The following is a 72,089-nucleotide window of genomic DNA, read 5'->3' as shown; positions in this document are numbered from 1 at the left end:
CAGTAAACCTTCTCTAGACATTTATCCAAGAAAAATGAAAGTATACATTCATACAAAGACTTGTATACAAATGTTCTTAGCAGCTTCATTGGTAAGAGTCCCAAAGTGGAGAAAACCCAAATAGCCATCAGTTGGTGAGTGGATAAACAAATTGGGGAACATACAAACCATGGCATACTAACTCAGGAAAAAAAAAAAAGAATAAACTACTGATAATCTGATATATTATTTGCCCAAATAATAATGTGTTGGTAATTACCAACTTTGCTGTTTTGTGTGTAGCAGCAGCAGGGAGTTGGAAAATTCTTCTAAGGAATGCAGAAACATAGAGGCAAGTCAGTGGAGAAAACAGTTGTAGTTTGAAAACTATTCTTAAAATTATCTAAGCAAGCCATGAGAGTGTCTGCTATGAGGGTGTCTTCTCTATCCGTGAAAGGTGTCACCTTTGGAAATTAGATGACATATAAACGTGGCATTTTGTTTTTTTCTGGATACCACTCCCTCAAGAATTGGAAATTGAGCAACATCTGTAATTTTTTTCACTAAGCCTCTTTTCCTTCATAAAAGTAACACCTAGCTTCTTTCCCTTTGAAAATAGCTGATGTTAAGTTATCAAGTAATAAAAGCTGGCATTTCAAACTTTAGTACAGGAATGGGATTTCCTTTGTGAACCCTAGCTTACTGTGCCAGAAACCAAGACAAAACTAAAGGGAAAGAGGCTTTATTTATGGATCTGTAATGGAACCCCTAAACTTGTACAAACCCTTTTTGAAACTGTAGGCGTCTGGTGGAAGAAGTAATACACACAAGGCCAAGAATATAATGGTATTAAAATGCTGAAGTTCATAGGCAGGTTAGTAATCAGTGGAAAAGTTTATAATTTAGGATTTAGTCAGAAGATGGTTGATTACCAAGACTTTAAAAGAAACTAATTTATTTATGAGCCTTGGTGTTAATAAATGATTATTATAGAACTCAATAATCCCCAGATAGAAATGGCAGGAAAGTTTTCTTTAACAATAGTTATTGGTGAAGTTTCTCTATGAGCTAGTTCTAACTTTAATTTGTGTTCTAGTGAAAAGTCACTGTAGCTGCATTGTCTCCTTGAATTTCCCCCTTTCTAAAGGGTAGGAAAGAGTGGCACAGAATTGCCAAACTGAAGAATCTCAAGCAGTGGACTCAGGAACTTTTAATATAATACAAAGGAAAGAAATTTAATAAGCTGTACCATGTTTATAGGCACAGGTCTCTGCTCCATTTCCTGGAACAGAGGTGAGCACAGAGCCTTCTGTTGACCACTAGGCCATGTGAAATGGATGTCTTTTATATGATGCATTCACAGAAACTGATATATGTTTTTTGTTTGTTTGTTTGTTTGTTTTTGCTGTCCTTCTGACTATCATAGTGTCAGTGTCATGAAGGGAGCAGAAATCAGGCATTGGAAGCAATCAAAGAGTCAGGGACACTCCAGCTCAGAGGACATTAGACACACACCAGGTAAAGTTATTAAGGCAGCTGTCTCTATAAAGACTAATGCTTTCTTAAGAGAAGTAAAAGACAAGCCACAGACTTGCAAAACACATATCTAATAAAGAACTTGTATCCAAAATATACAAAAAACTCTTAAGACTCAACAATAGAAGAACAAACAATCTAATTAAAAGATTTGAATGAGCACCTCACCAAAGAAGACATAGAGATGCAAAAAAATCAGCATATGGAAGATGCTGGACATTATATGTCACTAAGGAATTTAAACAAGATACCACTACACAGCTATTAAAATGGTTAAAATCCAAAACACTGACATCGCCAAATGCTAACAAGGGTGTGGAGCAGCAGAAATTCTCATTCTGTGCTGGTGGGAATTTAGAACAGTATAGCGGCTTTCAAAGACAGGCAGATTCTTACAAATGTAGCCTCACAGTGATCATGCTTCTATGTATTTACCCAAATGAGTGGAAAACTTATATACACACAAAACTTGCATGTACATATATATAGTAACTTTATTTATTATTAGAGGCCCAATGCAAGAAATTCATGCAAGTGTAGGCCTTCCTTACTCCCCTCCCAACCTCCCCCCACCCCCCCCCCCCCCCCCCCGCTGGCCAGCTGCCGGCACCATCTTCCCTCTTGTACCCAGGGACCCGGGCTTCCCTCGCAGCCCCGGCTTCGTCAGGAAGGACATCCAGTCTAATTAGCATATTATGCTTTTATTATTATAGATTGCAAAAATTGGAAACAACCAAGATGCCCTTCAGTGGGTGAATGGATAATCTGTGATACATATACACAATGGACTATAATTATTTGTTACACTAAAATAAAAAAATATTATTTTTAAATATATTGCCATAGTGATAAAAATAAATGAGCTATCAAGACAGGAAAATACATGGATAGATTTTTAATGCATATTGCTAAATGAAAGAAGCCAGTCTCAAAAGCCTACATATTGTATGATCAGAAATATATGACATCCTGGAAAAGACAAACTATGAAGACAGTAAAATGATATTGGATTAAGAGAAGAGGTATGTGGGAGGAATGAATAGGTAGAGCACAGAATATTTGGGGGATAGCAGAACTATCCGGTATGATATTACAATGGTAGATACAACATGTTAAGCATTTGTAAAAACACATAGACTGTACACTAAGAGAAAAACCCCAATGTAAACTACAGAGTATAGTTAATAATAATGTAAAATATGAGTTCATCAATTATAACAAAAGTACCACACTGATACAATATGTTAATAGTAGGAGAAAATGTGTGTGTGTGTGGAGGGGGGAAAGGGTAAGAGATATATGGGTACTCTCAGTACTTTCTAAGCAATTTTTCCATAAACCTAAAGCTGCTCAAAAAATAGACCATTAAAATAAAATAATAATAGTCACAGGAATATAAAGTTCAACATAGGGAATATAGTCAATAATATTGTAATAACTATGTATGCCAGGTGGGTACTGGAAATATCAGTGGGATCATTTTGTGAAGTATCTGATTGTCTAAACACTATGCATTATATGCAAAATAAATATAAAATAATACTGAATGTCAATTGTAATTAAAAAATAAAATTAAAAGAAATAAATTAGTAGAGAAGTACAGGAAAATAATAAAATTAAATATTTAAAGAAAAACTATGCTTTTTTGAGGTTGTTGGATTCTAGGCACCTTAATTCCCCTATCTGACTAGAAAAAAACAATATTTTAAGTTTCCCTTCCTGGTTTTTAGAGTTCATAAAATCTGCTGACATTCTGTTGTTGTTGTTAATCCTCATCAGAGGATATTTTTTTCATTTATTGTTTTAGAGAGTGGAAGGGAGGGGCAGAGACAGAGAGAGAGAGAAACATAGATGTCAATGATACACATCAATTGGTTGCCTCCTGTACATGCCCCTACCAGGGCCTGGGATGGAGCCCGCAACCAAGGTAGGTGCCCTTGACCAAAATCAAACCCTACAGTCTGCGAGCCAATGCTCGAACCACTGAGAAAACCAGCTAGGCCTGCTGACATTTATTATTCATTCAACAACTATTTACTGAGAGCCAATAGTGCCACTCTGTTCTAGATCCCGGAGATAAAGCAGTAAACAGATTGGATCAAACACCTGCCTCTATGGAGCTTACACTTTGTGGGGGAACATAAATACATAAACAAATCATTAGAATAATTTCAGATAGTGATAATCCATGTGAATAAATTTAAATATAAAAGCATAGAAATAGAATGGAGGGTTATGGGGATAAGAGTTGAGGGGTTAAATTTAGTTAGGGTGATCTTGGGTGGCTTCCTTAAGAAGGTATCTTTTAAACTGAGCCTTGAATATTGAAGAAGAGGCCACATGGGGAAAGGTATATTATGCAGGAGAAACAGCAAGTATAAAGCCCCCAAGTGAGAATGTATTCAGAATGGCTGAGGCTTCAAAAAGACAATCAGCACCATGATGAATCATTGGATCATGGAGAATGAAGTTGAGAAGCAGAGGATGAAATTGGAGCAATGGGCAAGCACTGGGTCCTACTACTGCTGTTTCCTTTTGTTTGGGGAAGCTTTCAGAAGATGGAAGTTGTCCTGAAGTTCCTTTCAAATGACTTTGGAAGTCCATATACACATACGACTCATCTGGGTGGATCTATACTGCACATTCTATATTCAGCTGGTACTACCTCAGGGTTGCAGAGACTACCTAATGCTCTATAGCTAAATGTTTTTGTTCATAATAATGAAATGTTTCAAACATTTTGGAAATAACAAAATGGATATGAAAATACTCTTAGCCCAGATTTAATAGAAGTTAACAATTCACCACTTTGCTTCAGAGCTTTCTTTGCTTTCACATGTTTTTCTATTAGATGTTATGGAATACAGCTATAATCTATTCTCCCATCCCTTTCCCCACCCCTCCCCTCCTGAGGTAGTTACTATTCTGAAGTTGGTGTTTACCATTTCCAAACATATTCTAAACATTTTCTATAAATGTATTTTTGTCCATATACTAGATATAGTATTGCTCCATGTATTTTAAAATGTGCATAAATTATATCATACTTCATACATATGATTGTAAATGCTATTTCCCCTCAAAGTTGTTTGATTTAAGTAAATGAGATTAATTACCAAAAATTGTGTTGGTTGCTATATGGTGCTCCACAGTAAGGATAAAGCACAGCTCATTTATTTCTTTCCCTCTTCCTGGGCAGTTTCATTATTTGAAATAATGTCACAATGAAATCCCTGTACATTTTTCTGTCAAGTCATGTAAATGAGTTTCTCTAAGGCATATACCTGGATGGACTTGCTAGTTCATAAGGCATGCGCATGTTCAGTTTTATTAGGTGGAGCAGAAACTGCTAGTTGCCAAGCCTAAAACTCATTCTCCCTTAACTTTCAGTTGGACACATGGATGTCTGGAAACATTTCTCAACCTCCCTTGCTGCTAAGTGAGATGATAAGTCCAATGATACATAAGTGGAAATGTTGTATAGAGTTAGTTGTCTTAAAAGTTGGCTGGCATATATCTTTTAACTTTTCTTTTGCCTTGTTCTTTTCCTCTTTACAGCTATCAGAATTATAGATGTGATGACTAGACGTCTAGGGGTTATTCTGGACTATGAGTATATGAGCCCCACTGTGCAAATGCCAGAGTTGGAAAGAACTTGGGTACCATATTAGAGCTCACTTACTAGCAATAGACTTCATTCCTTGAGACTTCATTGGGGAAATATGAACTTATTTCTTGCCCCTACTGTTTTAGGTTTTCTGTCACAACCAGCCAGATATAATTCTAACTAATGCATTAATATTCCATATTGGTTTTAATTGTTTCATTTTATACCCCCAAATTAATGAATAAGTTTGTGATTATACACATTATTTTATAATTGTTCAAAGCATTTTTATAATGACATCTCACTTTTATCCTCACAATACCATGTGAGAAAGAAAAACAAGGACCTTAGAATCCTTACTCTGTAGCCAGGGTTGGGGGCTCAAGGAGGGTCAACAAGGTGACCAAATTCTCAGCACTTTAGTACCTGGTGATGGGTAAAAGTATCCAGGATAAGGGTATCTCACCAGCAAATGCTGTGCTCTGGTGAGGTTACACAAAGAGATAATCTCTTGAATGTGATCTAGTTACTTTGACAAACCTTACCTGTCTTACTCCCAATTAATGTATGTAACATTATATTAAAAGTCTATCATTAGCTCTTATATTGATAAGCAGGAGCATATTGAGTTGCTGGCTAGAATGCCCACTTGGGGCATTGGCTTAGACTGGGGAGAGTCCTGCCAAGCCAAGCTAATTGGTTTACAGAGAAAGGAAAGCAAAGTATGCATCTATCAGAGGGCACCGGCCAATTGCCTGGTCGCTGGATGCTGCCTCAGCCAATTTGCAGGCTAATGTTGGCATTGGATGTAAAAACAACAACAACAACAACAATAACACTGGTTTCCAGGGCACTGGGCTAAAAAAGGAGACCTTCAGAGGGAGTAAGAAACTGACACTTAATCCTATTTTGAGTTTAATTTTCTTCTTTTTGTTTTTTTGTGAATGTGGAGGTGACTTAGAAAAAATAGAGTGTCAGAACTATTCAGGCTGCTGGGCAGGGTGGAGAGACTGTGCTGAAGGAACTCCTGAGGACAGAAGGAAGTCTCCTGGGAAATGCCCAGGCCAGTTGTTGACTGGAACTTGAAATGGTCTGAAGGTGCTTCCGGCTGCTGCCTCCCTAAAAAGGCAATGTAGGCAACATCACAGTGCACGCACATGTCCACAGGCACTTTAGGGTTAGATTGATGTCAGTTTGAGGGACCATGAATTCCCATCTCCTGCCAAGAATATGTTTGCACCATCACCTCTTTGTCACCTCTGATGTCATGGTACAAAAGTCCCTTGAATAGAGAAGCATGTTTGGTATAGATACACGAAAAGAAGTGACTGTGAAGAAAGAAGGAAGATGGACAATTTTACATATTTTGGTCTTCTGTAAACCGAACCCCAGCTCAGGTAATTTAAAATATATCCTCTCCGAAAATTTTCCCTCTACTTGCAGCTATTATGAAAAATTAAACTGCCAAATTTTAAGCCTATTTTCAATATCATGAAAAATTATAGAGAATATCTTATAAATCAAGCTCACTGTGCTACAACATACAGTCCTGTTCATGTATTCCCAATAAATGCCATCCATTCCAAGCCAGACTTAACTATCTGTGCTTGATAGTGGTAGGCAACATACATACTTAATAAAAATTTAAAAATCAGGCCTTAGGGCTCAACAAATTTAGTCCCTGCCTACTGAATTTCTCATTGAAAATAACATACTGCATTTAAAATGGAAGGTCCAAGGAACTAGTATTTCTACTGAAATTGGATAAAAAGCTCTTACTCCATTTAATCAACTGACAGGATTGATTAAAGGCTCTGTTTTTATTTGATTCTGCTGCCTCCTTCTGATCAGAGGCCACACGGAATGCCTGGCAACTGTGCTAGATGGGGAAGACCATACTAGGTAAGGATCCTCTAACTAGTTCTGAAATCTTGGGTGATTTTTTAGCTTTGGTCTCCTCTAGTATAAAATAGGGGAACAGGAGATACCATCAAATACCTAGTCCAGCTTTCATGGTTTATGATTATCAGAGTTTTTGCCACTGATTAGGACTGCTTCTGATAAGAGTATAATATAATAGTATGGTGGAAGCTTAACCATACCCAGTTCTTCTCTCCTTTTTGGATCTGTTATAATTAGGTAGGCTCACGTGACTCTTTCTATTCCATGGACTATAGATTTAATGTCTCTCTGAGGAGCGTGAGTTCTTCATTGTCCTATTCCCCTGCCATGGCAGCCCTGCAAGCTAAATGTTGAGATAGCAGAGCCACAAGGTGGAAATGATCAGATCCTTAACACTTGAAAGAGAGCTGCCCTGGAGAGCCATTAAACGTGTAAAAAGCCTGAGAGAGTAAGAAGTACTTTTGAGTAACTGAGATTTCTAGGTTTTTAACTGCATTGTTGCCTGTTTTGTAGACAACAAAAACACATCATTGCCCAGACCCAGGTGGCTCACCCAAGACCGATTTATACTCATGCATCAAATGAATACAGTCGATCCTTGAACAACATGAGGGTTAAGCGTGCAGACCCCCCACATGGTTCAAAATCTGTGTATAACTTTTGACTCCTTGAAAACGTAACTGCTAATAGCCTATGTTGACTTGAAGCCTTACTGATAGCATAAACAGTCAATTAAAACATAGTTTCTATATTACATTTATTTTATATTGTGTTCCTACAATACACGAAGCCAGAGAAAAAGAAAATGTTAAGAAAATCATAAGGAAGATAAAATGCATTTACAGTGTTTTTTAAAAAATCCTGTATAAGTGGAACTCTGCAGTTCAATCTCCTGTTGTCCAAGAGGTCAACTGTAATTGTTTACAGGCAAAGCCACAATCTATAACATTGGAAGAAGGCAGGGGAAGAAATATAGAACTAGAAATACTTATCAGAACACACAACAATGACAAATGCTTGTATTGTGAAAGAATGATATGAAGTTTCCCCATGGATATGTTTGGATGGGGGAAGGGGGTGTGGGGGAGGACGAGCTCGTTGAGAGCTTCTCTGTATGCTGGTTACTGTGGCACATGGCAGTCGTTACTGTGGCACATGGCAGTACTCAAGAAGTGGGTTGCGGAATTCAGATGAATTGAGAGAACACTCGGTATGGTGAAGCACATGGCTGACTTTAAAACTGACAGTATAGAAATGGATATTGGTCCCGTTCCTTACTCACTGCCTCCACCTTAAAAATATCTAAATAGAAAATATCTAAAATGTATACATGCATATGACTGGCATTCGCACATTGATTCATTCATTCAGTAAGTGAGTATTCATTGAGTGCCTCCATTGGTCAAAGCACTTGTGAAGCATTGATGATACAGGGCTGGATGAGTCCTGATGGAGTTCACATTCTGGGGCATCGGGGCTGAATGATGGCAGGAACAGAGGGGTTACAGACACTAAATAATTATTTTAATAAAATGTGGTAAGTATCATCACGGAAATTATAGGATGCCTGGAGGTTGTATATTTGGGGGACCCAACCTAGGCTGGTGTCAGGGCAGGCTTCCATTTTTAACCCAAGTCATGGTTTCTGGTATAATTCAATAATGAAAAGAGTTGGCTGAATGTGTCCGCCCACATGTGGAATCTTATGACTGTGACATTGCTAATAGCTAGAGTGGTTGCCAACATGAAAGGAAGGCATCCTCACTGCTTTCACTTTGCTTCAGTTTCTATGCAGCAGCATTAGTCAAGCACACTGCGTATTGCATGACTCTGGCCTAGAAGTGGGGAAGGATTCTGTATTTCTTCCTCTATACCAAGATTTTCATGTGTTTGACATTCTGAAGGAGAGATAAGAAAGCTGAGAATAGGGGTAAGCAACTTTCCCAAAGTCACCTAGTTAATAAATGTTGGAGCAGGAACTTAAGCTCAATCAATCTGGCTCCACAGTGATGGCATTTCACCCCTGCTTTACAATGTATTGCCTCTCAGTGCTGGATTTATAAGAGCAGGACCATCTTACTAGGAGATCAAGTTCTAACATTAGTGTGTAGTGGCAAATCCCTGTTAGCAATATTATCCTGGAAGAGTCTTAAGAAATCTTAATAAATTCACCCTAGCCAGTTTGGCTCAGTGGATAGAGTGTCAGCCTGCATACTGAAGGGTCCTGGGTTCAATTCTGGTCAAGAGCACATGCCTGGGTTGTGGGCTCAATCCCCAGTGGGGGATGTACAGGAGGCAGCCAATCAATGATTCTCTCTCATCATTTATGGCTCTCTCTCTCTCTCTCTCTCTCTCCCTCCCTCCTTCTCCCTTCCTCTCTAAAATCAATAAAAATATATTTTAAAAAACAAGGAATTGCAACGAAACAGTCACAATGGGGTTCTCCAGATCAGAGATGGGATTGTTTATTTTTTTAAAAAGAAATTTTAATAAATTCAATGTGGTATTTTTCTCTGACAACTCAGAATAGGTTGTTGCTTGTTTGGTTAAAGTGACTGCTTCATGTTTGGGACTGTGTTGTTTGAAAGACACATATCTACAAACACCAGAACCAACTGCAGCCTGGTGAGATGGTTACTCTGAGAGGCCCAGGGATGCTGAGGCCGATCAAAGGCACATGTCCTCTTCTAGAGAGGGTAGGCAGCATTGCTTGCACTATTTTTAGTTTTTCTCTCCATTTGTTTTATTTCCTTTCTCTAAGCTTACATAAATGAATTTTAACATGTTAAGTATGCTTTGGATATAATATTACTATATGCTGATTCGTTAAATTTCCTAAGTAATTGAATTATTGTATAAACAATTTTCTCCCTTTCATATAAATATCTGATAAAAATTTCAGGGAACTTGAAAAGTGAGACAAGAAGATTTGTTGAGTCAAGTAGAACTCAGATCATACCCCTTAAATTAGTATTCCTGAAATAATGCTTGGGATGTTGAATTTTTAAGCAAACTTCCAAAGTGATTCTTAAGCATCTTAAATTTTAAAGTCACCTGTGTGTCTATCCTGTCTAGTGGAGAGGTTAACAGTGGGTCATTCTATCCACTGAATTAACAGTGGAATCTGCTTTTCATTTGATCATTTCCTACAGTGTTGTGACTTGGTGTTATGTCTGTGACCCCTAGCGCTTGTTTCCCAATTGTCAGATCTAATGCTCCCAAGTTGAGTTCAAACACTGCACTTAGAATAAGGAATTTGAGAAGCCAAATACCACCACAAGCAAGATTCACGTCTGTAAACTGTACTAGTATCAGTCAGGGTTCATGGTTCCCAGCATCCGAAGCCATTCTGTCTATTGCCTGGAGAGCTCTGGGGCCACCCAATTAGTGGGAATCTGGAGGACCAGGCAGAAAATCAGGCACAGAGAGAGGAACACTACAGAGTGCTGAGGCAGGGAGAGCATGGTCTGGACTTTGAGTTCCTACAGAAGGTGGTGGCAACAATTCCCACCACAATTGCACATGAGGGAAGGGCTGCTCTTCTACAGGGAGGCTCAATGGGATTGGAGGCTGGGCAGGCAAAAATTAGAAAAGCACGTACTCCCATTTCTGCCTGGGAGGCACCCTCCTCCCTACAGGGGACCATGCATCTTTGATTGTGGTACCAAAATCTATGCCCTTCTCACCTGTGTTTAAGGAATAAGAACTTATAGAACATTATTAATATGAATATATGGCCCCTTTAATGCAAAGCCAACTACATCCACAAAATATATTATTTCTCCCCATTTCTGTGCATCAGCCAATGCTTGCCTCTGCTATGGGAAAAATAAACCAATTAAGGAATTTGAAATTGTCAGGAATATGGTAGGGCTTAAAGAAAACACATTAATGTTTTTGTTTGTTTTCTCTACTGATGAACTTCTAGGTTCCTGAGGACACTTGTCATTCATTCATTCGTTTATTCATTCATTTTGTTGTCTCTTGGAATCAATTTGTTGTTGATGTCCTTACTCATGGCAGCAGCTACTACACACAATGTCTTTTTTTTTAATTTAATAAATCTTTATTGTTCAGATTATTACAATTGTTACTCTTTTTTCCCCCCATAGCTCCCCTCCACCCGGTTCCCACCCCACCCTCTGCTCTTACCTCCCCCACACTGTCCTCATCCATATGAGTACGATTTTTGTCCAGTCTCTTCCCGCACCCCCCACACCCGTTCCCCCTGAGAATTGTCAGTCCACTCCCTTTCTATGCCCCTGATTCTATTATATTCACCAGTTTGTTCTGTTCATTAGATTTTTAATTCACTTGATTTTTAGATTCACTTGTTGATAGATATGTATTTGTTGTTCATAATTTTTATCTTTACCTTTTTCTTCTTCTTCCTCTTCTTAAAGAGTACCTTCCAGCATTTCATATAATACTGGTTTGGTGTTAATGAACTCCTTTAGCTTTTTCTTATCTATGAAGCTCTTTATCTGACCTTCAATTCTGCACGATAGCTTTGCTAGGTAGAGTAATCTTGGTTGTAGGTTCTTGCTGTTCATCACTTTGAATATTTCTTGCCACTCCCATCTGGCCTGCATAGTTTCTGTTGAGAAATCAGCTGATAGTCATATGGGTGCTCCCTTGTAGGTAACTAACTGTTTTTCTCTTGCTGCTTTTAATATTCTCTCTTTGTCTTGCTCTTGGCATTTTAATTATGATGTGACTTGGTGTGGTCCTCTTTGGATTCCTTTTGTTTGGGGTTCTGTACGCTTCCTGGACTTGTAAGTCTATTTCTTTCACCAGGCAGGGGAAGTTTTCAGTCATTATTTCTTCAAATAGGTTTTCAGTATCTTGCTCTCTCTCTTCTTTTGGCACCCCCATAATTCTGATGTTGGTACGCTTGAAGTTGTCCCAGAGGTTGCTTACACTATCTTTTTTCTTTTTTGCTTTTCCGGTTGAGTGTTTTTTGCTTCTTTGTATTTCAAATCTTTGACTTGATTCTTGCGTTCCTCTAGTCTACTGTTAGGTCTCTGTATAATATTTTTTATTTCAGTCAGTGTATGTTTAATTTCTAGTTGGTCATTTTTCATATCCTCGAGGGTCTCACTAAATTTATCGGCCTTTTCTAGGAAATTCTTGAAAAACCTTATAACTGTGGTTTTGAACTCTATATCCAGTCTCTTGCTTTCCTCCATTTCTTTTGTTTGTGATCTGTTTCTTTGTCTCCGCATTTTTGTTGCTTCCCTGAGTTGGTAGAGTAGCTTTGTGTGCTAGGTGTTCTACATGGCCCAGTGGCTCAGCCTCTCCAGTTACCTGAGGTGGACACTCTTGGTGCACCCCTTTGTGGACTGTGTGCACAGCCTTCTTGTAGTTAAGCCTTGATTGTTGTTGGTATCACTGGGAGGAATTGACCTCCAGGCCAATTGGCTATGAGGATCAGCTATGTCTATGCTGGGAGAACTTCTGTGCTGGAGACAACCTTATAAGACAAGACTTGCAAAATTGCAAAAGCCTCTGTGCTCAGCTTGGATGGGGCGGAGTTTCAGGGCTGAGCAAACAGCCTTGGCTTCCTGTCAGCCCTGCCCTATGAGGCCCCTGGGTCTCAGTGTCCCTCGGTAATCGCTGCAAGCACCTCTGAGAGAAAGCCACCCTTGAGTTTCGCCCACTGCCAGACAGTCCAGTTTCTCCCCCAATGAATCTGGAATCCCAGATTCTCACCCAGAACTGGTGTTCAGCGCAGTCGGAAGCTTCTGTCTTCCTCCCACTAGAGAAAGCCAGCGGCACACTCAGCAGTCAGTCCTCTCTGAGTTTCCGTGCACTCCTCTCTTTTCCTGACAGTCCAGACTCCCCCGTATGAGTCTGGGACCCCAGGGTCTCGCCCGAAACTGGGGTTCAGTGCAGTCGGAACTGGAGTTCAGTGCAGTCGGGAGCTTCCATCTTCTTCCTGCTATCGAAAGCCAGCGGCACACTCAGCATTCAGTCCTCTCTGCGTGCACTTGCGCGCGCGCCTCCAGACCTGTGCCTTTTGTGGCTCCCCTGAGTTTCCATGCGCTCCTCTCTTTTCCTGACAGTCCAGACTCCCCCCATATGAGTCTTGGACCCCAGGGTTTTGCCCAGAACTGGGGTTCAGTGCAGTTGGAACTGGGGTTCAGTGCAGTCGGAAGCTTCCGTCTCCTTCCTGCTAGAGAAACTAGCCAGACACTCAGCCGCCCGTCCTCTCCATGCGCGTGTCTCCATACCTCAGCCTTTTGCAGCTCCTCTGAGTCTCCGTGTGCCCCTCTCTTTCCTTCTAGTTGTAGAATTTCCACTCAGTCAGCTTTCCTGTGGTTCTGGATGATGTCTGTTCTTTTAGTTGTAGTTTTGAAATTGTTGTGTGCGGCAGCAGTTTAGGTGTTCACCTATGCCACCATCTTGGTTTCTACAAACAATGTCTTATTATCTCTCCTTTCCGCTGGCTGTGACTGAGCTCCAAGTTTTGCTTGACCTTCGCTAACCTATCTCTCCTGGCTTGCAATAGTCCCACTTAAGTGTTAATTTGTAACTTTGAAAAAACTATGTGAATTATTGCACTGGATTTATTCAACCAAATGGTGGCCTTTAGTAGAGAAGAGTATTATTATTAGCTTATTCTAATCACAGGAGCCAACTTGATGTGGCCAATGGGACTAAATCATAGGAGACAGGAAGGAAATTCATCTGCATAGATAGGTAAAGATATTGAGAGAGAAATAAGTCAGAATATATACAAATATTTACTACGATATGCACTAAAATGTTGCTATAATTCTGACTCAGATTCATTCTGGAAATAATAGGGGTATATACTATAAATAAAATTCTAACTAGAATTTGGAGGGAAAAATAATCAATATACAGTGTTTGAAAGTAAAAATAATAGTTATGATAAAGGAAACTGGGGCAGAGGTTTTTTATTTGAAGAAGATGACATACTTAGGTGGCAGCTGATCTAAACCAGTATAAAAGAAATTAATCCAGGATGCAGCCATATCTGATATGAGGTACATCATGCCACCTTTTGAACTTCATCACCACTTTCTTCCCCAAATTAAAGGTGTATTTGAAATGCCAAGCAATTTACTGTGTATATCAAGGATTACTGTCTTGCTCAAATTCTATGTACCAAAAACATTGACATATGACCCAATCAATGCAAACAACTTATCACTTACTTTCTGACTGACATCTATCCCTTTTGCTTAGTTAAAAATCTCCCTCTAAATCATTCTAATGGTTAATCTCCTGACTCCTCATGTATGAGAGGAAGAGTAGTCATAATCCCATTTTTACTTTTCCAAGTCAAATTCTTAGCAAATTTATTCTAGTTTCAAAAATAATTGCTATTTTCTTTCTATCTTTTCTCATGGGGGAAAAAAAACCTTCAAGGGCTGCCATGCCTTCCTCTCATGGTGCAGCTGGGAAATGTACAATTCAGGGCTGCTGATGCATAGAATAAATGGACAGTCTTGCTAACTCCTATTATCATCATTGTGTCGAGAGTCTATGTCAGTTCGAAACCAAAATGTCCTCCTTTGCATCCACAGCACTTTAAATATCCCAACAGTATCTGCATTTATATAATACCCATCTGCGCAGTATCAAATCATCTTGACAAATGTTGCATATTTCCATCTTTGTGTGTGTGTGTGTGTGTGTGTGTGTGTGTGTGTGACTCAAAAAACTGAGAGGTTACACAAGAACTTTTTTGGGTTGTATGCATGTCCAAAATTTGCAGGCTTCACTGATAGTCAGGGTCATGTAACTTGGCGAAAACATGGGCAAAATGAATCCAAGTATATCGGAAATGATTAGTCAGCTCCATTTTCTTTTCTACCACTCTATTTTACATCATTAATTTTAAATGCAAGAGACAGGGAGAAATTGACTTCTGTTTAATGAGATTTGATTTATTCAACCTTGTGTTATTAGTGAAAATAGAATACCTTGTTAGTTGGAAAATACATTTAAAATAATGCACTGTTTTGAATAAATTATCAGGTTGATGAATATATAAAGATAATATTGATATCACTTTACCTTTGCACACAATGTTGGCAGTTTACAAAGCACATTCATATGCATCACTTTGCTCAATACTCATAATGCCCTGGGTATTGTTTTATGAACAATAATAGATAGATAGGAACCTAAAGCTCAGGAATGTTAAGTGACACCTAGTAAGTGAAAAGCAAGGGTTCAGTTTCTGGTTTTATGCCTCCAAATCCTTCTCAATAGTCACTCCCCCGCACCCCCCCCCAAAAAAAAACAACAAAAAAAACCACAAAAAACTAAACCAAAAGCTGGCCCTCATTATCTCTTTCCTGCATTTTTTCAATGGCCTCTTATCTACTATATCTGGCACAACCTTCCTTACCACCCACTCTTAAGCTCCCCAGAAGCAATTCATATCAGCATTCTTTCCTAACAGACTGTTCTTGGAGCCCTTTGTCTGGAAATTAAATTCTAAACTCTTTTCCAGGTGAGAGGATGAGACGGCCAGTTTTCAGACATTGTGAAAGGGGAGAAAGCAAAGGTGTTTCGTTGGTTTCTATGTAAACCAAGAAGTTACCAGTGAGAAGAAGCCTCCCTAGTCCCGGGCTAGGTCGCTCTTTCTTCCCCTTCTAAGCCAGGACTTTGCAGGGTTTCAGGCCTCCTGGCCTAAGAATGAGGTTGTGGTGGCTCACATTCCAAAGTGACAAATGAACCTGTCACCAGCCTGTGCCTAACCTGGATCCTCATGCCTGCCAAGGACATCCATATGAGAGGGCAAAAGGACCTCCCTCTTTCCGTAAACCCTGCGAGGCTGGGTACCTGTGCTCTCGGCTGGAACTGGGGCTGCAAGTCAATAAGGATTTTGTGTCACATGTTACAACATGGAGCAACCTTGAGAACATTATGCTAAGTGAAAAATTAAGTTACCAGAAAAAGCAATATTGTGTGATTCCATATCTACAAGGTAGAGTAAGTTAAACTTGTAGAAACAGAAAGAAGAATGGTCATTGCCAGGAACTGGATGTAGAGAGAAATGGGGAGTTGTTTAATGAGAATAGAGTTTTAGTTTTACAAGATATAATAGTTCTGGAAATTGGTTGCATAACAGGGTGAATATATTTAACACTATTGCACTGTACACTTAAAATTGTTAAGATGGTAAATTTTAAGTTATGTATATTTTTCCCACAGTTAAAACATTTTAAGTTAAAAGAAACTTTGTTACATTTTCTTTTTAAAGATATGAATGAACTAAAGAAAAAATTTTGATTATTGTAGTATCTATATATGATATAGAGGAGGAGATAAGGTGGAACAGAAATCAAAAGAGAAAAAATATTTCTGAAGAGCTGGTTTTCTAATGGGAGAGATAGAAATCAGACATATAAAGTGATGACATGATTTCAAAACACTGTTCCCATAAAAACAGTTTAATCACTACTGGAGTCCTAGGTAAGACTGATAGAAGAGATTAGATTTAAATTAGAATGATCTCAGAGCTCTGCCAGGAGGAGGTGATATGTTACCTGGCTTTGAAGGTTCACTTGGGCAAGTATTGACAGAGGCAGCCACCGTGCTCTGGAAAGACACAGACAGTGGATAGATAAACTATCAGTGAGGCAATACACCTACTTCACAGAAGTAATTTACTAAATTCTACAACAGTTATATCAAGTAAGTACTATTTATAATCTCTCTTTTATTTGAGAAAACTGAGGCGCAGACAGGTTAGGTAACTTGTCCAAAGAGAATGTGTAATGAGTGGGAGAGTAAGGTTTTAATCCATGCTACCTGGCTCCAGCATCCACGTACTTATCCAGTAGTGTGCTTTGCTTCCTAGTCAACTTCATTATGAAGTGGTTCTCAATGTCATTTCTATATACCCTTTCCTTAGGTCCCATGGTTTACTGACAATTTTCAAAAACACAATTACTATAAGAGAGTTTGTAATCCAGCTGATTGAATACTTACAGATCACTTGATGAAATAATTTACTAACAAGAAATTCAGTTCAAAGGAAATATTTTTTTTTTGACATGGGTCAGTCTATTTGACAAAAAGGTTGAGGTTATGGAATCTACTTCTCAGAAAAGAGTCTCTATCATCATGCTTTAGCACACCCACTCCATAGCTCCATGGCTGTTATAATCTCAAGGAATTTCCTTTGCATCTTGCATAGCAATTTCAAGTGTCTGGGCTGCAGATTATCAACATGCCTGACTTTCATTAGAATTTACATATTTTTCCCCAAGATTACAGCAGATGTGTTGCATTACTTTCAAAAGAAAATCAGAATTGGGTTATGGGGGTTGGGGTGTATGATTGTGTTGGGAGGAATGGTCAGGAAAAGCCAGCTCTTCCGCATTAAATTATATATGTTAATATTTAATACTAGTGGCTGGTGCACAAAATTCGTGCACAGGGGTGGGTGGGTGGGTGGGAGGGGTGTCCCTCAGCCTGGCCTGCACCCTCTCCAATCTGGGACCCCTTGGGGGATCGGGCCTAAACTGGCAGTCAGACATCTCTCTCACAATCCGGGACTGCTGGCTCCTAACCGCTCATCTGCCTGCCTGCCTGATTGCCCCTAACCACTCTTCCTGTTGGCCTGCTCACCCCCAACTGCCCCCCCCACTGGCCTGATCACCCCCAATACCCCCCCCCCCCCACCGGCCTGATCACCCAAAACTGCTGTCCCATCCTGGCCTGATCACCCACAACTGCCCTCCCCACTTGGCCCCTAACCGCCTCTACCTCGGCCCCACCACCATGGCTTTGTCCAGAAGAATGTCCAGAAGGTCTCCTGGAAGGTCTCCCAATCTAATTAGCATATTACCCTTTTATTAGTATAGATAGAGGCCTGGTGCATGGGTGGGGGCTGGCTGGTTTGCCCTGAAGAGTGTCTCGGATCAGGATGGGGGTTCCCTTGGGGGGCAGGGTGGCCTGGGTGAGGGGCTGGGCCAGTTTGCAGGCCAGCCACACCCCCATGGGGTGAGGGTCCCCACTGGGGGGCGTGGCCAGCCTGGATGAGGGGCTCAGGGCTGTTTTCAGGCTGGCCACACCCCCTTCAGGGTGGGGGTCCCCGCTGGGGGGACTTACCAGCCTGGGTGAGGGTCTAAGGGCCATTTGCAGGCTCTGCCCTTGGCGGCTGGCCCAGGAGACTCAAGCCTCCCGCTCGCTCTAGCCTGCTCTGTGGCTGCCGCCCACAGGCCCCTCCTTTGGCGGCCGGCCCAGACGGGCTAGAAGCTTGGCTTCCTCCATCGCCGGGGGCAACCCAAGCCTCCCGCCCACTCTGGCTGGCTCCATGGCTGCCACCATCTTTGTCCCACTAATTTGCATATTCCCTCCTGATTGGCTGTGGGCATTGAGGAGTGATGGTCAATTACCATATTTCTCTATTATTAGTATAGATAGGAAAAGAGACATCATGGTGCTTATAGAAAAGGAAACTGTGTTAATTTACATTAAACTATCTAAAGTAGAGTCAAGTAGCCAAAAGAAAAAGGTGATGATTATTTAATCTTTATTCTGACACTAACTGGCAATTTGTATAGTGCTTTACCATATTCAGATATTTATTTTCTCTCTTTTAACATTAAAAATATATAACTCAGTAAGACTTTGTTAAATATTTGAAAATGATATTCAATGGTCAGGCCATAAATTATTTGAAAAGATGTGAGAGAAAAGTAGGGATGCAGAAGAGGGTAAAGGTGAGAAAAGGAGACTTGACTTAGGGTGGTGAATACACAATACAATTATACAGATGATATAGAATTGTTCACCTGAAACCCAGGTAATTTTATTAACCAATGTCACTCCAATAAATTCAATAAAAAAGTAAAAAAAAGGGTGAGATACAAGAGTGCACATTTTACCACATTTCAACTAAAATCTCTTACTATTTAAACATCACTTGTTAAACAATGAGTCTTTTGGATCTTATCAGTGTAGACATGTAAGATGAGAAAAGAAAAAATATTCAAGAATCTCAGAAGCCCTTTTGGACAGCAGACCACTGATAAAATATTTTACTTCACCTATAATAATCTATAATAATAAAAGCATAATATGCTAATTAGACCAGACATCCTTCCGGACATTCTTCCTTCCAGACAAAGCTGCAGCAGGTGGGGGCTGAGGCAGAGGCAGCCGCCGAGGCAGCGGGGGCCAAGGCCGTTGCACGAATTTTGTGCATTGGGCCTCTATTTAAATATAAATGGATTAGAGACACTAGGGTTGTGTTTTTCCGGGATGGGCAGTGGCTGAAAATGCAAGGGAAAATAACTTTTGGCAAATCTTATTTGGTATTTTGCTCAACCTGAACCATCTTTGCCAACAGTTTACTTTTGTGGTTGAATTTGGAACAGAATTCAGAAGTGCAAAGTGAGGGCATTGACTGACATAGACATGTGGGTTTTTAAGCTGAAAATGTTTTAAAATCAAATCAACGACAACTTACGGTTCTTCTAGGAACAGAGGAATTTATGTCAAAAGTAATGAATAGCTTCATTGTCTTCTGTCCCATGTTTGAGTGTGCCAGAAAATTTTTAATTTTGCCTTATAAAATGTAAAGGCCTGATAAAAGCTTAAGAAACAAATGTTTCAGTAAACACTCCTCCTTAACAAAAATCTGAATTTCAGGGCCATGCCTTTGATTCTGATCTGCATACAAGTCGTGGCACACATGTGTCTCCTTCCAGGACTAGCAAACAACAAGGGAGCCATGCGTGTGTGATTGGTAGACCCCGCACTGCTATGCTATGAGTGTTGCAGCTGCCCTAACTTAGAGTTCTAGGTAGGTTAGGGGGCAATATTGTTATTTTAATAGGTTTTTAGTTCAATTGAATGTTTTAAAAACAGTAGAACTTTATCCTTTTTCTATCTTCATTTGGGCTGTTAAATGTGATATAGAGAGTCTTGAATTCTAAACACACTATAGTGGTAGAGCAATGGGAAACATAGTACCTTGAGTTGTGTCAACCCATGCCATGGCAACTGGTTAATTTGGGGTGCTAGAAGTAGATAGGGAGGATCAGGAATAGTGGTTATTTTGTATCAGGTATAACTTCTTAATCAGCAGACCTCCTTTGCAAATATCACCTGCTCATTGCCCTCTGCTCACATGTATACACGTGCATATATCAGCAAAACCAAAACAAAACTTTTCATGTTCTGAAAACATTTCATCACAAAGATACCACTTCAAAATAATAGATCTTAGAAGAGTAAACAAAATTTCTTATGTCTATAATATTCTATCTATAAATTATTTTACTTATGGTGTCTACATCAATAGTTTTTGCTATTCCCCAGGAGTGGTAAAGCAATTTTCTAATATTTGCTTGGAATTCCAAGATCAAAAGCTCTAGAGATGTGTCTTTCAATTTTATTTTTGAAACTTAAGACAGCAAAAACAATAACAAAAGCAAGGGGCATTATCAAATTTTAAAGCCTCAATGTCAACTCATACTTTTTATATCTCAGGATGGATGCAAATTCTACAAGAGTATGTCTAATCTACAGATGAAATGACTCGGCTATTTATGCTAGTTAGCCCACGTATATACAGAAGGTTTCTAAAAATCCCTCTTCATTCTTTGGCGCATTTTCTTATTTGCTTTAAAAAGTAATAAAAAAATGCCAATTTTAAAATGCCACTTGAAAATACCACATAGCAATAGTAGTAATAACTAAATCCACATAGCATTTACCATTTACAATATGCAAAACACTGTTCCACTAGTTATAGTACCAGGTGTACCGGTTAATAATGCAGATTTTATAATCAAAGAAAACACAATAATTTCGAGAGAAACATCAAAAGTGCTAGCTACACATTTCCCCCATCTTTTAGGTAATTTGTGGTTATCATCCCAATAGAACTTTTCTTGTTTTGAGGCAAACCATTCAGAGACACAATTTTCCACTTCTTCGTACATTTTGAAGTGCTGCTCAGAAAGTGCATGTGCCATCGATCGGAATAAGTGGTGATCTGAAGGAGCAAGGTCTGGTGAATACAGCGGGTGGGTTAATACTTTCCAGGCAAGATCTTTTAACATGTCTTTAACTGGTTTTGAAGCGTGTGATGGTGCGTCATCATGAAGCAAAATTACTTTGCCTTGTCTTCTGGCACATTCTGGTCGTTTCACAATCAAAACATGGTTCAAATTGATTATTTGTTGTCAGTAGCTATCAGTAACAGTTTCACCTGGACTTAGAAGCTCATAATACACCACACTTTCCTGATCCCACCAAACGCAGAGCATTGTCTTCTTTCCAAAGTGATTTGGCTTTGCAGTCGATATTGATGGTTGACCTGGATCAACCCATGATTTTGTGCATTTGGGATTCTCAAAATAAATCCACTTTTCATCGCCAGTCACAATTTGATGCAAAAAAGACTTTCTTTTGTGCTGTTGAAGCAACATTTTACTGATGACTTTTCGGTTTTCCATTTGTCTTTCATTCAGTTGATGTGGCACCCCTTTTCCTTCCTTTAAAATCTTTCCCATTCCTTGTGAATGATAGGAAATTGTTTGCTGAGCAACGTTTAATCTTTCTGCAAGATGTTTTGAGTTTGACATGCATCTTAATCCAATAATGCTTGTAATTGTTGGTCTTCAAACTTTTTTGGTTGACCTGGACATTCTTTGTCTTTCACATAGAAATCATCACTTTCAAATCGTTTAAACCAGCATTCACAAGTATCTTTAGATGAAGCATGTTCACCATAAGCTTCCTAAAGTATTCAGCAGCATTTTTCTTCAAACTAAAGTAATGAATTAAAACTTCCCACAAATCCTCTTTTTTTGTCATGAAATTTGACATTTTTAAGCGTAAAAATATCTATGATGTTAACACCTTCAGAAAATTTGACATATGAAGTTTTGAAGTTTGCTGTCAATACAACAAAATAGCATACATATCAAATCACATATGTATCAACATATGTGTAACTCCATCTATTGAAAAAAATCCACATTATTAACTGGTACACCTGGTATATTAACTCAATTGTCACAAACATATGAGGCAGTTACCTATAATTTATGGAGACACTAAATAGCTTAAATAATGTCACTCAGGTAGCCAGTGGCGACATCATCACTGTAATCGAGGTAGTCTGCCCCCCGAGTTGGTGCTCTTAAATTTAACCCCAGGCTGCCTCTGTGGAAGCGTGTGTGTATGTGGGAGGCCGGGGGCGGGGGAAGCTTATGGTTATTAGATAAAAAACCAATGACTTTTGTTACAGTGAACAGGAACCTGGCACTAAGTAAGTACTCAAAATATTTGTTGAATAGGCAAAAAATTTAAAAAGAAATAAATTTATAAACCCTTTGATAGCCTTAAAGTACTTTGCCTGTATGTATCTGATAGTCACTCAATAAATGTTTGGTTGATAGTGCACAGTTGTATTTCTGTGTGACTTAGAGAATTTGGAATATGCTGCACGCTATTCTGCCATTTTTCTTAAGATAAATGAGGGGCAGTTTTCAGAGAGGGGGCAAGTGTCCTTGACTGGAATAAGGTAAATTGAGGATCAAGAATTTTATTTAGAAAGCTCCAGAAGACCAGGAGGTGGCCACCTGGTCACTTATATAAAATGCAAATTGGCCCTATATCTTATATCCTATGCTAAGATCCTCTCCAACCTCTGTCCAAAAGATGCCTGACCATTTTACATTTGCTTTCCAGACCCTTCTTGGGTTGCCCACTGGCGAGAACATCTCTTTCACTGCAGCTCCAAGTTCCCACTGCACCTTCATGGAACACAGGATGTATGTCTATGTGCTATTCACATAGTTTTCTTGAAAGCAAAGAGAATATGAACTGGCTAGGTCCTCTTTTATATGCTGTTAGACTCAGCTATCATATATTAGCTTGTCACAGATATGCATTATCTAATTTAATATTAAGTAGGAATTCACATGTAGCCATTCTCAGTCATAGACTTGGGTATATCCTATTTCTACTTAAAGTCATTCAGTGAATGTAAATATGGATTTATAAACCAATATTAAGAGGTGATTATTATTACAAATAATCAACTTCCACTTTTGTTAGTAAGCCAGAGTCTACTTACCAAAGTTCAGATTAAAGTGAAAAACATAGGAAAAAACAACTTAAAAGCTTTTATATTATAGAAAATCATTAAGGAATGCCTTTCTTGAACTCTAGAGCCAAAGGACTAATCTAATACTCAATTCCATCAATTGGTTTTTTCTACAGTATTTAATGTCAACTATTGATTCCCAGAAAATTCAACTCTGGTCCAAGTATGTTCTTTTAATTTATGAGCAACTTATTCAACATATCATTCCCCTTGACCCACAGCAGGCGAATGAGCGTTAGGTTTATACTTTCCTGGTTATTAAGAATTGGAAGGACTCTCACAGATCATCCAATTCTGACTTCCTGTTTTGTAGATGCAAAGACACAAGGCCTGCTTTCTATCCCAAGGCTGCACAGCTAGTAAAGGTCAGAGCCGGGAGTAGGATTTTAGTCTAGGGCTCTTTTCTGTCACCACATTACACAATGAATTTCTTTTCATGTCCAAATCATCACAGCTTAGAGTTCATTGCCTACAAGATTTTACAACATCTCTACAATACTATCCTCAAACTCAGATGACTCCTGGGTTTGTGTTTTTATTTTATCTGCCTTGATTCCTGACTGCAGAAGGGTCTAGAGAGGATGTGGTAGTGTCTCCATAAGATGCTCACAATACCATTTCCCATTTCACACACTCTTCTACGTTGTGGCCTAACCATTTTCCCATTAAGACTTTATTTCCCCAGCCCCTTTGAATCTGGGTGGGTCCCATGATTGTTCTAGTCAATAGAACATAGTAGTGATGATGTGCCAAAACAGAGCATGACCCTTAAGTAGCCTGGCATCTTCTTCTTCCTGCTTTTGGGAGTGTTTGCTAGTGGGACAGTTCCTCTCAAAACTCAGTCAACATGCTGAAGTCATATGACAAAGACATGTCTCCATGCTCCAGCCCAGCTAAGCTTCCAGCTGACAGCCAGTCTCAACAGTAAGCCATGTCAGTGCGCCACCTAGAACACTCAGCCCAGTTGAGTTTCAAGGACTTCAGCCCGAGTGGACAGCTATCTGTAAGTGCATCTGGGACCCAAAGTGAAAACTGCCCATGAGCCCAGCCAACTCACAGACCTTAGGAAATACTAATTAATTTTTGTTTTATTCTGTTAAGTTTTGAGGTGATTTGCTATACAGCGATAGGCAACTGGAATAGTCAGCACAGAAGTCAGCAGTGCTGGCTGCCCACAGATTCATGGCATCAAACCTCAGTTGCACTCTCACCTCTGCCAGGCAAGCACCTATTCCAGCTTTACTGACTCCTGCACGCACCCCTCTGCTTGACAGATCCAGCTCCCCCCCTCTTCCTGTTAGTGAGACCTGTCAGGTTTGAAACTGATGGCTGGGAGTGTGGATTTTTAATAGAAATTCTAGGAAACTTCGAAGTTTCTTAACATACAAAAAGAATACTCCTTTTCCATATGGGTATCTCCCTCAGGTAACAAGGGTCAACAGAGGTCATAGAGCCCATGAGCGAGCTGGATATAATATTGACCTTTCCAGAAAGCACAGAGCTAAATTTAATACTCAACATAGTAACTATTTTAGCCTGGAGGGACAGTGTATTTGCTTCCTTCTTCCACGAGGTTCTGATATTTACATATATATTTTTTTACCTTAGCAGACTTATTGCATACATGTCTGAATTTTAAGTCATCTCTAAATCCTTCTAAAAGTAGGCAGTATCTAAATTACAAACAAATAATATTAAGCCCATTCTCCTGGTCCCTGCTGGTCAAGTTCTCTCCAAAATGTATGACGGACACTTCACTCTTTTTATTTAGAATATAGTTTCCCAAACACAAAAAATTTTAAGGTAGACCAGAAATTTCTATATCTTTAATGTTAATAGTTATGTATTTATTTTAATACATAATGGGAAAGATATCACATATATTATTTTACTGAACAAGTGTAAGTAAAAAAAGTGATTTGATTTAAATAAGAATGTTAACTCAAAAATACTTTGTGGAAATATACCACAGCTTTTTTATCACTCATCTATTGATGGGCACTTGGGCTGCTTCCAAATCTTGGCTAGTGGAAATAACACTGCAACGACCATAGTGGTGCATATATTTTTTCAAATCAGTGTTTCAGGTTCTTGGGATACATTCCAAGAAGTGGAGTTGCTGGTTCATAAGGTAGTTCCATTTTTAATTTTTTTTAAGAAACTCCATACTGTTTTCCACAGTGGCTGCACCAATCCGCACACAGTGGAATACTTCTCAGTCATAAAAAGGAAGGAAATCTGATCTTTTGTGACAGCATGGTAAGACCCGGAGAGTATTGTGCTGAGTGAAATAAGCCAGTCAGAGAGAGACAAATACCATATGATTTCACTTATATGTGGGATCTAATGAACAAAATAAACTGACAAACAAAATAGAAACAGACTCAGAGTTAAGAGAACAGGCTGACAGCTATCAGAGGGGAGGGGAGCTGGAGGGCTGGGTGAAAAGGTGAAGGGATCAAGCGACAAACAAACAAACAAAATACCTCATAGACACAGATTTCACTATGGTGATTACTAGAGGGAAGTGATTGGGGTAGGTAGAAGAGAGTAAAGGGGTGATAAATGGTGATCAAAGGAGACTAGATTATGGGTAGTGAACACAGTACACTACACAGTTGATGTATTATAGAATTGTACACTTGAAACCTATTAAATTAGCCAATGTAACCCCACTAAATTCAATAAAATATATTTTATATTTTACTTTGTGGATATGGACAACCCATAAAGGTGGTAAATACATTATTAAGAGAAACTGATTTGGAATTTCTGAAAAACCTTCAAGATTCTAGGTTCCCCTTCTCTTAGCAGTGATTTGTTGCTGGTAGTTATACCTTTCTGGCTTATTGATTTCCTGCCTCTCATTGAGTCAGCAAGCTATTACCTGCCACAGTTGAAACTCATATAACCAACATTTCTTCTATATCTCATTTCATCAGCAAGCTTAATTCACAGGTGTGTATTTTTTTTCCATTTTATAGGAGCTTACCAAGACCAGCTCAGCAATATCCCTATGAACTAAAGAACTGCATCCTAGAGATGTTCTGGCTTTTCAGAAGTATCCCAGAGCTAGGTGGCAACGGGTGAGATTTCCAGACCATACTCAGCTCAAGAGAGCCTGTACCCGAGACAGAGATATTGCTCTCTTCTCCCATCCTCTTTCTTCCCCCACTACAGCCTCATTCTTATGTTCTTTAGAGGAACAAGAGATTATACACAGTGGCCCCTGCCTTCACTGCCATTTAGTAACCACCACCATTTGCATTGTCTCTATATCTTCATCTACCCTTTGCCACCTTCACCTTACACATTTTATATTAGAATTGGAAATACTGTAGAAACACTTCCTGCAAGGTTACAATTTATATGATTTATATAAATAAATTGCAATTGAAAATAATTCTGAAGACATCTTTGAAAAGGTAACTTATTATGCCCTGTTATCAATGGAGACATGAACTCTTTCCATTTCAGAACTGCAAGTACTGCCAAAGAGTGCGAAGATTGCGTGCCTCTTCAATCTTAACATCAAATACACTATCCCCTGTAAGCCAGATTAAGATCCACATGCACATGTCCTGGCCTTCGATGCCTCACAGACTTCCTCATTTAAGACCTTTGAATTTACCGCCTACTCTGGAGATATGGTTCTCATCAATTCCCATTTATTAGTAGGTGCTTAAAAGGAGGCACTTTCTGACATGCAATAAAAAGCAAACCTAATGAGCAAATGGCAGTGAACTTGAGGGGCACTTTAGGAGAAGGTCTATCAGTATTTATAACTCTGACACACTATAAAAGATACTTTAGTGCACCAAAAATGTGTCAGAAAAGATATTGAGTTAACAGAAGGGAGAATTTTCTGGTAAAACACATAAGAGCACCCATTTCAAGTGATCTGCACTATTAATATATTTTCACCTTTACTGACAACTCATTTACCAAGTGTCAGATGAATGGTATTGGAGTCAGCACTGATATTAACTCCCAAATGAGGTTCTATAACAATGAAAGGTACATAAGTATTCCGGCCTAGCATCTTCTCTATAATTAATGCCCTTGGCCTTGCCTCTGCAGCTGATGCCACTCAACAATTAAAAAAATTATCTTTGGGAATAATTCTTATCATGCTATAAATGGCACATTATGGTTTCCTTATTTTTCACATATGATACAGACAAAAGTTACAAGACATCTTCAGATTCTTATGGTAACTTACTCTCCATATTTCAAACCATTATAAATAAATCAATCAAGATTATTTAGTCTATAATTTTCTTCCTCAAAAGAATTTCTTAAAGCTAACTCAGTGAAATAAAGCCCAAAACCAAAAGAATGAATTCAAGACAAAACCAATGCATCGCAGACCAGGAAGGGGAAAATGTATAATCACACTTGCACCTAATTAATATAATGATAAGCATGGTCAATAAGTATAATCATTCCCTAAATCATACTGGTATGCTATTTATGTAAAATAATGGGGAATTTTACTCTCTTTTATTCTCTTTAAATAATGGAATTCCAATTAACTTTCCTTTTTGCCCTTGATTTATAGCACCTATATTTTTAATTATTCTGTAAAACTATACATATATGAGTGCTGCACATTATGAAAGTTAATAGTAATACAGCAAATGGAATAAAGTACTTGGAAGCAACTTGAATAGCAAGCCTAATAAGAATATACTCTGGCCCTAGCTGGTTTGGCTCAGTGGATAGAGCGTCAGCCTGAGGATTGAAGGGTCCTGGGTTCCATTCCAGTCAAGGCACATGCCCAGGTTGTGTGCTCGACTCCCCGTACGGGGCTGGCAGGATATAGCCAATCAATGATTCTCTCTCATCATTAATGTTTCTATCTCTCTCTCCCTCTCTCTCTGAAATCAATAAAAAATACTTTAAAAAAGAATATACTATAATTTTTACTGCCACAGCTTCAGATTCAGTTATTAATAGTTTTCTGTAAGATTTTCACTGGTGGAAACATGGCTTATGGAAGAGCAGCATATTTCTAGAAGTATTATCTCTTTTTATCTCTGTGTCATTTAAATGGAAATATAGTTGATGAAGGTAATTTGATTAAATACTTGGCTTTCCCATGTGAAATATAATGGGGGGACAAATGAGAAAAAAAAGGAAATGATTCTACAGCGTTGGCCAGAATTCAAGACCACCTTAAACTCCATTTAACACTGAAACACAAAAGACTCCAATGTGGCCTGCATTACATTTCTACATTCATTATAAATTTGCTCTGAAAAATATGGCCACTTTATCCAGAAAGTTGCAAAAATATACATAAAAATTTCACTAGATAAATTCAGCTCAATCTAAGTCTATTCACTTTCTAGCTAGTTTAGGTAGTGAAGAAATGTTTTATGTGATCATGAATCTTGGACTTTCATCTGTAAGCTGTATTACTAAATGCTCCAATAAAAATATGCAAAGCTCTTAGGATAGGCAAGAAAACATTAATCCATTGCCTCTAATATTCTTCATGATCTCAACTCATTCATTTATTTCTTCATTCATTCACTTATTCATTTGTCATTCAACAATAATTTATTGAGCATCTAACATGAGCCTGGTCCTCTAATGGGGCCTTGGGTCTCCAAAGATGATTGGGATGTAGTTATTATTACCCTTGTACAGTTTAGAATCCCCACAGAAAGCTGAGAGTTAAGAAGATGCTCTTGGTACAATATAAATATCATGTTGAAGTTTACCCAGGGTGTTCAGTTAGTAGGGTGAGAGGGGAGGGAGCAGGGAAGGATTTCCTGGGGAGAAATCTGAACAAAATTTTCAAGGGTGAACAGGAATTACTATAATTTAATGGGCATTCAGAAGATGAGTACCATTCAGCAGAAGGACACTAGGAACAAGTACTTATAGAGATAGGATGAAAAGCAGAGTAGAGACTGAAGGCAAGGAAAGAACAGATATTGAGTGTATTTTGATCCATACTTTACAGGAAAAATTATTGAAGGTGGAACACCATTACAGAGTTTTAAGAAGGGGCCTGGTATGACCTGACTCACATTTTAACAGGCTCACTCTTCCTGTTGTGTGGAGAATATGGCAAGAAATTGAAGGAGAAGAAAATAAGTTGAAAGGCTATTGTGATAATCCTGGAGAGAGATAATGGTGGTTGGCTAGGCTAGTAGAGGTAGAAGAGGAAATAAATGGTTAGATTCTGGGTACAATTTGAAGAAGAACCAACAGTTTTTGCTAATGGATTAGATATGGAGTGTGGGGCAACAGAGGTCACAATAACTCCAAGCCTTAGGCATGGCCAAATGGAAAGATAAAGTTGCCATTAACTGAGATGGTGTAGGGGAGTAAACAGATAATAAATTTGGGTTTGGAAATGTTAGCGTAAGATGAGTATTAGAGCCCTGACCAGTTTGACTCAGTGGATAGAGTGTCAGCCTGCAGACTGGGTGGGTCTCAGGTTTGATTTTGGTCAAGGGCATGTACCTTGGTTGTGGGTACATCCCCAGTAGGAGGTGTGCAGGAGGCAGCTGATCGATGTTTCTCTCTCATCACTGTTTCTAACTCTCTATCCCTCTCCCTTACTCTCTGTAAAAAATCAATAAAATAAAATAATAATTAAAAATATATATAAAAGATGAATATTAGACACTCAAATGGAGATGTTTAAGAGTTGATATATGAGTCTGTAGTTAGAGTAAAAGATCCAGACTAGAAATATAAAATTATAGTCACCCATGTTTAGATCAGATTTAAAGCCTTTTATAGGATGTGATTGCCAAGGGTAGTGCAGATATAAAAGAGATAAAGAAGTCCATTGACTAAGCCCTGGGACACCAGACAGTTGAGAAGTCTGGAAGGTGGGAAGTAACCTGATGAGACTTAGAAGAAACAACTAAAAAGGCAGGGGAAACCCAGGAGAGTATAACATTCCAGAACAGAGGGAGGAAGTGTTCCAGGAAAGAGGAAATGATACTTAGGTTCAATGCTGCTGATAGGTCAGGTCAGATGAGGAAGGGTCTTGACCTATGGATTTATCTGTGTGAAGTACTTTAGGACTCATTAGTATATACATGGCACTAGAAGCCAGTTTGAAAATTAACTAGTTTCAAAGATTGATGGAATCAGAAATAGGATTACAGAGAGTTAAGGGTAAAGAGGAGGTGAGAAATTGGAACAGCAAATGAAGACTGTTCTTCCCAGAGCTTGATTATAAGAAAAGAAATAGGCAGAAATCCTTGAGATTAGTGCAGCACCACATGTCAAGAAGAAAATTCATCATGTTTTGAAGAAAGGTGAGCCAGACTTTATTCCTCTGGGCTGACAAGAAGAAGGAGCTAGGTGGAAAAAAAAAGGTTGAAGATTTAGAGGAGAGAAGATGTGATGGACAAAGGTTTCTGGTTGATTTTAGAGCTCCTTTACTCCATCAGCTCCTTTGTCCTACATCCATATTTGCCAGTGAATTGTCATGTTAACAAATTATTTAGTATTCTGATATGGGTAGCCAATGTCAGTCAGGTTACCACAGTCCATGCAATCCTATATAACAAAGAGGTAATATGCAAATTGATCATCACACCCTCGCACAAGATGGCCACACCCATGTGGTCACCACAGATGGCCGACAGGGGAGGGCAGTTAGGGGCGACCAGGCCAGCAGTGGAGGGCAGTTGGGGGTGACCAGGCCTGCAGGGGAGGCCTGGGCAGTTGGGGGGGCCAGGCCTGCAGGAGAGGGCAGTTGGGGGCAACCAGGCCTGTGAGGGAGGGCAGTTAGGGGCGACCAGACTGCAGGGGAGGGAAGTTGGGGGTGACCAAGCCTGCAGAGGAGGGCAGTTGGGGGTGGCCAGGCCTGCAGGGAAGGGCAGTTGGGGGTAACCAGGCCTGCAGGGGAGGGCAGTTGGGGGGGACTAGGCCTGCAGGGGAGGGCAGTTGGGGCAATCGGGCCGGCAGTGGAGGGCAGTTGGGGGCAATTGGGCCGGCAGGGAGCAGTTAGGCATGGTTCAGGCTGGCAGGGGAGTGGTTAGGGGGTGATCAGGCTTGCAGGGAGGTGAGCGGTTGGGAGCCAGCAGTCCCAGATTGTGAGAGAGATCCCCACAGGGATCGGGCCAGAACTGGCAGTCAGACATGCCCTGAGCAGTCCCAGATTGGAGAGGGTGCAGGCTGGGCTGAGGGACACCCCCCCCCCCCAGTACACAAATTTCGTGCACTGGGCCTCTAGTTGTCGATAAATGTGATGAAATTATATATATATATATATATATATATATATATATATATATATATATATATATAATTTCAATATATAATTTCATAATTACATAATTATCATTTCATAATTATAATTATATATAATATGTGCACTTATATATGTTTGATTCATACATATTTGAATAAATAAATATGCTAACTGGTATGTATGTATGTATATATATGTATGTAAATATATGTATGTGTATATGTGTATATATAAATATATAATATGGTATATATTATAAACAGTATGTATTTATATCTACAAAATAAAAATACATTGTCTTCCTTCTTTTTAACAGTATTATTCTTGAGAGAAGACTATAGGAAATTCACATTAATTGCTTTTACTAAGAGAGAGATCTGCTAAACATATCCATAAAAGAATATTTGGCTGAGCCAGGGACTCACTAAAATTCTAAGATACTCAAATGAAAGCTAAACTGAATTGTTTATAATCCAATTTATTTATCTAGTAAAGTAAAATACCAACAAGAAGATCCCAAATAATTCCATGATGGCCATTTTCAGAGATAGCAAAAGTATCTCCAGTAATATTGCAGTAAGTTCAGAGTTTTATGACAAGAAATAGATTACATTCCCTTTATCTTATAAAATAAACAATGGAATAAGTTGGATTTTCTTTATTCAGTGAAAATAGCCAAAATATAGAATGTAGTGTGTCTCATCTTTTTCCACATGCCCAGAAAGCAACCACAAGAGGCTGGTATGAGCATAAAGGAGGTAATTTGAGTTCTATTTCTGAATATTTTATCCGCTTCAAACACAATTTTTTCACCAAGTCTAAAAAAACAACAGAAAAATTAATACACACACATGCACACGCACACACACACACACACACACACACACACACACACACTGTTCACATCTTAAATGAAAGCTTAACTTTCTTTGGATCATACTTTCCAGTGCCCCAAAGTACTGGCATACATTGAAAATTAAACAAACTATGACATAGTCAGAAATAAATTCACACAGCAGTTTAGCCCTCCCACTTCTGTTCTTCTCCTCCACAAAGAAGCATCGTGCTGTACTGAACAGCCCCTTAAATCTTTATTGTACTTTGCCTCTGGGACTTGCTCATCATGGCAGGTCTAAAAGTGTTTATTATGATCAGAAATAACGTTAAAACAATATTGCACCACTGAGCCAACGAGTAGTTCAAATGACTTCAAAATTGTAAACTTGTAAAATGTAAGGTAGAGTAAGTACTTACTCTACCTTACATTTTACAAGTTTACAATTTTGGAATAAACTGACTACTTCACTAGTCAGCATTTGGAATAAACTGACTACTTCACTCTCCCATCCTCAGTGCTCTTGTCTCATGAAGACTACAAATACTACGTTGAAGCAAGAGTACCTACAAAACCCCTCCAGGGAGTTGAGAATTTTCCTTCCTTCCTAGCCACGAAGATGAAGAGCAAAGTCTGTACTTTGTACTGAAAGCTGTTCTTGAAAACTGCTGCTCACTTCACACAGTGCTCTCCATATGACTGGGTGAAAAAATCTGCACTGAGAAGCAGAAATCTGTGTTTTTAGAGCTAACCACATGCATGGGACTTTCTGATATAAGTAAGACCATTTACTAAGTGTTGCTTCTCAGTTTCCTCCTGGCAGCTGTGAAAAGAGTTTTTATGATTTTTATATTTTCATGTTACCATTGTCATTGGGCCCTTTGGTGGTTGTTCTTTCTTTTTTTGCTTTATTGATTAAGGTATTACATATGTGTCCTTATCTCCCCCTTACCCCCCCACCCCCCACTCATGCCCTCACCCTCCTGTTGTCTGTGTCCATTGGTTAGGCTTATATGCATGCACACAAGTCCTTTGGTTGATCTCTCCCCCTTACCCCCACCCTTCCCTACCTTCCCTCTGAGGTTTGACAGTCTAATTGATATTTCTCTGTCTCTGAATCTGTTTTTGTTCATTAGTTTATGTTGTTCATTATAATCCATAAATGAGTGAGATCTGTGATATTTATCTTTCTCTGACTGGCTTAGTTCACTTAGCATAATGCTCTCCAGTTCTATCCATGCTGTTGCAAATGGTAAGAATTCCTTCTTTTATTACCTCAGCGTAGTATTCCATTGTGTAGCTGTACCACAGTTTTTTAATCCACTCATCTGCTGATGGCCACTTAGGCTGTTTCCAAATCTTAGCTATGGTAAATTGTGCTGCTATGAACATAGAGATGCATATATCCTTTCTGATTGGTGTTTTTAGTTTCTTGAGATCTATTCCTTGAAGTGGTATCACTGGGTCAAATGGGAGCTCCATTTTTAGTTTTTTGAGGAAACTCCATACTGTTCTCCACATTGGCTGCACCAGTCTGCATTCTCACCAGCAGTGCATGAGGGTTCCTTTTTCTCTGCATCCTTGTAAGCACTTGTCATTTGTTGATTTGTTGATGATAGCTATTCTGACAGGTGTGAGATGGTACTGCATTGTCATTTTGATTTGCATCTCTTGGATGATTAGTGACTTTGAACATATTTTCATATGTCTCTTGGCCTTCCTTATGTCTTCTTTCGAAAAGTATCTATTTAGGTCCATTGCCCATTTTTTGATTGGGTTGTTTATCTTCCTTTTGTTGAGTTGTATGAGTTCCCTGTAAATGTTGGAGATTAAACCCTTATCAGTGATAACATTGGCAAATAGGTTCTCCCTTGCAGTGGGCTTTCTTATTGTTTTGTTACATCATGTAGATATTAACCTAAAGATAGAACAGCAATCCTTAGAATTGTTGCTCTATCTTTAGGTTAATATCTAAATGATGTAAAGCTTGCTTACGAATGAGGTTACACAAAGTGGGAGTGAATGATTTTGTCTGCAGGTGAAACTTTTATTGAAATAATTTACTTATTTCAAGAGCAGTGCATGTCTTCAAGTTGCTCAGTAATAATATTCAGAAGTTGTGATCAATCCAAATAAATAAAAATAAATATGGTATAGAGAACTTAGCATAATAAGACAAAGGTGAACTTTCTCAACTTTTTAAATTATTATTTTTATTTAACAACAAGAGAAGTTTTGATATGTGCATCGATGATGTTCTCTTTTAATGTCACTTTGGCTTAACTCTTGTAAGTGCTGCTTATATTTGGACAAGACAATTGAGTATTATGTATATATGTATAAAATGCATATGCAAATGTTTTCTATATACACACACACATATCCTATCTAATAAAAGGGTAATATACAAATTGACTGTACCTCCACTGCACCCACAAGCCATGCCCACCAGCCAATCAAGAGTGAGTATGCAAATTAACCCAACCAAGATGGCTGTGGCCACGGAGTGAGGAGGAGGCTTGGGTTTCCCCGGTGATGGAGGAAGCCAAGCTTTCTGCACACCCTGGCCAGCCCAGGCCTCCACTCAAGGCTACGAAGTTTTAATTATAGAAGATAAATAAATCCCAACAAAAATGGCTGCAGCCACAGAGCAAGCAGGAGGCTTCGCTTCACTCAAGGCTACAAAGTTTCAATTGTAGAAGATAAATAAATACCAGATACCAGGGCCTCCGCTTGGGTCATGGGGGTGCGTGGCCAGCCTGCAAACCACCACAGGCCCCTCGCCCAGGCCGCCCCACGCCCCAAGAGAACCCTCACCCTGATCCGGGATACCCTTCAGAGCAAACTAGCTGGCCCCCCACCCATGCACCAGCCTCTATCCTATCTAATAAAAGAGTAATATGCAAATTGACCATTACTCCAACACACAAGATGGCTTCCCCCATGTGATCAAAGATGGCTGCCCCCATGTGGACACAAGATTGCCACCACAAGATGGCCAGCAGGGGAGGGCAGTTGGGAGGGACCAGGCCTGCAAGGGAAGGCAGTTGGGGGGGATCAAGCCTGAAGGGGAGGGAAATTAGGGGTGACCAGGCCGGCAGAGGAGGGAAGTTGGGGGCAACCAGGCCTGCAGGGAAGGGCGGTTGGGGGGGACCAGGCCTGTAGGGGAGGGCAGTTAGGGGCAAACAGGCTGGCAGGGGAGCAGTTAGGCATCAATCAGGCTGGCAGGAGAGTGGTTAGGGGGTGATCAGGCTGGCAGGCAGAAGTGGTTAGGGGCAATCAGGAAGGCAGGCAGGCGAGCAGTTGGGAGCCAGCAGTCCTGGATTGTGAGAGGGATGTCCGACTGCCTTTTTAGGATCGGGCGTAAATGGGCAGTCAGATATCCCTCGAGGGGTCCCAGATTGGAGAGGGTGTAGGCTGGGCTGAGGGACACCCCCCTCCTCCGTGCATGAATTTCGTGCACCAGGCCTCTAGTATGTACCTAAGTATGCACACAGAGAGAACAACAGTGAGCACAGGTCTTGAACAGCATTTCTTGAAACATTGGGCCGTTAGCCTACAAATATGTTGCCGGAGAAATTAATAGGCCAGATTTCCCAGAGATAAGCGGGAGTGGGGTTCTTGGGGGTACTGCTGAAATAGGCATTTTCAGAAGCCCCCACAGGAGAATGAGATGTGGTAAAAGGCTTTATTTGTGTGGAGTTACATTCCTCAGGTTCCAAAGTACCATGTCCCATAATCCAGTCCTCAGAATGTGAAGCTGGGGTCCCACTAGAGGCAAAAGCAAGACCAGTGTCCAGAGCTTTTGTTCCATGTTGCATCTAGGTCCAGTCAAGCATTCAAGCTAATTAAAAGTCTGTTAGTCTGTGAATCCACATGGCTGTGAGCCATATGGGCACAGAAGAATGTGCCCCTGCAGCAGGGGTCCCAAGGGGGCCAGAGGGCCAAAGGCCAAGAGAGGCAAAAAAGGAGGAACTCCCTTTGTTCAGAAGTTTAAATATGCAGGTTTCTCACCATTGCAGTGGCCCTGCCTATTTTGACCACTGACTGGCTCCCAGGTGTTACTGACAGACAGGTAGGCACATTCCCACATTACTCAGACCTCACTGGACAGGTGTCTAAACTGCCTTTGTCCTGCTCCTTCCCCCATTGATCAGCAAAAATCAAACTAGGAGAGTGTTAAATTACCAAAGCTTTATAAATGGCATGCCTATATTATCTAATCTTCCCTTTACTCCTTTCCTGTTAAATAATAACCAGATTACTATAATTGTATCAAAGGTAAAACTTATTAGGGAGTATAAATTATTTGTTACTGGGAAAAATCTCTGGTAAACATAGAAATATATCTCACATGATTAAAATTAAGCTTCCCTATAGTTGGTATTTGTGCAGGAAGATATGGTTGTCCAACATTGAGAGATCGCACATAAAAGTTGGCAGGCAACTTTGCTTTTATTCAATTCAGAAACCATGAAATCTTTGTCTCCAGAGTGTAATGACAAGGCCACACCACTCACATTTATATTAGCAGATCACAAAATCCAGCTCATGCTACATTAGGCCACTTCAATGGAGCCCTCAGACTCCTCTTTTAAGTTCAAGACTAAGGCTCTTATGCAAGGAAAGTTCTATGAGGGGTCTTAATTGTGTCTTTCAGACATGCACACTTTTGATTTTTGCAATCATGTATATCCAAGGATTTGGAGGAGCAATGTAAGGGCATTCAGAACATTATAATTGTCAAAAATACATGAAGATATTATAACGGTTTTCTTCTATTATTTTTTTCAAGATCAGTAAAGCTTCATTAACTATTATTTATTCAATGCATACTGTGTCAGGCACAGTATTAGAGGTTTAGGAAGCATTATCTTCTTTAATTGCTACCACCCTGTAAAATAAACACAATTATCACTTCACAGTTATATCATTTAATTCCTACCACTCTGTAAAATAAACACAATTATCTAGCTCTCATAGATGAGAAAAGTGAAATTAAATATAAGAACTAATTTTAAATGCTCTGTGCAAAGTCATGCAGTTTTGTGAAACCAAGATTAAAATCCAGATTTGCCTACTTCCAAAGTACATATTCTGTTAAAGAAACTATAGCAAGTTTGTTAACTTTGCAATTTGAGATAATTTTAGACTTCAAAAGTGGCAAAAAGAGTTCAAGAAGTTTTGTATATCCCTTTGCCAGCTTCTAATATAACTACCTCACATAAATTTAGATCAGTTATTACAACTAGAAAATTAATATCCACACAATACTGCTTATTAACCTAGAAACCTTATTCAAATGTCGCCCATTTTCTCACTAATATCTTTTTTTCTGGTTCACATTCCAATTCAGAATCCCACCTTGTGCTTGGTGTTATGTCTCCTTATTCTCCTCCAGTATGTGACAATTCCTCAGTCTTTGTCTTTCAATATTTTGACATTTTTAAAGATTACTGATCATTTTTTCGGTAGAATGTCCTGGATTTGTCTGATGTTTTCTCATGGTTAAGGTTATGCATTTTGGGCAAGAACACTCCAGAAGCGACATGTCCTTTACAGAGCATCCTATTAGGGGGTACATGATATCAATATTATGCATTGCAAAGTAGAAATTTACTTTTCCATATTATCTTTGTCTTGTAATTTTTGTGTGATAATATTAAACTATAATCTACCATCACAGATTTCACAGGTAAGAAAGATTAAACAGTTGAAAATATGCAATATATCATTTAACAGTAATCACATTGGATTTCAAGTAACCATGGTTAATTAGAAGATACTTTAAATCCTTACTACTAAGGCTGTGTGTGCAGAGGAATGCTAGTAATGTTTAATAATTAGCTTTCTTGGAAAGAAAGAGCCCTTGTTTTTTTCTTTTGCTGATTCCGTGATGTAAATACTCCCATCACAGCCCATTTTGAGCTATTAGCATTATTTCACTGAACTCAGAACTGGGAAGAGATGCACACAAAATCAACTTTCAGGAGCTGGCACAAGTAGGCTCCAGCATACCACTGGAATAAAGTCTATACTAATAAAAGAGAAAGATGCTAATTGACTGTACCTCTGCTACACCCACCAGCCAATCAGGAGTGATATGCAAATTAACCCAACAAAGATGGTAGGTAAATTTGCATATGTAGGCCGGTTGGGCAGCAACTGACGCTGCCTGCACGGTCCCGGCAGCGATCAGGGACTGGGCAGGCCGGGCGGGCAGCACCAGACACCACCTGCGGGGTCTGGCCCATGATTGGGGACCTGGGCAGGCGGGGTGGCCAGCATCTCCATGATCACTGTCCCCGGGCCGCCTGCGGACACCGGTGGATCAGGCCCAGGTTGAACATTTTAATGAAAATGGGATGCCTGTGCCCGCCCCACTGCACCCGGTCCCTGGCGAGAAGAGGGCAGTGGGCAGTTAGGAGGCACCGGGGCTTAGAAGAGACTGGGAGCAACCTGCAGGCATGCTACCAGGAAGAGGTGCTGAACCATGAGGATGCCGAGGACTGGCTGATGGAGGCACGCAAAGGTGCAGACGAGGTGGGCCGGCGCTGAGCTCGAAAAGCGCATCGACAGCCTGATGGACAAAATCGCCTTTCTGAAAATGGTGCACGAAGAGGAGATCGCCGAGCTGCAGGCGCAGATCCAGTACGCTCAGATCTCCGTGGAGATGGACATTTTCTCCAAGTCCGACCTCTCCGCTGCGATTAAGGACATCCGCACCCAGTACGAGAAGCTGGCTGCCAAGAACATGCAGAATGCTGAAGAATAGTACAAGAGCTGCTTCATGGTGCTGACCGAGAGCAATGTCAAGAACACCTACGTGGGGCGCGCCACCAAGGACGAGGTGTCCGAGAGCTGCTGCCTGCTCAAGGCCAAGACCCTGGAGATGGAAGCAAGCCGGGGCATGAAGCTGGAAAGAAGCTGCAAGAGCTGGAGGATAAGCAGAACTCCGATGTTAGTGCTATGCAGGACACAATCAACAAATTAGAAAATGAGTTGAGAAGTACAAAGAGTGAAATGGCATGATATTTAAAAGAATACCAGGACCTCCTCAATGTGGCTTTGGACATTGACAGTGCAGCTTACAGGAAACTCTTGGAAGGTGAGGAGACCCAGCTCAGTTTCACCAGTGTGGGAAGCATAGCCAGCAGCTACTCCCAGAGTTCCCAGGTCTTTGGTCGATCTGCCTACGGTGGTTTACAGACCAGCTCCTACTTGATGTCCGCTCACTCCTTCCCTTCTTAATACACCAGCCACGTCCAGGAGGAGCAGATCGAGGTGGAGGAGACCATTGAGGCTGCAAAAGCCGAGGAAGCTAAGGATGAACCCCCCTCTGAAGGAGAAGCTGAAGAGGAGGAGAAGGAGAAGGAAGTGGTGGGGAAGAGGAAGGAGAGGAAGAGGAAGAAGGTGCTAAGGAAGAATTTGAGGATGCAAAGGAGGAAGAAGAAGGAGGTGAAGGTGAAGGAGAAGATGCCCAAGAAGCTGAGGACGAGAAGAAAGATGAAGGTGCTGGGAGGAGCAAGCAACCAAGAAGAAAGATTGAGCCCCCCTTTCCTTAATTATTTCAGGAATAATCCTCCTGAAACCAGGTCAACCCCATCACCAACCAAGCAATTGAGTTCCTGATACTATATGAATTAAGAAGTCAATATATATAACATTCTGAGGTGACTCAGGTTGGACATTAAATGTTGTGCTATGACTTTTCTCCTTATGCAGAGTATCTGTTTGCTTGCAGAGTGGCTTCCTGGATTGCTGCCAGCCTGTGCATGGTCCATGCTTATGAGTTCAGGATCTATGACAGTGGTCTGCAAACTCATTAGTCAACAGAGCGGCAAACCGTGGCTCGGGAGCCACATGTGGCTCGAGAGCCACAGTTTGCATACCACTGATCTGTGACAATGTGAATAAGTTGTTTACAATAAAAACACATGAATACATGAATTCACTAATGTTAATGTTAAACTTCATGGAAAAAATAGTCCTTTGAATCTTTGGTGGTTAGAAATTAAAGACCTCAAATCATGTGCAATAAACAGTAAATAAAGTTACACTGAAAGACAAAAAAAAAAAAAAATACATTAGGGGCCAGGAAACATTCAAAGAAATGGGGAACCATTCCCAAATCAGGAAGGGAAGTCACAGGGTGTATATTATTGCTATGAATACAGTATTTCCTACTACTTACAACATATACAATGTAATGTATTAGATGCCTTCCTATCGTATGAAGTACATATTCTCATAGATTAATATTGGTAGATATGTTATAGTTATGGTGGTATGTCATATCCTATCTATATTAATAAAAGGGTAATATGCTAATTAGACCATGAGACCTTCCAGACTTCCTTCTGGACAAAGCCAAGGTGGTGGGGCCGAGGCAGAGGCGGTTAGGGGTAATCAGGCCAGGAGGGGAGGGCAGTTGGGGTGATCAGGCTGGCGGGGCGGGGGGGCAGTGGGGGTAAGCAGGCTGGCAGAGGGGACCAGTTGGGGGTGAGCAGGCTGGCAGGGGGGTGCAGTTGGGGGCAAGCATGCCAGCAGGCAGAGTGGTTAGGGGTGATCAAACAGGCAGGCAGGTGAGCGGTTAGGAGCCAGCAGTCCTGGATTGCGAGGGGGTTGTCCAACTGCTGGTTTAGGTCCCATCCCACAGGGGTCCCAGACTGGAGAGGATGCAGGCCAGGCTGAGGGACAGCTCCCCCCACACACACCCCGGCCAGGCCACTAGTATATTTATATAAGGCATTTTCTTAAGTCTAAGCTGCAATTAACAAGGGACACACACATAAAAGCAAGATAAAATTTAAAATATTCAAAAATAGAATTACCATAAAAGACAAACTGTAATTCTTAAAAGTCATAATTAAAAATTAAGGTGAAATAATATAAATAATAATAATAACAATAATAATAATATCTGTTGTCTTTGCCTCAAGTCTTTAAATGGTGAAGTTAGTTGACTCAAAATCTTTAAAAAATGTCATTTTAAGTTGTCCATGTCTAAGTATTACTAAAAGTAACTTCAAAACATAGGATGAAATAGTGCTTGAAAAGAGGCAAAAAAAACCAACCCACAAAAACACTTTCTGCCTTACCTCAATTAATTTTGGTGGCACAATATTTTCTTTTTTTAATTGAATATATTGGGATGATGCTGGTTAAAAAATTATACAGGTTTCAGGTGCACAATTCTACAACTCATCTTCTGTACACTGTATTTTGTGTCCACCACCCTAAGTCAAGTAAGTCTCTATCCATCACCATTTATCCCCTCTTTACCCTCCACATACCCCACCTTCCTTCCCCCAGCAGTCACCATACTGTTGTCTGGGTCCATGAGATTTTTCTCTTTTTTTCTTTTTTGCTCAATCCCACCACCCCTCCATCTCAACCCTTCCCCCAACCTCCAAAAGCTGTCAGCTTGCTCTCTATCTGTGAGTCTGTCTTGATTTTGCTTGTTAGTTCATTTTGTTTATTAGATTCCACACATGAGAGAAATCATATGATTCTAGTCTTTCTCTGATTGGCTTATTTCACTTAGCATAATGCTCTCCAGTTACATTCATGCTGTTGCAAAAGATAAGATTTCCTTCTTTTTTTGTTTTACAACCCAATAGTATTTCATTGTGTAAATGTATCCACTCATCTACTGAGGGATAGATACTTGGGCTGCTTCCAAATATTAACTATTGTAAATAATGCTGCAATGAACAAAGAGGTGCATGTATTCTTTCAAATTAGTGTTACAGGTTTCTTCAGATAAATTCCCTGAAGTAGAAAGCTCGGTCATAAGGCAGTTCAATTTTTAATTTTTTACATAACCGCATACTATTTTCCACAGTGGCTGCACCAATCTGCATTCCCACCAACAGTGCACAACAGTTCCCTTTTCTCTATGTCCTCACCAACACTGTTTGTTGTTTTATTGATAATAGCCTTTCTGACAGGTGTGAGATGATATCTCATTGAGGTTTTAATTTGCATCTCTCTGATGATTAGTGATGTTGGGTATCTTTTCATGTCTATTGGCCATCCATATATCCTCTTTGAAGAAGTGTCTATTCAGGTCCTTTGCCCATTTTTTAAATTGGATTGTTGCTGCTTTTTATGTTGAGTTGTATATGTTATTTATAAAGTTTATATATTAATGCCTTATCAGATGTATCATTGGCAAATACGTTCTTCCATTCAGTTGGTTGTCTTTTCATTTTGTCCATGGCTTTTTTTGCTGGGCAAAAGTTTTTAGTTTGATGTAGTCTCACTTGTTTATTCTTTCTTTTGTTTTCCTTGCCCAGGGAGATATATCAGAAAAAATATTAAGAATGTCTGAGATTTTCCTATGTTTTCTCACAGATATTTATAGTTTTAATTCTTATATTTAAGTCTTTAATCCATTATGAGTTTATTCTTGTGCATGGTATAAGGGATGGTTTAGTTACTTTTCTTTCTCCCTCCCTCCCTCCCTCTCTTTCTCCCTTTCTTTCTTTCTTTCTTTCTTTCTTTCTTTCTTTCTTTCTTTCTTTCTTTCTTTCTTTCTTTCTTTCTCTCTCTCTCTCTTTCTTTCCCTTCCTTCCTTCCTTCCTTCCTTCCTTCCTTCCTTCCTTCCTTCCTTCCTTCCTTCCTTCCTTCCTCCCTCCCTCCCTCCCTCCCTCCCTCCCTCTCTTTCTCCCTTTCTTTCCCTTTCTTTCTTTCTTTCTTTCTTTCTTTCTTTCTTTCTTTCTTTCTTTCTTTCTTTCTCTCTCTCTCTCTTTCTTTTCCTTCCTTCCTTCCTTCCTTCCTTCCTTCCTTCCTTCCTTCCTTCCTCCCTCCCTCCCTCCCTCCCTCCCTCTCTTTCTCCCTTTCTTTCCCTTTCTTTCTTTCTTTCTTTCTTTCTTTCTTTCTTTCTTTCTTTCTTTCTTTCTTTCTTTCTTTCTTTTTTTCTTTCCCTCCCTCCCTCCCTCCCTCCCCCCTCCCTCCCTCCCTCCCTCCCTCCCTTCTTCCTTCCTTCCTTCCTTCCTTCCTTCCTTCCTTCCTTCCTTCCTTCCTTCCTTCCTTCCTTCCTTCCTTCGCATGTATCTGTCCAATTTTCTCAACACCATTTATTGAATAGAATATCTTTACCCCAATGTATGTTCTAGCTTCCTTTGTTAACTATTAATTGACTATAAAAGTGTGGGTTTATTTCTGGGCTCTCTATTCTGTTCCATTAATCTATATGTTTGCTATTATGCCAGCAGCTTTTTTTTTTTTTTTACCATGGCTTTGTAATATTGTTTCATATCAGGTAGTGTGATTCCTCCAACTTTGCTCTTCTTTCTCAAGATCGCTATGGTTATTTGAGGTCTTTTGTGGTTCCATACAAATTCTTTGAATACTTGTTCTAGTTCTGCATTAAGTATATAGATTACTTTGGTTAGTGTGGACATTTCAATGATGTTAATTCTTCATATCCATGAACACAACACATTATATGCTTCTACTTATTTGTATCTTCTTCAATTTCTTTCTTTAGTGTTTTATAATTTTCTCACTACAGGTCTTTTAAGTCCTTGGCTAAAATTTTTTAAAAATATATTTTATTGATTTCAGAGAGGAAGGTAGAGGGAGAGAGAGATAGAAACATCAATGATGAGAGATTGGCTGCCTCCTGCATGCCCCACACTGGAGATCAAGCCCACAACCCTGGCATATACCCTGACTGGGAATCAAACCATGACCTCTTGGTTCATGGGTCGATGCTCAACTCCAGAACCACGTTGGCTGGGTAGTCCTTGGTTAAATTTATTCCAAGGTATTTTATTCTTTTTGAAGCAATTGTGAATGTGATTGTTTTCTTTTTAGTTTCCCTTTCTGATAATTCATTATTGGTGTTTACAAATGCAACTGATTTCAGGATATTTTATATCTTGCTACTTTACTGAATTCACTTATCAGTTCTAGTAATTTTTTGGTGGAATCTTTAGGGTTCTTTCTATATAGTATCATGTAATCTACAAATAATGATAGTTTTACTTCCTTTCCAATTTGGATGCCTTTTATTTCTTCTTCTTGTCTGATTGCTGTGGATAGGACTTCCAGTACTATGTTGAGTAAGAGTGGTGAAAGCAGACATCCCTGCCTTGTTCCTGATCTTAAGGGAAATGCTTGAAATTTTTTGCCCACCCTATCTAATAAAAGAGTAATATGCAAATTAACCATCACTCCGCTACACCAACAAGCCATGCCCACAAGCCAGGCCCACCAGCCAATCAGGAGCGAATATGCAAATAAACCCAACCAAGATGGCTACGGCCACAGAAAGCAGGAGGGAGGCATGGGTTTCCCTGGCAATGGAGGAAGCCAAGCTTTCTGCCTGCCCTTTCTGGCCTAGGCCTCCACTCAAGGCTACAAAGTTTCAATTATAGAAGATACATAAATCCAAACAGAAATGGTGGCAGCCACGGAGCTGGAAAGAGCAGGAGGCTAGGGTTGCCCACAGCAATGGAGGAAGCCAAGCTTCTGCAGCCCTGGCCGTCCCAGGCCTCTGCTTAAGGCTACAAAGTTTCAATTATAGAAGATACATAAATCCCAACAGAAATGGCTGCCACCACGGAGCAAGCAGAAGGCTTGGCTCCACTCCAGGCTACAAAGTTTCAATTGTAGAAGATAAATAAACCCCAGATACCAGGGCCTCCACTTGGGTTGCCAGGGGGCGTGGCCAGCCTGCAAACCACCACAGGCCCCTCGCCCAGGCCGCCCCACGCCCGAAGGGAACCCCCACCCTGATCCGGGACACCCTTCAGGGCAAACCAGCTGGCCCCCACCCGTGCACCAGGCCTCTATCCTATCTAATAAAAGAGTAATATGCAGATTGACCATCACTCCAACACACAAGATGGCTGCCCCCATGTGGTCAAAGATCCTGCCCCCATTTGGACACAAGATGGCCACCACAAGATGGCCAGCAGGGGAGGGCAGTTGAGAGGGACCAGGTCTCTAAGGGAGGGCAGTTCTGGCGATTAGGCTAGCAGGGGAGGGCAGTTAGGGGTGACCAAGCTGGCAGAGGAGGGAAGTTGGGAGTGACGAGGCCTGCAGGGAAAGGCAGTTGGGAGGGACCCAGGCCTGCAGGCGAGAGGAGTTGGGGGGGACCAGGCCTGCAGGGCGGGCAGTTGGGGGGGACCAGGCCTACAGGGGAAGGCAGTTAGGGGCAAACAGGCTGGCAGGGGAGCAGTTAGGCATCAATCAGGCTGGCAGGGGAGTGGTTAGGGGGTGATCAGGCTGGCGGGCAGAAGCGGTTAGGGGCAATCAGGAAGGCAGGCAGGCGAACAGTTGGGAGCCAGCAGTCCTGGATTGTGAGAGGGATGTCCGACTGCCCGTTTAGGCCCAATCCTGGTGGGGTCCCAGATTGGAAAGGGTGCAGGCTTGGCTGAGGGACACACCCCTCCCCCCCGTGCACGAATTTCGTGCACCGGGCCTCTAGTTAAGTATAATGTTGGCTGTGAGTTTGTTATATACGACCTCTATTATGTTGAGATATGTTCCCTCTATTCCCACTTTGCTGAGAGCTTTTATCATATATGGGTGCTGGATTGATTTTTATCCTCATCTGAAGATATGTGGATATGTTTATTGATTTTAGAAAGAGAGGAAGTGAGAGAAAGATAGATGATGATAGATAAATAGATAGATAATAGATAGATAGATAGATAGATAGATAGATAGATAGATAGATAGATAGTTCCATGTGAGAGAGAAACATTGTTCGGTTGCCTCCTTACAAGCCCCAACTGGGAATCGAACTGGTAACCTGGGTATGTGCTCTCTCACTGGGAATTGAACTTTTTGGAGTACAGGACAAGACTCCAATCAAATGAGTCACCCAGCCAAGGCTGGTATTGGATTTTATCAAATGCTTTTTCTGTGCCTGTTGATATGATCATGAGGTTCCTGCATTTTGTTTATGTGGTGAATCACATTTATTGATTTGTGGATATTGTACCAACTTTGCATCCCCAAAATCCTACTTGATCATGATGTATGATCTTTTTAATATTTTCCTGGATCTGGTTTGATAATATTTTGTTGAAAATTTTAGCATCCATGTTCATCAGGGATATTGGCCTATAATTTTCTTTCTTTGTAGTATTTGTATCTGGTTCTGAAATTAGAATAATGCTTGCCTTTGTAAAATGAGCTTGGGAGTCTTCCCTGCTCTTTAATTCTTTTAGAATAGTTTGAGAAGAATAGATGTTATATCTTCTTTGAATGTTTGGTAAAATTTACCTGTGAAGCCACCAATCCAGGATTTTGTTTGCTGGAAGTTAGTTTTTTGTTTGTTTGTTTTATTTTTATTACTGCTTTAATTTTACTGGTGTAATCTGTCTGTCCAGAGTCTCTGATTCTTCCTGATTCAGGTTTGAAAATGTTTCTAGGAACTTACACATTTTTTCAAGATTGCCAAATTTGTTGGCATATACTTATTCATAATACCTTCATATAATCTTTTGTTTTTCTTTAATATCAGATATTACTCCTCTTTCATTTATGGTTTTATTTATTTGGATAATTTCTGTTTGTTTGTTTTTTCTTGATGAGTCTGAAATCTTGGTTACATTTTCAAAGAACCATCTCTTGGATTCATTGGAGGAGCCAAGTGACGATGCAGCTGTGTATTGTTTTTTTAGACTATTTTGTTTTTTTAGACTATTTTGTTTATTTCTGCTCTGATTTTATTATTTCCTTTATTCTATTCACTTTGGGTTTTGTTTGTTGTTCTTTTTCAAGTTCCTTTAAGTGTACAGACAGATTACTTATTTGAAATTTTTCTTATTTCTTTTTTTTCTAATATGAAATATTTATTTATTTTATTTATTTTTTCTTTTTTTCTTTATTGATTAAGGTATTATATATGAGCCCTTATTCCCCCATTGCCCCCCACCTCCCACTCATACCCTCAACCCCCTGGTGTCTGTGTCCATTGGTTAGGCTTATATGCATGCAAACAAGTCCTTTGATTGATCTCTCCCCGTTACCCCCACCCTCCCCTACCTTCCCTCTGAGGTTTGATGGTCTGATCGATGCTTCTGTCTTTGGATCTGTTTTTGTTCATCAGTCTATGTTGTTCATTATATTCTACAAATAAGTGAGATCATGTGATATTTATCTTTCTCTAACTGGCTAATTTCACTTAGCATAATGCTCTCCAGTTCTATCCATGCTGTTGCAAATGGTAAGAATTCCTTTCCTTCTTTTTACTGCAGCATACTGTTCCATTGTGTAGATGTACCACAGTTTTTTAATTCACTCATCTGCTGATGGGCACTTAGGCTGATTCCAAATCTTAGCTATGCTGAATTGTGCCGCTATGAACATAGGGGTGCACATGTTGTTTCTGATTGGTATTTCTAGTTTCTTGGGATATATTCCTAGAAGTGGGATCACTGGGTCAAATGGGAGTTCCATTGCTATGAATTTCTCTCTTAGGAGTGCTTTTACTTTACTTTTACTTTACTTTTGGCTTGTTGTATTCTCATTTTCACTTGTTTCAAGGTATCTTTTTATTTTTTCTTGATCTTTTTGGTAGCCCATTCATTGTTTAGTAACATGATATTTAGCCTCCATGTCTTTTTGTGTTTTTCTGTTCTTGTTATTGATCTTCAGTTTTATACCATTATAGTCAGAGAAGATGCTTGATATGATTTTAATCTTCTTAAATTTATTTAGACTTGTTTTGTATCCTAACATGTGATCTATCTTAGAAAACGTTCCATGTGCACTTGAGAATAATGTATATTCTGCTGCTATGAGGTGAAATGCTATGAAACTATCAATTAAATTTATCTGCTCTAGTTTATCACTTAAGGCCACTGGTTGTTGTTGTTTTTTGTTGTTGATTCTCTGTCTGGAAGATCTATCCATTGATGTCAGTGGGATGTTAGGATCCCCTATTATGACTGTATTTCTGTTAATCTCTGCCTTTATGTTTATCAAGATTTTCTTTACATATTTAGGTGGTCCTATGTTGGGTGCATAAATGTTTACAAGGGTTATACCCTCTAGTTGGGTTGCTTCATTTATTATTATGTAGTGTCCTTCTTTGTCTCTTAATATAGCCTTTGTTTTAAAGTCTATTTTGTCAGATATAAGCATTGCTACCCCATCTTTTATTTTCCTTTCCATTTGCATGGCATACCCTTCTCCATCCATTTGCTTTTAGTCTGTATGTATCTTTGATTCTGAGGTGGGTCTCTAGTAGACAGCATATGAGTCTTGTTTTCTTATCCATTCAGCTACCCTATGTCTTTGGAGCATTTAAGTGATTATTGATAGGTATGTATTTATTGCCAATGCCTATTTTAACAATGTTTTTTTTTTTTCATTTTCCTCCTCCTCCCCCTCATCTTTCTCCTCCTCTTTCTTCTGCTCTTCCTCCTCCTCCTACTCCTTAAAGTAAGCCTTTTAACATTTCTTATAATATTGGTTTGTTGGTAACAAATTCCTTTAGTTTTTTCTTGTCTGGAAAGCTCTTTATTTCTCCTTCAATCTATATATATAAAAGCCTAAGCGAACGGCTGTTAGCTATGGTGAACACTGAACACCAGGGTGTAGATGATCAATGCAGGAGTGGAAATCACAGGCATGGAAACATGGAACAGACTGATGAATCTCAGAGGGAGGGGGGAGGTTGGGAAGATATTAACCAAAGATTTTATATGCATACTAGTGGCCCGGTGCATGAAATTTGTGCATGGAGGGGGGAGTCCCTCAGCCCAACCTGCACCCTCTCCAATCTGGGAGCCCTCGGGGGATATCCAGTTAGACATCACTTTTGCAATCCAGGACCTCTGGCTCCTAACTGCTCACCTGCTTGCCTGCCCTAACCACTCTGCCTGCCTGATCCCCTTAACTGCCTTTCCCTGCTGGCCTGGTCACCCCTAACTGCCCTCCCCTACCAGCCTTGTTGCCCTTATTAACTTTGTTTTTTAATCTTATCCCCTTCACACACAATTGTATTTGACTTACTTATTGGCTTCTCCCTCTCACACAATTTTTCTCTCTCCTTTATGTAACACTTTTTCCTACTGACTCATCATTTATAAACTTTTCTTTCCTCCTTATTTCCTACTTCTGTTCCATCATCCTTCTTCCCATCTTTTTCCCACCCTCCCTCCCTCCCCACATTTCTTCTTTCCTTTATCTTTACTCCTGCCCTCTCTCTCCTTTTCCTTCCTTCCCACCTTAATTTTTTTCTTCAATTCCTCCCTTGGACCTGCTTTGCTTCCTCCCCCATTTCTTTCTTCTTTCCATTCTCCTTTTAAGCTCTACCGGTTCCCCTTTAAAACTTTTCTTCCCTCCCTCTTTCTCTCTCATCCTACCTTTCCCATACATTCTTCTCAACTTGCTTCCACTGTTTCAATATCTATCTACCTGCTTAATTATTCACTATCATTTATCTTTTTTCTTTTCTGACTCCTACTTTTAAAATCTGTCCCCAGTACACAACTATACTTGATTTTCATTATAGCTCCTATAGTTCACTCATACATCCTCTTTCCTACTTTAACTCAGTTGTCTACTGACTCCTTTATAAAGTTCTTCCCTCCCTCCTTCCCTTCTTCCCCATCCTTCCTCCTCCTCCCTCACTCTTTTACTCTTTTTACAGGCTAATTAAAAATTCTATGCTTTTTGTCCTGTCTTAGTACTGACTTCTTTCCTCTCTGGGACCTGTAGACACCTTTTTTTGGGCACTCGGACCTCTCTTGTACCAGCTTTGAGGAGCCAAGTGACGATGCCGCTGTGTCTTGCCTACCGTGGCCCACACCTCCTCCCTCTGAGTTGGGGGAGGGTCCCACTGGGCCGGGGCCGGTGTCCATCATGGGGACCGCTTCGTTAGGTGTGCACGTGTGCATTTATGTGTGCACGAGGCTTTTCTCCCACTGCATGCTGAAGGTTGGGGGGACATGGAGGCCTTTCCCATTCCCTGGCATGCCCGCTCCCATGCCTCGAATGGCTCTCTGTCCACTCCCGTCTCGAATTCACAGGCGATGGGCGTGCTTGTGCAGGCATGGTTGGGGCCCGGCTTGTCCTCGGGGGGCGTGCCACCCAGGATGCGAGCCCCTGTCCAGGTTAGACCAGGCAGATGAATGGATGGATGGCTGGAGAAAGCTGCGGTGGCTTCCTTGTGGTGTGAGGGTCGCCTGTGGTCTCTACAGTGGCAGGACCGGGTCCATGCGGTGGAAGGAGGCTTCGAGGTTGTGTGCTTGGGAAGATCGACTGGCGTCCCGGGCATCATGGGGCCATCCTGTGTGTCTGTGGCAGTGGGATCCCTGCGTTGTTTACCCAGTGGTCTGTCCAGGTCCAGTGCCTTACCTCGATGTTCACTCTCTGTCATTGCACCTGGGCTCTTCCTTCATGTTGGGTCCACACCCTCTCAATTTGTGTGCATGACCCCTTCCGGGGGTCACCACAGATGCTCGCACCCCCCAGTTGGTGTCTGCCGACCATGCCCCAAGAACATGCCTTCTGCCATGCAGGTGTCTCCCCTCAGCTCCCCACCCCAGGGGAGGGGGATTGGTGGTGTCCCCAGGCAGAGTGCTCTCGGATGGGGCGTGGTGTTGTGGGGGTGTTTGTCGGGCCTGGGCACCTGGGAGAAAAAGAGGACTCCAGTGCCTGGTGGGGGATACAGCCTCACTTCCCCAGTCTGGCACCAGGGGCAGGGAAGCGAGCCTCACACAAGTCCCCCTGCTGTGTGCGCAGCCTGTTGAATGGTTGTTACTGTGATGCCGTAACAACCATTCAACAGGTATGCATCTATATAATAAAGAGGTATGCATCTATATAATAAAGAGGTAATATACAATTTGTATATTACCTCTTTATTATATAGATGCATACCTCTTTATTATATAGATGCATACCTGTTGAATGGTTGTATATTACCATTTTGTATATTACCAATTTGTATATTACCTCTTTATTATATAGATGCATACTAGAGGCCTGGTGCATGGATTCGTGCACCGGTGGGGTCCCTTGGCCTGGCCTGTGGGGATTGGGCCAACCAGCTCTCCAACATCCTCTGAGGGTCCAGGATTATGAGAGGGTGCAGGCCAGGCCGAGGGACCCCATCAGTGCATGAATATGTGCACTGGGCCTCTAGTTTTAAATAATAGCCTTTGTGGGTAAAATAGTCTTGGTTTGAGGTCCTAGCTTTTCTTCACTTTGAATATTTCATGCTAATCCTGTCTGGCCTGAGGCACAATATTTTCCTAACTATTCATTCAGTAGACACCATTAGATTGGAAACCAGTTTAACAATATATCTTGCCTTCCTTACTGCTTATTTTGCTAATGAGGTCACAGCTGATATGGCAGCAGCCGCTAGCAAGAGACTCATAAATGCCAATTTTAATTGAAAACTTAATTTTTAAAAACATATTCCACAGTACACATTTGTCTTAAAACAGTTTTTCACAATTCAGATTTTTACATGCTACTCTGTGAGGGGAAACACATATCTTCATTGGAAGATGACTTTCAGGTATTGAATTTACTAAGTAAATATGAAGTTTATTTTAAAAGCAACTGACAGGAAGAAAGCCCACTACATGAGAGAACATATTTGCCAATGTTATCACCAATAAGGGTTTAATCTCCAACATTTACAGGGAACTTATACAACTTAACAAAAGGAAGATAAACAACCCAATCAAAAAATGAGCAATGGACCTAAATAAATACTTTTTGAAAGAAGACATAAAGAAGGCCAAGAGACATATGAAAACATGCTCAAAGTCACTAATTATCTGAGAGATGCAAATCAAAATGACAATGAGGTACCATCTCACACCTGTCAGAATGGCTATCATCAACAAAACAACAAACTACAAGTGCTGGCGAGGATGCAGAGAAAAAGGAACCCTCATGCACTGCTGGTGGGAATGCAGACTGGTGCAGCCACTGTGGAGAATAGTATGGAGTTTCCTCAAAAAACTAAAAATGGAACTCCCATTTGACCCAGTGATCCCACTTCTAGGAATATATCCCAAGAAACTAGAAACACCAATCAGAAAGGATATATGCACCCTTATGATCATAGTGGCACAATTCAGCATAGCTAAGATTTGGAAACAGCCTAAGTGCCCATTGGCAGATGAGTGGATTAAAAAGCTGTGGTACATCTACACAATGGAATACTACGCTGCAGTAAAAAAGAAGGAATTCTTACCATTTGCAACAGCATGGATGGAACTGGAGAGCATTATGCTAAGCGAAATAAGCCAGTTAGAGAAAGATAAATATCACAGATCTCACTCATTTATGGAATATAATGAACAACATAAACTGATGAACAAAAACAGATGCAGAGACAGAGAAGCATCGATCAGGGAAAAAAAATAGTGTATGAAGTATTTATGATCTTGGTATTCAAAATGGAACTGATGATTCCTGTATAGATCTAAAATATTTTGTTTGAAAGCATAGTAAAATATATTTTCAAGAATATTTGCAACCACTATTTTAATGAGAAAGAAGCCCTTAGAAAAATTAAAGTACTGTCAGGGAATTAAAAGATAATTGTATCAAAATGTGCATGCTTTTAAAATGTTTCTGCTGTAAGGGAAAAAAAACAATTTATTGCGTTGTGGTTTATTTGTATTGACGCAGCCAGAATGTAATGCCATATAGAAAATAAAATGAGGTACTTTGGTGTGCTGTTTAAGTTGGAAATATCTTAGCTGAAACTATTTCTATAAAATAGTAGAAATTAATGGAAAAATATAACCCTAAAATACTGTGAAATTTTGAAGTATCCTTTGGATTAAAATTTAAATTTTCTCATGATGTTGAATATATTTTCCCCGGGTTTTAAATATCTGAAATCGGAAACCAGAAAATAAAATTAATCAGATTGCTCCTTTCCTTTATCATACTAGACCACATAGAATAGATTGTGTATGAGTGTTTTCTGTTTAAATAATTAAAGCTTAATTTTAACTTTAGTAGTACATATATGAATTAACACTTAGGAACCATGATAGACTAGAAAGAATCATGAGCTAGGAATCATAAGACCTGGGTTCTAGTCCTAAATTAGAAAATGACTTGGGAAACAATTTAACACCCCTTAATTCCATTTTTAGCATTACTTGCCCCACCTATCTTGTAAGAAATGAGTGAGATATAATAAGTTTTAAAAATACATTGTACATCAAGCATATCAAACTCGTGGCCCACAGGCCTCATGCCTCGTTTATTTGGCCCGTGTTAGCCTTTGAGTTTGACAGGCTTGTTGTAGATAGTCAATTACTATTCAAATGAAAGATATAACTCAAAAATGATCTTGAAGTATCCCATAGGATTATGATACATAGAGATAAATTGTCCCCCAGAGGATTCTTTCATTTCGCTGTTCAGAATTGCGTGTGTGTATTTTCCAGGCTGCTCATCACTGGCTAACAAATTTCAGAAAACATACATATATTTTTATAATAACTGTTTTGAATTTTAGACAAATTATTTAAGCCAATTTTTTTCAATTTAAGAAACAATAGAGACGTATTTGATTGTAGATATCTAGAAATGAGCATAATGGTTATAAGCCTCTAACGATGTTGTTATGGTTGGAGTGAAGGTTCAGGTTGCTCTTTTTAATATTGCAAAAAGCTCACACATCATTAGTCACTTAGAAGTGGCTTTGGGTCATGGTAAATGGATGGCCTAATAATCAGATGAGATGTTTGCTGTTTCCAAATTATTGCCAATAAGTAGAGTGAGGGGGTGACAATTCAGTAACTAATGCTTATTAACTGAACTTCTTTATTTTTTTAAAGGGAATAAAGAACATAAGAAATAGAAAGGTGATCCAGAAGCATAACACATATAATTATAGAAACCTGCACAAAGACGTTAATAATCATGGTAAAAGATGTGTTCATTAAAAACACCTCACGACTGTCATTATATGTGAGTCATTCTGTAATTGAAGATTTTGTTTCTAATTTTGTTTCTTAGCTGCTTGTATATAACAAAAAATAGGACTCAAAATTTGACAGGTTAAGAAAATAGTGGGAATGGGAGTACCTATACAGAAAGCATGAAAAGGATGGATGGGGATTGAGAAAAACAGACTGCAATAGGGACAGTGTGGAAATTCGGGGGGCGGGGGGGAAGCACATGGAAAATGTGAGGAGAGAGGTTGAGATGACAGAATATGGAAAATGTGAAAAGAGAGGTTGAGATGACAGAATATGGAAAATGTGAGGAGAGAGGTTGAGATGACAGAATATGGGACTATGGTCAATGCTACCTACTTTGACAATGAAAGAAGGTTTGAGGCTTTTAGGAAATAAACAGACCAGCCGTGGGCAAACTACGGCCCACGGTCCGGATCTGGCTGTTCTATCCGGTTCTCTTGCTCTCCCCTCCGCTCCTTTACTTTGAATTTATATTAGTTCACACAAACACTCCATCCATGCTTTTGTTCCGGCCCTCCGGTCCAGTTTAAGAACCCATTGTGGCCCTCGAGTCAAAAAGTTTGCCCACCCCTGGATTTAGACAATATCTAGGACTATTGTGGTTTGGCAATAATCAATTAACAAGATAGAGAATAAACTGGAGAAAATTACAGTATGGTATTCAACAAGGTCTACATTGGTAGAAACCTGGTCTCCTAGTATTAGAGGTGCCATAGGAAAAGCTGGGAAAGTATGTAAGAAGACAATACAATGAAATCATTAGCATTGGTCCCAGATACAGCTGATAATCAAAGCAAAAGGAAGGAAGCTCATGAAATAGTGAGTTCAGGGAGGTTGGGTAGGCTTGCATAAACATGAGGTGAAGAAGAGGGAGACAAAACGAAATTACAAGACAGGGAAATAAAGCCAATAAGCTACCATTTTGATCACTCTTAAACTTCATTTAGGACAGTGAGGTAAAGTGAAATTTGTGCCATTACTGAAAACAGAAGCTATGGATTCAAATTCCAGTTGTGGTCTTAGAGAGATGGGTATAGTTAGTTGAGAAGACCACTGGCTTTGGGGTAAACAAACAAACCCATGTTCAAATCCCAGCCCTAAGATCTTTTACAATACGAGTTGTTGAAAGCCTAAGATTTTATTGTTTTTTCTTCTGTAAAATGAGGATATTAATAGTCCCTCCCTCCAGATTACTGAGAATTAAAAGAGAAAACCCATGAAAAAGTCATAGTATTTATGTTGATGGTAATGTTAACTACACCACTATTAATATTCATTGTATAACCTTAAGCAAATCCCTGAACCTCTGTCCTTAGTAGTTGCCTAATCTATGATGATAACAAATTGATGGTCTGGAGGGGAGCCTAAATGAAATCATGTGTACAAAATATCTGTACATCATAGGCTCACAGCAAGTAGTGGCTTAGTATTTTAATGTTTCAAAATAACCCAAGTTTTAAATTGTTCAATTAACAAAAATATATTTATAACTAGAGGCCCAGTGCACAAATGTCATGCACTGGGGGGTTTGGAGTCCCTCAGCCCTGCCTGTGCCCTTTCGTAGTCTGGGAGCCCTTGGGGGATGTCTGACTGAAGGCTTATGGCTGAGCGGTGCTCCCCCTGTGGGAGTGCACTGACCACTAGGGGGAAGCTCCTACATTGAGTGTCTGCCCCCTGGTGGTCAGTGCGCATCATAGCAACCAGTCATTCCACCGTTAGGTCAATTTGCATATTATCCTTTTATTACTAGTACTAGAGGCCCGGTGCACAAAATTTGTGCATGGGGGGGGGGAGTGTCCCTCTGCCCAGCCTGCACCCTTTCCAATCAGGGACCCCTCGAGGGATGTCCGACTGCCCGTTTAGGCCCGATTTCAGTGGGATAGGGCCTAAATGGGCAGTCAGATATCCCTCTCACAATCCAGCACTGCTGGCTCCCAACTGCTCGCCTGCCTGCCTTCCTGATTGCCCATAACTGCTTCTGCCTGCCAGCCTGATCACCCCCTAACCACTCCCCTGCCAGCCTGATTGATGCCTAACTGCTCCCCTGCCAGCCTGTTTTTCCCTAACTGCCCTCCCCTGCAGGCCTGGTCACCCCTAACTGCCCTCCCCTGCAGGCCTGGTCACTCCTAACTGCCCTCCCCCGCAGGCCTGGTCCCCCCAACTGCTCTCCCCTGCAGGCCTGGGTCCCCCCAAACTGTTCTCCCCTGCAGGCCTGGTCCCCCCCAACTGCTCTCCCCTGAAGGCCTGGGTGCCTCCCAACTGACTTTCCCTGCAGGCCTGGTTGCCCACAACTTCCCTCCTCTGCCGGTTTGGTCACCCCTAACCGCCCTCCCCTGCAGGCTTGGTCGCTCCCAACTGTCCTCCCTTGCTGGGTGTCCACATGGGGGCAGGATCTTTGACCACATGGGGGCAGCCATCTTGTGTGTTGGAGTGATGGTCAATCTGCATATTACTCTTTTATTAGTTAAGATAGAGGCCTGGTGCATGGGTGGGGGCTAGCTGGTTTGCCCTGAAGGGTGTCCCGGATCAGGGTGGGGGTTCCCTTGGGGCGTGGGGCGGCCTGGGCGAGGGGCCTGTGGTGGTTTGCAGGCTGGCCATGTTCCCTGGTGACCCAAGCTGAGGCCTTGGTATCTGGGGTTTATTTATCTTCTACAATTGAAACTTTGTAGCCTGGAGCGGAGCCAAGCCTTCTGCTCACTCCGTGGCAGCAGCCATTTCTTTTAGGATTTATGTATCTTCTATAATTGAAACTTTGTAGCCTTGAGTGGAGGCCTAGGCCAGCAAGGGCAGGCGGAAAGCTTAGCTTCCTCCATTGCCGGGGAAACCCAAGCCTACCTCCTGCTCTCTGTGGACGTAGCCATCATGGTTGGGTTTATTTGCATATTCACTCCTGATTGGCTGGTGGGATTGGCTTGTGTGTAGCAGAGTGATGGTTAGTTTGCATATTACTCTTTTATTAGATAGGATATAGGATTCCTGATTTATTTTTTAGTTTATGTACTTGATATATTTTATATAAAGAGGAAGAAATCCAACACAGGTTGATAGTGATGGTTATACTTTTCTTAGGAAAAGCACTGAGGATCATAGCTTCTAAAAGTCATTACACCACTGACATTCTGTTTGTCAAATTAGCTCTAAACCTGCTTTTAGTGTTCAAAGTTTCACCCACTTCTTAGCAATTATCATGTCTTCTGCTACTAAAAAGTCATAAGTATCTGCCTCTGGGAAATAGAAAGTTCTGGAGCTACCAAGAGTCTCAAGATTTGTTCTTTGCTAGGCTAGTTGGAATAGACAAGTTAAATTTGTTTTTAAAACACTGCCTGGTTTCTATTAGCTCTATTTCCTTCCTATCACCATCATTCTTTCATATGCTATACTTCTAGCACCAGGCTTGGTACACAAAAGCCCTGAAGAAAATACTTCTTTCTTCAGGTGTGTAGAAACATAAGACTAAATTTCCCTCACAATATTTTCTATTTAATTGTAGTCAAAGACCCATTTCAGCCATGCTTCTGTAAACAGAGATTTATTGTAGGTTTTTAACTAGAAGCTACATTATTATAATTGATTTCCAAATATAAAAACACACATTTACGACAGTTATAATTAGAGCAGAATACAACCCAGTCTTCTTTATTGGGGATCCATATTGCTGTCATTATAAATGTCACTTTTCAGCACCATGTCTATTACCAAACAGAACTCAATTTGAAATGCCAGTTTTTGTGAACAACTTTACCCATTTGTCCAAATGGTATTTGGACAAGGGGAGAAGTTTTTCTCTTTGGGTTCATTTTCAGGTTGTTAGCCTAACCTAAAATAGAGCTTCTTTAAAAGTCTGCCTGAATGTTTACTTAAAACAGAGAAGGGACAGCTGAGTGTTGAGTGGTAGTGTTATACTGAGTGAAGACACGACTGTAAATAACTCTGCAGTTTGGAAATGAATGATGCTTTTGACAGAGACGATTATGTCATATTGACAACATTGATGTCAAACTCAGAGTGAAAATATGAGATTGACTATCAGCAGTTTCCACCAGTGATCACTTGAAATAGCTTCTCTGAGATAAAGGAACAGTAACATGCATTCCTCCCATTCCCTCTACTTAACACTCTTTTTCTTAGTCCAGTTCCACTCTGGGGGTAAAAAGGCCTAGTGTTCACACTTTGTCAAAAGAGGATCAAATACTCTTAGCTGCTTCTTTTTAAGTTAATCGTTTCCAGGGCATCATTAGTCACTCCTCCCACCCCCCGAACAAGGGAAGCCAAAATACCCAGGAAGAAGCCAAGGCCTGTACTTCTATAGAAGTAATTACACTTTCCAAGTTAGACCCGACATATCTGAAATAAGGCTGTAATGAAAACCTCTCATGGGGCTCTTAGCAGCCTTCAAAGTCATTGTTCACATAACTGCTACTGGCTTACATGTCTGGGGTGGAGAACATTCTGCATGGTAAGTTCTCCAGTTGGGAAAACTGTCATATATTAGAGTCCTGATGAATAAATAATTTCTTCCATACCTATCTCTCCATTTTATATATTTATTTTATTATTGAAGTTCTTTGGCAAGTATTTTTATTGAATTGAAATTATGTTCTGTTTAATATGCACTAAAAGTGCTTGTATTCTTTACTATTCTCACTTAAACATGTAAAATAATTTTAATATTTATTAAAACCAAGATACAGCATAAAAGTCAGCAGACCGTGTTTACATTCTGGAGTTAGACAAATATACCGTGGGTAAGATCTGTGGGTCACTAAATCTGGACTTGGTCCGAAGAATTTGGGGAGGAATTTATGAGAGCACAGAACGTGTGTATGGAAATGTTCGCTCTCTCATTCTCAGAAGCTACAATGTGACGTTTACCTTAGCATAGAGCAGTGCTGCATAAGCTCTGTGCTAATCCTGACTCTGCTGCCTTTCCAGCGAACGCGCGCCAGTGATGCGGCTCATCTAGGGAAGGCCCATCTCTGACAATATGACCTTTCTCTTTGGGGTGGGAGTCGGAGTGGGGGGTGGGGGAGAATAGATAGGTGACTTTTTTTTTTTTGCTTTGAATGTTGTGAGCTCTCTGTAAAAGGATATGTGTGATGCTGACCTAGTAAAGAAAGTATCCTGTATATGATGCTAGAACCACATTCTGTAAAGCAAATGCCCGTTTGTGATGTGCCAGTTTTTGCAGGCTTAAAACTTAGTAAGGGATGTATGAATTCATTGTCAGAATCACTTACACGGGCACATGCTCTTCATAAAATGGAAAATAAAATCCATCCAAGGGGAGAAACTAAGAATACACTTTAAAGAATATAAAGTAATGCATTAACTATATGACAACAGTAGATACTTTATTTCATGTAAATATTGCCTTGAATTATAATTCACCTTTGCAACTGTGTTCTACAAATCTGGATATGTATTTTTTAAACCATAGCATCTTAATGTCTCCCTCATATGAGATGATGGGGTATAGATGATAGTTCTTTGTGTAAAGAATTATCTAAAGGCTGTCTTCTGATAGACCTAGTATATTTATGTTCATTTCTAAAGTTATAATGTTAACTAGATTTTGTATTAGTCACTAGTAAAATAAATATTTTTACAATACACCTGTCTTATTATGCAGAAATATGGGAGATCATTCATACTGTGGACTTTCTAACTTTCACTTGTGTCTCAGCTCCCTTCCTCATAAGATAATAGAACTGAACTAGCTCATGGCCAGGGTCTTTCTGACTCAAAATTTCCTCAATTTATGATCCTTAGTCAGAGAACTGATTCAGTAAATATTTTCATATGAATGCTTTTTTTTGTATTAAGCTGAAATTTTCATTAAGTATTTGATCATTTTATTGAGTTTACTGTTTTGACAGTGCTAATAAAGCTCCCCTCTTTACCAAGGCATTTTAAACTACAACCTCTATGCAATTTGTCTCTATTGTGTTTAGATGGCTTTGTTCACTTTCAAAAAGCACTAGAAAATTTTATGTGTGCCTCCTACACTGGCATTTTCTTTCTTTCAACATCTTCACTGCACTCTAGTAGGCCAGAGTGATGAGAAGATTTATGTTTATTCAGATTTAGAAAATGGATGTATTAAAAGGCATTGACTGGTATTTCTCCCCACTCTGTTCTCCATTCTTTTCACAGAGAAAACACCCACAATGGGGTCCAGCACTGTGCTAGAATATCCACAACTAAGTGCAGGATCTGTCTTTGCCTCATGCTTACTATACAGTGGTGAAGATACATATTATGCACAAATAACACTATAATTACATAAGAATGAAAGGGAGAAGACACAAAGACAATGCCTGAGTGGAAATGATTAATACTGTGTTACTGAGAAATTCCTGTTTTAGAAGGAGGCCTCAAGTGAACTCTTGATGAAAGAGCAGGAATTGGCAAGATGAAGGTTCAGAGGGAATGCCTGGCACTCAGGGGAACATCGTGTGTAAGACTCGGAGGCAGAAAAAGGTCGGTGCTTTCAAGCTGGCTAGTGTGTAAAAATATGAGACCAAGCCCTGTACCACTACAGATGAGTGTGTAGTAACTCATACAGAAATTTCGTATTTATTTTAAAAATAGGGTGATTTGTACAATATAATGAAATGGGGCACAATGAAAGTAGACACTGCTAATGATTAAGCTGACAATAGGCATAAACCAGGACTTGTCCCAAGAAAACAAGAACAAATTATTATCTATTTAAAGATAATATAAAGACAATTAAATCCTGTAGGCAGGGGAGTAATAAAATTTGGCATATGTTTTTGAAATATCATCCTGGCTCCTGTATGCAGAAAGACTTGGAGGCAAGCAAAACTTGAAGCAGACTCATAAAAAGTAAAAAAAAAAAAAAAAAAAAAAAATTGAGCTATTACTTGGCAGTAGCATTAATAGAACTTGGTCATGGATTGGATGTAGGTAGGGAGAAAAAGGGGATTGTCAAATGCTTCCAAGGTTTCTGGTTGTGTAACTGAGTGAATGGAATTTACTAAGATGTGGAAAATTAAGGAAGCAGGGAATTTGGGGCAGGAAAGGGAAAAAAAAATCAAGAGATTATTTTGGGCATTCTTACAAATGGAGATGTCATGTAGGAAGTTCTACTTGGAATAGCAATCTATGCAGTGGACACAATCTCAGATGCTGTAAACATTGAGTTGCAGCATGAGAATGTCTGATATCACTGGGATAGTAAAGGGATAAGAGAAGACAGCCCAGGACTGGGGTCTGAGGTCTACAAAAGTTAAGTGATAGGTAAAGAAGGAAGAAACACTAACTATGTTCTGTTTAATATGCACTTAAAGTGCTTGTGTTCTTTACTGTTCTCACTTAAACATGTAAAATAATTTTAATATTTACTAAAACTAAGATATAGCATAAGTCAGCAGACCGTGTTTATATTCTGGAGCTGTTTTTTGTTTTATTGTTGACACTATTACACATGTTCCCCATTTCCCTCCCCATTTCCCACCCCTTTACCCATCTCTACCCAGCTCCCACCCACCCTCCCTGTGGCCATCACCACATTGTTCTGTGTCCCTGGCCTGTGCATATATGTTCTTTGTCTAATCTCTTCATCTTCTTTCATCCAGTTCCCCTCCACCCCTCCCCTCTGACTTCTGTCAGTCTGTTCCCTGTATTCATGCCTCTGCTTCTATTTTATTCATCAGTTTATTTTGATATCACTTATATGTGGACTCTAATGAACAAAATAAACTGACTAACATCTTTTGTGCAATTAAGGGGAAGCATTCTGTATACTTTTCAGGAGACCTCACAGGAATTATTCCCTTTACCCCTCTTGCTTCCCACCTTGACCTTAATAACACACTTCTATTGCTTGATCCTCCTTGTCTATTTTACTCTACCAAGTCCCTAATACCCTTTCCCTTGGATCACCTCTCAAGTCAACTACTTGCACAGAAATCATCAACTCAGGCTCTGCTATGGGTCTGAGAAGGAAGAACCAAAGGGATAGAAATATGAGCAGGAGAGAATATTATTGCAGAAGCAAAGAGGCTGTGTCAGGAAGGAAGGCATGGAGAAGGAGAATATGAATGCTGCTGAGCAACACAGAAATGGTTTGGTGATATAAATCATTGGTGATCCAAGCAAGAACTGGGATGGTAGGAGTGAAAGCAAGATTGCCTTAAGAAGTGATGAAGTTGAATTTGGGTTTGAAGGGAAGCTGAAAAATTAAATACTAGTTGGAGAGAGAATATGGAATCAAGGGAATATTTTGTTTTTGATTGTCATTTAAAAAAAAATTTGAATGCTGGTGAGAATGATCCACTAGAGCAGTGGTTCTCAACCTTCCTAATGCAGTGACCCTTTAGTACAGTTCCTCATGTTGTGGTGACCCCCAACCATAAAATTATTTTCATTGCTACTTCATAACTGTAATTTTGCTACTGTTATGAATTGTAATGTAAATATCTGATATACAGGATGTATTTTCATTGTTACAAATTGAACATAATTAAAGCATAGAGATTAATCACAAAAACAATATGTAATTATATATTGTGAAATATTTATTTCTAATTACAAATAAATGAAATTTTGTCTTGAAGCATGGTGTAGCATGGGTAACAGTCTTAATATAACAACAGTAAACTACATTGCTACATTTTGCGACAGTATGCGTAAAAAGCCAATGTCAGTGCGAAGGTTGAGATTGCTTCTTTCTCACCAGATCAGAAATTCTCGGGGCAGTCTTTGCAAGAGCACAGCGAAGATCATCTTCCACAACAAGTCTACTTCTGTATTTAGACTTGATAACCAACAAGCTGGAAAACCCTGTTTCACAAAGATATGTTGTTGGAAATGGAAGAAGAAGGCGCAACACAGTCTCAGACAGAACAGGATATGACTGCAAACACTTGATCCAGAATTTTGTAATTGGCATTGCAGAGAAATCAGTTCTCACTGCATCGCTGTTAATAAGTTCAATGAACTCCTCTTGTGCTGTCTCAGGAACATCTTCAACTTTGACTGTGAATGGGCTTCTGGCAAGTGCAAATGGGGTGTCAGGTAGATTTGGAAAGTATGATGAAATTTCGTCTGCAAGCATGTGCAAGTGTTCTTTCACAGATATTATCATCGTAATCCTTTTGTCTGGTTCAATGTCATGTTTCTCAAAGAAAGCAGATAAGGTAGGCAACATGTAAATTTTATTTTCATCCAATTTTTTTTGCCAAAGCTGAAGTTTCATTTGCAATGATCAGATCTTTTCAGACAAATCGAGGCAATTTGCATTTGGTCCTTGCAGTGATAAATTTAACTCATTCAAGATGGCAAAGATGTCAACCAAGTAAGCTATTTTCTGCAGTTCACTTTTATCGCTGAAAAGCACTTCGAACTGTGGTCTTGCTTTCTGATGAAAAAATGTTTTGAGTTCATCATGAAGCTCAAAAACATGTTTTAAAACTTTTCCTCTCAACAACCATCTCACTTCAGTGTGAAATAGCAGAGCATTGTTCAGCGCATCCAACTCATTGCACAGTTGCAAAAACAGTCGACTGTTTAAAGTGCTTGCATTTACAAAATTTACAGAACTTATGACGCTTTTCATTACTTCTTGTAACTCTTGTGGCAGCATCTTCGTTGCTAATATTTGCTGATGAATCATACAGTGAGTTCCGATGATTTTTGGTGACTCATTCAGTACCAAACGTTGAAATCCAGATCGACATCCTAGCATAGCTGGAGCACCATCTGTGCAAACACCACAAACTTTTTCCCAAGAGATCTTATGCTCTTTCAGAAATGAACCAACTGTGTCAAATACATCACGTGCAGTAGTTGTCGTTTCAAGAGGTTTTCAAAAAAGAAACTCATCTTTAAAGTCGCCATCATTAATATACCTCATGTAAACGAGTAACTGTGAACAGTTTGCAACATCTGTAGATTCATCAAGCTGGATACTAAATATTGGAAGTGGAGCAGATTTAATTTCCTGGATTACCTGATCAAGAATATCAGCAGATATGTCATCTATTCTTCTGTGGACAGTGTCGTTAGATAAGGAAACTGCACTCAATTTCGTAACAAATTCGTCTCCGATCATAACTCGAACAATGTCTTTGGCCCCTGGCAACAGTAAATCCTCAGCAATGGTGTGAGGTTTCATAGTTCTGGCGATTCTGAGTGCCACTAAATATGAAGCTTCAACAGTTGCTATGTTTCATTTGTGGTACTTGCCATCAGTGTCAAGTCTGGCTTTCTTTTTTTTTTTTTTTTTTAAATATATTTTATTGATTTTCACAGAGAGGAAGGGAGAGGGACAGAGAGCCAGAAACATCGATGAGAGAGAAACATCGATCAGCTGCCTCCTGCACACCTCCCACCGGGGATGTGCCCGCAACCAAGGCACATGCCCTCGACCAGAATCGAACCCGGGACCCTCCAGTCCGCAGGCCGACGCTCTATCCATTGAGCCAAACCGGTTTCGGCTAGTCTGGCTTTCTTGAGTCCATCAGCTTTGCTTCTAAAATAGTTGGTATCCTTGCCAGCAAAGCTCAGATGCTTGCTATCAAAATGGCGTTTTAGTTTGTTCGGCTTCCTAGATTTGGCTGATAGAACTTCACAACAAATAACGCATTGCGGTTTCTCAATTCCTGCTATAATTATTGAGGTAAAACCATACTGTAAAAAATCCTCACTATATTTTCTTTTCTTAATGTTCTTCTCTACATGATCCATTTTCATGGGATGGTTTGCTAATGAAAATAATATATAGCAATAGCTTTAATAATACAAAAGATGATACATGGCATAGTTTAGTCAATACAGTTCATTAAAGTTTCCTATGATTTACCATTCTCTATGTTGTTGTTGTTGTTTTTACATACCTGTTACTGTCACAAGGGGGCAGTATTCACATCAACCACAGCTGAATATAAAAAGACTGATGAGCATCCAGATTAAGTTTCCATGGTACAGATTTTTTTTTTTTTTGCAGTAGTTGATGAATTTATAGTACATGATTTTACATTTAACCAGTAATCATAATTCATGAAGTGTCATTTTACCTCCAATACTGCTGCTTTTAACACAGTAGCTGCTTTTAACAGAGTAGCTGCTTTCAACACAGCAGCTGCTTTCTACACAGCAGCTGCTCTCTACACAGTAGCTGCTCTCTACACAGTAGCTGCTCTCTACACATGTGTGACTGGTCCGCATAAGTACATTATGGCACCAACCCTGTCACATACACCTGTATTTATACAGGGTGTATGTGATGGGGTTGGTGTGATGATGTCATCACGCTGGGTACTCGTATGCGGGCGTATCTGCATGTGGGCAGACCCGCCTGGAGACGGATAAAGGAGTGGTGTCTCGGTTCCTAAGACCATAGGAAATATGTGTTTTCCGATGGTCTTAGGCGACCCCTGTGAAAGGGTCGTTCGACCCCCAAAGGGGTCGCGACCCACAGGTTGAGAACCGCTGCACTAGAGATAAATGGGAAAGGTGATTTTTTAAAAATGTTACTTGATACTCTGAAAAAGATAGATTTTTGAAAGAAGGGTTACTTGCTCCTTTGTAATAAGAGGAAAGAAGGTGAAAGATGAGTGAGTGCAGATGCAGATAGTACTGAGAAGATAATATAGTATTTATTATGTCGTTTCTATATTCTATGAACTATGAGGTCAGGTTCTCTGCTGAGAATAAAAGGGTTGGGACAGTTGGAGCAGCATAAAGACATTACTGAATAGTCACTGAGATGGTGAGTGGGAGGCCACTGTAGTCTTTCAGTGACCATTTGAGGCTGGTGATCATGAATGAACCATGATTCCACTTTTTCCAGTTGTAAGATTTTTCTCCAGCTGTGCTCATCTCCACGGGTACTGGCCCAGAGAAGGTGCATTGTTCAATTCATCCCTGGGGTTTGCTAAGTGGATGTGATGGAAAGGGGAAGAACCCAGGACATCCAGGTATTTGCAAAAAAAAAGTCATTATTAGAAAGGTTTTGGTACAAGAGCTATTGGAGAAGGAAAGTGAATTCCTGAGGGGGTTGGTAGATAGTAATCTTATGTAATAAAAGCCTAATATGCTAAGTGTCTGGTTGACCGGTCGTCCGTTCAACCAATCAAAGCATAATATACTAATAATGTGCTAAGGCTGCTCAACCGCTCACTATGATGTGCACTGACCACCAGGGGGCAGACACTCTGACCTGTAGGTTAGCTTGCTGCTGGGGTCCAGCTGGTTGGGACTGAGAGAGATAGGCCAGACACATCCTGGAGCCCTCCTGCGGTCCCTCCCCGGCCGGCCAACCTCCCACGTCCCTCCCCGGCCCCGATCGTGCACCGGTGAGGTCCCTTGGCCAGGCCTGCACCCTGTCACAATCCAGGACCCCTCAGGGGATGTTGGAGAGCCAGTTTCAGCCCGATTCTGCAGGCCAGGCCAAGGGACCCCACTGGTGCACAAATTCATGCACCAGGCCTCTAGTGAAGCAATGAGGATAAAAGGCCTAAGTTCCCTGTGAGGCCAAAGAATTGTCACCATGGGAATGCTCCAGAAGAGTGCAGGTGTGATAAGAAAAGAAGGTCTTTGAAGGAATAATTTTGCTTGTGATATAGTTTTTGGTGATGAACTCTGTTAGGTATAACACTTCTCAGAATTCCTGCAAATTCTGTTCTATGCTGTGATAGAGCTACACAGGGTTAACTTCCATTTTACTTTGTCTTAGACACATTGCCTTTACCTTTTCCTATTTGTCTAAGGCTTTCCTTTCAACTCTGCTTGGATAATCATCTCCTCTTCTAGAAGGCCACAAATCTGATGTGGTTTTCTAAGATTCTGGGAGCTCTTACCTCTCTCCTTCTGCATTACCACGGGACTTCAGGGACAAAGCAAATGGATAAAATCATGATACTGAACACAAAAGGCATTACTTTTCACAGGAATTCATAATGTCCAATTTCAACAATATGACAACTGTCATCTTATGTTCTTTATATACTAAGCTATTGACAGACATGTAACAACGTCATGCTTTACTATGTGTTTTTTGGAGACTTTGTATGAAATGGAGTCACTGCCTGAAATGACTTCTTCCTATTGTCTCATACTTTTCCTTGAAAACCTTTCAAACATTATCTTCTGGGTGATATCTTACTTGGCCATCCCTGACCTCCCTCTGTCTTGTTAGTTCATCCGTCCTCTGTGCCCAAATGAAATGTGTAACATTTTTGTCATAATCTAGTATAATAATGTGTTTACATGACTCTTTACTTGATTGTTGGTTTTTAAAGGCAGGAAACATGTTTGCTTATCTTTGTATTCTTAGTGCATAGCTCAATTTCTGGTTTTATTTTAGGTGTTAAGTAATTATTTGTTTAAAAAATTAAGAAATGAACTGATGAATTCCATTTACTTCTTTATGAAGCATGTAGCCATCACTAGCAACCATCGTGTATTAAATGCCATACACAATTATAAGCTTCTTTACTGGTTCCTGCATTTGACTGCCACAGAAGTGTGTCACACAGCACGTTTTCATAATGAGGCATGTGTGTAATCTGGCATTTGTAACTCCACTGTTGTGGACTGAGTGTGGTTTCAGAGGTGGAAAGAAAGGGGAGACTATGCAATACTTTCCATTTATGAGAGGACCTAGCAGCAGAGATTAAAATGCAGAATGGCAATCAGATTAAAAGGGTTGATGGGATCCTAAATACATCCCTCAAGCCCTAGGAGAGCCCAAGGGAGTAATCTACAGGCAACTGAGGAAGGGGAGAAACTAGGCTTCCCACCACTAAAATAACAAAAGATAAAATGAAACCCACTTATCTGATTTTAGAATTTTATCTGGACATAGAAACCTTCCAATTATTTATTTATACATCATGATATCAAGCTCTATCTACTTCCACTCTAAAGGGAACTCTTAAATAATCAAATAAAATGTTGAGGTTTCCTGACTGAGTTATTCAAAGAAGAAGGGGGGTGGGATGGGGGAGACATAAGGGTTTTGAGGTGCTTTTCTAATAACTTATTTTTAAGTGAAATAGCAAGAGTTATTATTTTATTTTATTTTATGCAAAAAAGGCTCGGTTTTTACTAAGCACATTTGTATGCATCAAATCTCCATATTCTTATACAAGCCTAAATACAGATACTTCCTTTTATCCTTATATTATAGAAAATAGGACATTTGCTAAATGTGAAAATCCTTCAAATAGATCAATTTTCTCTCAAAGATAAGATTTAAATGTGTATATATTCTAATTTACAATAAAAACTCATTTTAAATTATTTAACCACTTATATTTAGCAGACATCATAGACATTTGAATAACATGCTTTTAATAATGCCAATCTTACAGTCACACCAGCTTTATTTTGACTTTAAAAAATATATTTCCTTTTTAACATAATAGATTAAACTATTAAATCTGTTAACAGTTTTAGGAGAATGATGGGGCTAAGTGATAGATATTTTCCACATAAGGAACTGATGAAGACAATTTGATACATCAGAGGCTATTGCCAACGTTTATGAAGTAAATAAGTAGTTTGAGTTTTTAACACACAAAGGCAAACTAATAGTATAAATAGATTTGGATGCCTTGGTGCTTAAATAAATATATTTTTATTTATGTGTCTGCCTTTGTTTCTCCCAACTTTAAGAGATTCTATGTTTGGAGATGAGGAATAGGGTGCATCTGTATGGCTTCAGAATATCTAAGAATCATCTTTTTTTTTTTTTTAATATATTTTATTGATATTTTACAGAGAGGAAGGGAGAGGGATAGAGAGCTAGAAACATCGATGAGAGAGAAACATCGATCAGCTGCCTCCTGCACACCTCCCACTGGAGATGTGCCCGCAACCAAGGTACATGCCCTTGACCGGAATCGAACCCGGGACCCTTCAGTCCGCAGGCCGACGCTCTTTCCACTGAGCCAAACCGGTTTCGGCTCTAAGAATCATCTTAAACTTAAACAGGGAATAAGGGAGAAAACAATAAAAGAGAAAGACAAAAGGAAGTAGGAACTTAAGATAATAGATATCCAGAAAAGATGGAAAAATGTAAAGGAAAGAGCTATATAAGGTTGGATTTATAGGATTCCAACAATCACCTCCAAAACCCAGCACAGATCCTGCTCAAATGGTCCAATTTTAGAGAAAAGGTAGGTAGAAAGTCTCCTGAGGACAGTCAAACAAACTGGTATTATAAAACAGCCTGCTTTATCTGGAATGTCAGATAAGGATGGCAATAATAACAACTTCTGCCTATGTGGACAAGGGCCAAGATTTAAACGTCACATAAGATGGGAGCTAACATGAAATACTCTGATATTCCAGGCTGAGAGGCAAAGTAAACCACAGATTTGGGTCCATGCATTGGAGGAAAAGTAAAAGTAAAAATGTAATTAAATACCTTGAATAGTCTCTCCTGATTCCCATTTTCCAAGCAGAATAGAAGCCAACTTCCTAAATTTTAAGTTGTGGACCCTAGGTCAGTGGTCAGCAAACTGCAGCTCGCGAGCCACATGCGGCTCTTTGGCCCCTTGAGTGTGGCTCTTCCACAAAATACCACGGCCTGAGCGAGTCTATTTTGAAGAAGTGGCATTAGAAGAAGTTTAAGTTTAAAAAATTTGGCTCTCAAAAGAAATTTCAATCGTTGTACTGTTGATATTTGGCTCTGTTGACTAATGAGTTTGCTGACCACTGCCTTAGGTCATTGATTTTCTACATTTATTTGGAAATTCCTGTTTTTGGGGGGTGGGGATTGCCATGCATTAGATTATACTGTTTTTTGTTTTATTTTGGTTTGTTTTATTTTACTTTATTTTATACTAGAGGCCCAGTGCATGCTCTCACCTCACACCTCACTTTCCAGTCCAGACTACCAGCACCCACAGCAAGCTAACCTACTGGTCAGAGCGCCTTCCCCCTGGTGGTCATTGCATGTCCTAGTAACTGGTTGAGCCGTCTACTCCCAGCCAAACTCCTGGTGGAGGGGACACTTTGCAAATTAGGCTTTCATTATATAGCAGTGGTCAGCAAACTGCGGCTCGCGAGCCACATGCGGCTCGCGAGCCGCGGTTTGCCGTTCTTTCTATTAATGAGTTTGCCGACCACTGGGATAGGGACTTAATCACAAGGAACAACAACAGCCTGTAATTATTGGAATCGAGAGTCTAGGTCAGTGGTCGGCAAACTCATTGGTCAACAGAGTGGCAAACCGCGGCTCAGGAGCTGCATGTGGCTCGCGAGCTGCAGTTTGCCGACCACTGTTATATAGGATTTTCCTCATGAATGTTTTCTACCAATCACCAGGGCACTGGCCTATATTCATTGAAGGATTAAGCACTCTCCTATATGTTTTTCCGTATAGATTCTATTCATCATCCTGGATAATTTCTACGCTCGTGTGGATAATACATTCGGGACCCTTTCTTAACTTCTCCTGCCTTGATGATTTTCATCTTCCATTCTCTTCAGTCACCCAGTGCTTGGCTAGCACTGGTATTCAACTAGTACACACCAGCTATTAAAACAGTAAAAAAGGTATACTGGACGCTAAGCACTTTCTGCCCAGATGCTCCCTCTTCCTCCTCATGCCCCTCGGCTCCTAGGGACCTCTCCAGAATTCTGCACAGTGCAGCAGTGGAAGGGCAGATCCTATGTCTGTGTACAGGACCACCGAGGCCCTGCTCCAGATCTAGGGGCAGCAGTGCCTGAAATGTCTTGTATGTCAGCCCTGTCCATGGCTGTACACACTATTTTATCAACATCTGAGACGACTTCCCCTCCAAAATCATATACCCCTCATTTACACAGTAACCCCTCAATTCTGACTTTCCACTTTTCATATTCCTTTGCCCCTCTTTGCTTCTTCTTCCACCTCCCTGAGCCATACCCTCCTTTCAGCACTCAGTTTTCTCTCAGACTGTCAGCTCCTCTGCCTTTACTTTCTTCTCTATTAAATCTTGGTCTATTACTTCAACTTCATTCTCTCCAACACTATCTCCTTTTATTACCTCGTCCTTCTAACACATCTGCTCTGTAAAATTTAAATTAAATTAAATCCACAACCCATCTTCTTTGATCTCACAACCACCTAAGCTTTGGAGAGAACTAGAGAAAACCAAATACACTCACAAATTATGTGCCTCAGTACTACCTGGTGGCTTTTACAGTCCTGGTCAGCTCCCTTGGTCCTCCTACTTAGCCCAAATTCTTAGCTCTCTCCCTTAATGCCTAACCCATCTCTCAGGATAGCCCTTTTACTTCTGCAAGAGATTTTACTCCAATTTTATTCATTTTTAAAAAATATATTTATTGATTTCAGAGAGGAAGGGAGAGGGAGAAACAGAAACATCAATGATTAGAGAGCTGCCTCGCATGCCTCCTACTGGGGATTGAGCCACAACCTGGGCATGTGCCATGACTGGGAATAGAACTGTGACTTTCCAGGTTCATAGGTCAATGCTTAACCACTAAGCCATGCTGGCCAGGCTTATTCCAATTTTAGAGAGAAACTTTATATTCTCTAGCAGAAATATTGTCATCTTTGTATTCTGCTACCTCCGGCTTCTGGAATTTTGACCACTTCTGGAATAGGCAGCGTCTACTCATGATTTTTTTTAAAAATTTTATCCTTTTTCATCACCTCTTTGACTTTCCCTCATCATTGATTCTGACTTTCTTCCTCAGCACTGGGTCTTTCTCTAAGCTTGAAAATGTGCTTCTGTTCGTCTCATGCTAAAAAAGAAAACCCAATTATTTTTCCACCTGATGACTCTTGTTACCACTATTTCTATTAATTTATTTTATTTGAATTGAAACCATTATAATTAAGGTCATCAATGTTTTCCCACTTGCCAAATACAATAGACATTTTTTTGACATTCATTTCACCTAACCTCTCTGAAGCATGTGACACTATTGACAATTTCCTCTATCTTTTTTTTTAA

General features: G+C 40.1%; 1 pseudogene across 1 annotated transcript; it reads left to right on the top strand.

The window, feature by feature from the left end:
• The first annotated feature begins 38,566 nt into the window (after window positions 1-38,566).
• Window positions 38,567-39,755, top strand: LOC308236346 (neurofilament light polypeptide-like; annotated as a pseudogene). The gene has a single exon. The product of its transcript is annotated as a neurofilament light polypeptide-like (transcript).
• Window positions 39,756-72,089: the final 32,334 nt, after the last annotated feature.

This window comes from Plecotus auritus, assembly GCF_963455305.1.
Source record: "Plecotus auritus genome assembly, chromosome: 1".
Taxonomy (NCBI): Eukaryota; Metazoa; Chordata; class Mammalia; order Chiroptera; family Vespertilionidae; genus Plecotus; species Plecotus auritus.
This window is presented reverse-complemented; position numbering and strand designations above follow the sequence as displayed.